A 69,865-nucleotide genomic window follows, 5' to 3' on the forward strand; every position below is an offset into this window, starting at 1 on the left:
ACAGAGCCAGCTCTAGAATGGGGGGGGCTTTCATACTTTACACTTGTCCCCCAAGTTAAGATCTCAAGCTCTGTATTCATTTGTCCATTTGACATCCCAGGTTCTATCTCCACCCAAGCGGGCAAGAAAAGTAGGTGGTGCTGCCTGGGTAGGGATTGTGATGTATTCACTCTGTTTCTACAATTTTTACTTAGGATAAGAGACCTGAGTGAGCATGGAGACTCTCTCTGCCCTCACTAGAGCCAGACAGCCCAGGGTCTCTGGTCCCCGGGAACAAGCTGGCCACACAGCCGCTGTGCCTCAGTCTGACCTTGGGCCTGCCTCACTCAGTCACCTTCTCTTCGGCCTTAGGGATGGGCTCAGTTGTGCTTTTCGGGAAGGATCACCCTCCTGTCTTAAGCATTAACTCCCACAACCCAGAGCCGAAGGCCAGGAGGCCTGTGCACTCCCAGCTGCCTCTTCTTCCCACGGGGAGGACCGGGCTGGCTGCCAGCTCTGAAGAATGGTCAGGAGTACAGGACTGTGCAGTGGCTCCATCCACATTGAGATTCCACTGTTCTCCCTTGACCTTGGGCCACATCCTTGACTTTGCAGCAGACTCTCAGCTGGGCCTCACAGGCCGGCAGCTCTGCATCCTTCAGGAAAATGTTCACAAAGCGGCACCCTCCTTTTCTTATTTCCCTTTCTCCCCCAACCTGGAGCGTAGACATCAGACCAGCTCCAGGCATCTTAAGATGACCCAGCAGACTCTCAACATTTTTTTTCCTCTAAGTACAGGGTTTTAAACAAAGCTTTAGCCTCTTTCCAGCAGCTCAGCCAAAGATATCAGGGAAAATTCACAGAGCAGGTATCAGTCATAACACTTGCTTTATCTCCTTGGTGTCCCCTTTAAAGGCTTGGGCTTCTGAGATTGGAGGAAGAACTGAATCTACTCTAATAAGCCAGAAAGAGCAGTGGCTGTCAAAGCAGGGCTGAGCACAGAAAAGCCTGTCCACGGTTACCGGGGCCCTTGGACCCCAGAATGTGCTAGCACACGGTGTCCAAGTCTACAAGAACAGGGGTGGCTTCTTAGAGAATTTGCGGGACACTCCTGTCTCTTTCTGTCCTTGGTAACAGAGGCCACAGATGCAGATGGTGGCTAAAAATCCACCAGGCCCTGGGCAGGTGCTGCTGACCCCTGGCCCCAGACAACCTGCCTCTGAGCCCGTCTTCAGTTTTAAGGCACATTTCTCTGAATGGCACTGGGTGCTGAGCTAAAGAGGAAGCACAGGTCTCTGTTGAGTTTCTGTGCATTGTAGAGATGCCGATGGCGTCCACCGGTTATCTACAAGCAAGTGGGCCTCATGGAGTTCACAGAAGGTTACCTCTGCCGACTGGTAGCTTAGACGGCCACTCTCCTCAGTTCCCTGTGTAAAAGCCTCGGTAAAGTGTCCCTCTCTGGCTTCCACACTAAGAACCACGTCTGGGGTTCGTACCTGTCTTCCTGGTCGACCTCCTTCCGCTTTCCCACAGTGAGGCTGACTTCCTCGGTTGCATCCGGCCGAAGACCATGGGTCCACACGCGGCTGTGAAGCTCAGTGGCCCCGCCACGTCAACCAAGCCGCCTCTGGTCAGGGAATTTCAGCTCCGAGCATTCTCAGCCAGGGAATTTCAGCTCCGAGCATTCTCAGCTCTGTACCCAGATGGCTCTCCCACACGTACCATTTCCGCAGGACTTCCAGGGCAGCCCACCCCATCTCTCCACCGGGGGCTCGGGGTAGGTCAGGACTGTGGGTGACCACACAGTGCCCCCAGTTGAAAGAAGGAGCATGCTTCTTGGGTGCACTTGGGAGGAAGCAAGACACTGGGGGCCAAAAACTAAAACTGTGAAAGTCGTACTGAACCCCCAGGCTCCTGGGAAAAGCCCTGATGCTAGCACGCCGCCCCTGCTCGGGCTCCGGGCACACCACCGCCATGGCCAACTCTGCCCCTGGCCAGTGAGACTTCTCACAAAACCCACCAGTGATGAAACCCCTAGAGTGTGGGCGAGCGTGGCACAGGAACCCACCAGAAGACCCCTCCCCTCCTACACTCAGGGTGCCCTGGCCAGCCCAAGGGGACATCACCATGTCTTTGCCTCTCTGCCAATTCCTGGCATGGCTGGGAGAAACGACATTTTGGGGGCCTGAGCAGAGGGGAACCACGTGGTGGGAAGCGCCGGGGAAGTTGATTTCGGGGGTGTGGAAGGGACAGGGCTCGGGAGCTCCTGCATACTCAAGGGATGCTCACCTTCTGCTGAGGGGCGCGAGGGTCCCCCAAGAGTTCACAGGCTGGAAACTTAACCCTCTCAGTTCATCTGCTGATGGTATTTGGAGGGGGCCTTTGGGCTGTCCTTGGGGTTAGATAAAGGCATGTGAGTGGGTTCCCCAGGATGGCATTACTGACTTCATAAGAAAAGAGACCTGGCATGCTTGGGGCTCCAGGGCATGCGATGCCCTCTACCACGTTATCAGACAGCAAGAGCACCACAGCCTATGGGAGCGCCATGCCCCTGGACCTCCTGGCCTCCGGAACTGCGATGAATAACCTTTTTATCATCACTTGCCCAATCTCGGGCATTTTGTTATAGTCGTGGAAAACAGACCAGGACATCCTTCAACTCCTTTCAGTCTAGGATGGTCCTCTGAGGTGAACAGGAGGTGCAGCCCCCCCACCCCCATGCACAGATCCCTGATTTTCTCTAATGGCCTCAAACTAATTGCTATACAAGGAAAGGAACCGTCATCAGTTTGGGGGGATCTGACTTACCATCCCATGTCTCGGGAGTCAATTTTTATACAAAAAATATAAAACGTTCCATAGTGCCTTCCCAAGATTCACAGGGTGGCAACAGACCGCTCCTTCATTCTGCCAAGGCGTAACTGAAACAGACTGCTATCTGTGGATCCGGGGACGGTTTTGTGAGACTTGAGGAAACCAGTGCGCAGCACAGACCCACCCGCATGCCCTTTCTTCATCACAGCTGCCGCCACTCTAATCCCGCCCCTGAGAATTCTATTTCAGGTTTTTGTATCTAAGTCTACAGTCTTAGAATTCCTGACACGTTCTCCCCTGCCTTGTCCAATGAGCGTCACTGGGTTGGGATAAAAACGTCTGCGAAAGATTTAAGAAGTTACTGAACTCCTCCTCGCTAAAAATTGGAAAGAGAGCCAGGTGTGGTGGCGCACACTTGTAATCCCAGGACTTGGGAGGCTGAGACAGGAGGACCACAATTTTGAGGCCAGCCTCAGCTACCCGGTGAGGCCCTCTGCAACTTAGTGAAAGCCTGTTTCCAAATAAAGAATAAAAAATTAGAACTAGGGGTATAGTTTGGAGGTAGAATGCCTCTGGCTTCAATCTCCAGTACCAGAAGAAAGAGTGCCAGCTCCTGGCTTAGGTCAGAGATTCCAGTAGCTGGTTTAAAAGGAAGAAGATGGCAGCCTAGGTTTATGGGGGGCTGCCTGGCCCCCTTCAAGGCAGAGGTGCAGGGCTGCTCCAGCGGCTAGAAGCACACCAGCCACTAGCACTCAGCTGAGAGGGCTGTGGGTCCTGTCCCAAGGGGCGCTCCTGGGCAGGGTCACCTTCCCCAGCGGCAAGACACATCCAGCGGCCCCTGTACAGGGGGTGTCGGGCCCAGCCACTTCCCGCGGCCCTGGCGGAGACCTCGTGGTGTCCAAAGGACGGCCCTGCTGCCCCCGAGCGCTTAGAGCCAAGTCCCTGCAACCACCCCTCTCACCTGTGTGGCGGGGGCTCACCTGTGTGCGTGGCTGTCCCAGACACTGCCTTGGTAAGCGATGCTCTACTTCCTCCGGTCTTTGCCATCTTTGCTTTTTCCCCTGGACATGTTCCGGCTCAGGAGAGGGGCTGCCTGTCCCCGTCCCGGTGATCTCCTCCAAGGGCACCTCACACCCAGGCTCCCTCCCCAGGCCCTCCCTGGAGAAGAGATAAGCAAGCTTCACAGTAATCGGCTCCTAAGAACAACAGCCTTTGCCTGATTTATTTCCTGCACCAAAAAAAAAAAAAAAGATCAATGAGAAAATAATTTTTCTCTCAAATCGCGACTTGGAAAGTGGCCTGCTCTTTCTTGAATAAATGAGGTGAGTGTCCTCATCCTTATGTTTCCTTGCGCGGAGCGTGCGGGCCGCCTGGATAACTCTATCTCAGAAAGTTTATTTTCTGCATTAGCTGCACATACGACTTATAAATAGATCACCTGAAAGTCAAGTCGTCCCCTGAAGTTGTAATAAATTAGGTAAAATTCTTGCCAGGAAAAGCTAAGAACCCAACGCTCGAGAAATAAAACTGAATAAAGCCATCCAACGTCATTTCCGAGGTAAAGGGCTTTAACAATGGTTTGGCAGAAACAGAATTTCCAAAGATTAAACCCAGTGGGTGGAAGGGTTCCTTCGACCTGGGTGGAGGGGGCCGACTCTCTTTCTATGCGCTCAGGGAGGCCGGGGCCGCCGACCCCAACTTGGGGCAGGTCTGCTCCCCGAGGAACAAGGGAGCAGGTAGCTGGCTGCATTTGCATGTGTGAATATTCATGAGGTTCCATTAAATATATGAGCTAATGAATGTCTCTGTGAGCGCAATGCACATGATTTTAAAACTGCTATAAAACAGTGCTATGCAAACAAGATAAGCTCGATATCAGAAAGGGTCACATATCAGAAGGGGTCACGCTGCTTACAGCCTGACTCACAACCCGGGAGCAGGTAGAGCTGCCCCTGCCACACAATCTTGCTTTTTTTATTGATTGATTTTTTTGTTGTTGTTTTTACAGTGCTGAGGATTGAACCCAAGGCTATTCCACCCCCAAGCTCCACCCCAGCCCTATTTTTTATTCTTTATTTTGAAACAGGGTCTCACTAAGTTGCAAAGGGCCTCACCAAGTAGCTGAGGCTGTCCGTAAAATTACATCCTGCAGTGTCAGCCTCCCAGATGCTGGGATTACAAACATGTGCCACCACGCCTGGCTCTATGTGTTAGTTCTTTATTTTGAAAAGGGTCTCACTAAGTCTGGAGGGCCTAAGTAGTTGAGGCTGGTCGTGAACCTGCGATCCTCCTGTCTCAGCCTCCCAAAGACGGTACAAGGGTGCACCTCCACGCCCGGCTTCCACCTTGCTCTTTAGATGCACACTTAGATAATGCTCCCCATTCTCTGGGGCAAGCTTTTGATACATTACCATGTTTCTTGGGCCTCCTCTCCCAGAGGGGCACCTGGACCCACCTCCTTTGGAATAGAGGCTCAGCAGTAAAAGATGGCACCCTAATTCTTTCACTTCTCCCCCATCAACAGTCTCTTAAGGTTCTTTGCACATTTGCACCTGGACTCGTGTGTGTGTGTGTGTGTGTGTGTGTGTGTGTGTGTGTTATTGAAGATTGAACCCAGGGGCACATTCTACCTCTGAACTACACCCTCAGCTCTATTTTATTTTTTATTTTGAAACAGAGTTGCACTAAACTAGCACATGCCATCTTGGAACCTGTGATCCTCCCATCTCAGCCTCCCAAATGCTGGGGTTACAGGCTTGTACCACCACACCTAGCCCCAGATTGGCACCTGGAAAAATTACTTAGATGTAACTAGGATGGAGTTCCTGAAAGGAGGCCGCGGCTCAAATGTTAGGTGCATTGGATATTTAACAGACACGGCAAGGTGGTCTCCCAAACGCGATTCCAGTTTGTTCTCCTGCCAAGGGGGCCTGGGGTGCCTGTGTTCAGGACGGTCAGCTTCCTCGGGCGTGGGGGTTCGGTGCCTTCTTTCCCGTGAGTTCCTTAACTAGAAGACTGCTGTTCATGGAGCAAGTAACACTGGACAAGCTGCCCTGGCTTGTCTCACGGGGGCCCAGCCGCCCCTCAGCCATCTGTGCCTGGAGACCGCCTTCTCCGTGTGCAGAGTAACCATGAGAAAGTCGCCCCGGGTTCTCTGCTCCGTCCACAGAGGGCCAGCTCCTAGCAGTTTCCAAAGTAGACGACTCCAAGTTCTGGTTCAAAAGGAAGAAGATGGGAACCTGGAAGGTTCCCGCTGGACACGGGGCAGCTGCCCAGGCCCCCATCGCCACTGCAGGGGCACTGGTCCACACTGGCCCCACATGGGCTGTCCAGACATGATGCTTGCCCATGTGCCCACCCCACCTGCCAGGGAACGGCAGAACTGCCAGGTGTCACCCTGGATGGCCAGCCTGGGCTGAGTGGGGCGATGCTGGGGCCTCCCACTTCCCTAGGGGCAGTTGGGACTGCCAGAACTGTGTGAGGGCGACCTTTGGGCTGGTCTTAGAAGACACAAAATCTGAACATCTAGGAGCCTGAGAAGAGGAAAGATGGGAGCCCTCACCGGGCGTGGTGACGCACACTTGTAATCCCAGTACTTGGGAGGCTGAGATGGGAGGATCACAGGTTCGCGGCCAGCCTCAAATATTTAGTGAGGCCTCCGAAACTTTGTGAGACCCTGTTTTAAAATAAAGGATAAAAAAAGGGCTGGGGGTACAGCTTGGAGGTAAAATGCTCCTGGGTTCCATCCTCAGTACCCCCCGAAATAAATGGGAGCCCTCAATGCCAACGCCAATACCTCTCAGGACAACGTGGATGAAAACAGGCACCTCCTCTGTTCCTCTGATAGAGATTTTGGAGTAGAAAGAAATGAGGCTGGCCAATGGTTAAATAGTTACAACACCGACTGATAAGTCTCGTCCCTCCCCTCCCCCACGTGATCTTGCAGCGGGGACAGGAGGCGAAACCCTGGAGGTGGAACCCTGGAGGCCTGGAGACAACAGATGTTCCCACGCTTGGTCCCACCCCCCAAAATATTGGCCGAAAGGCAGAAGTACTTATGTTCTGGAGGGTGGGTGACTCGGAAGGCCGATTGGGACTGGTCCCTTCCCCCATGACTGGCGGACCCATCCCCAAGGTGGGGGGCGAGCTCCTGGCTGGATTAAAGCAGATTCCATACACTGGCTGTCAGTTTTCCATACACAGCTGTCGGTTTACCTCCTTTTGTAATCCACACGGCCTCTCCAAAAAATCTTTACACCGACCAGTATCTGAAGGTCTGCCGCTTCGAGAGAAGAAAGAGATCTCTCCCAAGAACGGCTTCTCAATGGTACGTGCTAGAGAATAGATCACACCGTGCCCTGATTCAAACTGTTCTCTTAGTGTGAAATTTATCTTTTGAAATCGCAGGGGGTAAAGGCTATCCTAGCCAGAAACCCTCCAAGGGAGCCTGACAGAGGCAGCTACAGAAAAATGGGAAGTCAAAAGAGAAAAGACAACCTGGATTGAACCCAGGACCCGGTACACGCGAGGCACACACTCCACCACTGAGCCACGTACCCAGCCCTTAGAGATGACGACCTGGGACGCAGGTACACGCCACGGATGGGCTGAGAACCAAAAGTCCTCAGACTCAATAAGAAAAAGACAAATGGTGCGATAGGGAAGCCAAAGGACACCAACCGGCAATTTTCCAAATGGCTAATCATAAGATGAAGAAGCGTTCTGCGTCCCCGGAGGTTAAAGGAATCCCAGCAACGAAAGGCCTTGCTTCGCCTAACAGTTTGCCAAAGTTGAAATGAGATGGCTCAGTGCAGGTTGGCGAGGCGGAAGACGGCATGCCCACTCACCAAGGGGGCACGGCAGGTCGGACTGGGGTTTCCAGAGGTCATTTGGCAAAAAGCACCATCTGTCTCGGCCCAGCCGGCTGTGCTCCGGGCATCGGTTCTAGGGAAATGCTCAGAGTCCTTCCAAGGACACACCAAAGCTCTCCTCACAGTGCTGGCTTCAAAACTGCTTAGAAACACGCCAAAATACCGTTCAATATCATTCAGAGTGTGGCCTTACCAACTAGATCATTCGCCCCAGCTTTTAGAAACGGGTATTGCTTTATACTGGTTTCTAAAATAATAACGAGGAAGGGGAAAAAAATTTTTTTAAAGAAATTTCACTGAGACAGTAAAATGTTCTAGTGAGCCGGGCGTGGTGGCGCACACTTGTAATCCCCGAGCTTGGGAGGCTGAGACAGGAGGATCGCACAGGTTCAAAGCCAGCCTCAGCTACTTAGTGAGGCTCTCAGCAACTTAGTGAGACCCTGTTTCCAAATAAAATATAAAAAAGGTCTGGGGGTATAGCCTGGAGATAGAAAGCCTCTGGGTTCCACCCAGTACTACCAAAAAAAAAAAAAAAAGTTCTAGTGGGTTTCTTGGTTCTGAGCTCCCCCAGGATGGTGAGATTAGAGCCCCTTATTCTATGAGGGAAGGTCTCTGGGGTCTTGGTCCTATTAAATCTCCAGCACTTCCTGGTCAGGAAAGGAATTCAGTGGATCCCCCCTTTCCACTAGTCAGCATGGGAAGTCCAGGGCTGGTCTGGCCTGTTCTGTCCACCTCAGCAGGACCTGGATACCTCCAGTCTTGGACAATTATGTGTGGACCCTTAGCGCAGGCTTGCAATCCCAACATTCAGGAGGCTGAGACCGGAGAATTGTGGTTCACAGACAGCCTCAACTACTTAGTGAGGTCCTCTGCAACTTAGTGAGACCCTGTTTCAAAATAAAGAATAAAAAACTAGGGCAGGGGGAGCTGGGCGTGGTGGTGCACACTTTTAATCCCAGCAATTGGGAGGCAGAGACAGGAGGATCACGGTTGACAGCCGGCCTCAGCTACTTAGTGAGGCCCTTTGCAACTCAGTGAGACCCAGTTTCAAAATAAAGAATAGGAAATGGGGCTGGGGGTGTAACTCTGAGGTAGAATGCCCCTGGGTTCCATCCCCAGACCCGCAAAAATAGAAAGAAAGAAAGAAAGAAAGAAAGAAAGAACGAATGAACTTTCAGGTGTGGTGGCACATACACTTGTAATCCCAGTACTTGGGAGGCTGAGACAGGAGGATCATGGGAAGAACACGCAGGTTTGAAGCCATCCCCAGTAACAGAGGGAGGGAGGGAGGGAGGGAGAGAGGGAGAGAGGGAGAGAGAGAAAGAGAGAGAGAGGAGGAGGAGGAGGAGGAGGAGGAGGAGGAGGAGGAGGAGGAGGAAGAGGAGGAGGAGGAGGAGGAGGAGGAAAAAACACCAAAACTAGCAAGCCTCGTGCCCAGGGAACAGCAGACAGGCAGGGCCGCCTTGTCCGCGGCGCCTTCCTAGAAAGCAGAGCCGGATCTGTTCCCTGCGGGGACAGGAGGCCGGGGGAGCCCGCGGAGGACATCTTAAGGCTGCCCGGCCTCCAGGCCTGGGCTCCCCGGCCCAGGACCCCTGCACAGGTCACTTCCTCTCCCGGCCCTCGTTCCTAAGCTCGATGAGGTTACTAAGGGGTGGCGGCAGTGCACGCCCCAGCAGCGGGCAGCCGGGGCCGCGCCGGCCCGAGCTCGGCGGGCGCTCCACGCCTGGGCACGGCGGCACCTCCGCCCGGGGCGGCGAGCGTGCCCGGCCCGGCGGCAGGTGGGCGCGCTCCCGCGGGCGGGGGTCCGGCCGGGCCGCGCGCCGCCCCCGGAACTCGGCCGTGCCATTCCCATGATGCCCAGCCACCGGGCACGGCTTCCGGAGCGCGGCGCCCGGGTAGGTGCGGGAGGGGGGCCGGGGTCGCCGCCGCCGCCGCTCCCCACGCGCCCCTCCCGCGGCCGGGGCGGAGCGCGCCGCCCGCCCCCCCCTCCCGCGGCCGGCCGAGCCCGGGGGACGCGGCGAGGGGAGCGGCCGGCGCCCGGCAGGCCTGGGGGGGGGCGCTCCCCGGCCGCGGCTCGGCCCAGGCTGCCCGGCCCCCGCGGGCCCCGCCCCAGGTGAGGGCGGCGCAGGTGAGAGGAGAGGGCCCCGCCGCCGGCCTGGGGCTGCGAGCCTCCCGGAGGGCGGCCAGCTCCGGCCCCGAGCCCCGGACGCCGCCGCCCCGAGGCCCGACTCTGCTCTCACCTGGCCGAGCACGGGCTGCCGCCCCGGGCGCAGGGGCAGAGCCCCCCGCCCCGCCCCAGGCGGCCAGCCGGCGCCCTCGGGTCCCGGCCTCCAGCTCTGGGCCCCCGGGTGCGCTGCAGTTTTGCAGGGAGCGGGCTGCCTGTTTGCATGTCTCCTTAAATCTCTGCTTCTGGGAGGCTACGGCTAAATTCTAACCCCCGCCCCCTTGCAGGTTGGCAGGAAGGCCTCCTGCTGCCGGCCCCCTTCTGGACCGGGCTCCTCCTCCCTGGCATGCAGACCCAGGCCTCCCCCGCCCCGGGGAAAGCCCCACCTGGGAGGTAAGAACACGAGGGTTTGGGGCGGAGAGCCGGGCTGGGGGGGGTCAGTCTCCTGCCGCGTTAGCTGGCCCCGGCCTAGATGTGGTTGTGTTCTCCCCAGAGCTGGTGTCCGGACAGAGGACGCCGCTTCTGCCCTTCAGCTTTCTGTCTCCAGTTGGCTGGGCCTGCAGGTGCTGGGTGTCCCCACGGGCACCCTCGAGACCTGGTTGGGAGGCCCAGGGAGTATGGCAGCCCTTGGACAGAGTGTCTCTGTGGTTCCAGGGAGTTCTTAAGAGTGACCCCTCTCATCGTGGATTGTTTAAACGCTCTCTGGAGCCCCTCTTGACTGTTTTAACCTCATTCTGGGACTAGGTAGTTGTAAATCCCAGAAAACTAGGTATTAGGCGGCTGGGCTCTGCCGCCCATCACTCACAGCAGGGTGGGTACTCATCTGGCATCCTCAAGGTGCCCGGAGCAACAGCCTGGTCCTCCGCTGGGTAAGCACCAACACCTCCCCAGGGGAACCAGGCATCCATGCAGGCATGGGTCCCGCTGTTGGGTTCTGGAGTCGGAGGGTTCTGGGCTGGTACAGATAAGTGATCTCCCCCAGGAAAGCCCCTCCCCCAGCTGTACACCTGCTGTATGGGTCTGTGCTGTTCACGGTTATTTCTTAAGGTCATATCGATGTTGAAGGAGTTAATGCTTTTGGTTAGACTCTTGAATGTCTTCTCATTATTGGGCCCAGCCCCCCAGCCCCCAGCCAGGGAAAGGGCCGTCCTGCAGCCCTGTCACCTCCTTGGCCTGTGAGAATCGCTCTGGAAGACAGAGTGTGGGGAGGCAGGGCTGTGGTGGGTGTCCGAATTGTGGCACTGCCCGCCCCGTGACCACCACCTGACTGTGAGGCCCAGGAGGGTTGTAGAGTAGCTCTGATCAATGTATTTGGGTGCAAGGTAAGAGCCTCCAAAATTTAATTTGGAGCCCTTAAGGTAATGCTACATCTTTCCAGAAAAATATTTATGAACTATAGCTCCAGTCTCTGAATTAGATGTCTCCAAGTCTCTTTAATTCTGGTAGTCAGAAAATCTATTTAAAAAGCTGGCAAAGGACCCTTCACGGCACAAGTAGAGCAATGTAGACCTCATCTCTGAAACCTTTCGGAACATGAGCCTGGGCTTGAAAAGAATTTCAAGTCATTGCAATACATTCTTATATTTTAGTGTTATTTGGGGAGCACAGATTGGTGATAGCAAGTGGGTTAGGCCTGAATTGGTCCGCTTCTACCCTCCCTGCCCCACCTCATCTGAGAAAGGTAAACACCAGATTGTGTGCTCTCAGGAAGGAAGCTCCTAGGTAAACAGAAAGCCATGGACCAGGTCCCGCCTAGCTGCCAAGTCGGGGTGATGACGCCCTCAGGAACACCTATTCTCGAGGGAGCTCGGCTTGCTGCACCCATGAGCCCTACAGCACTCTCTTGCTTTTGAACGGCACTGCACCCCACTTGGGCAGTGCGGAGAGCAGAGAGAGGATCAGAATTAGTAGCAGCTCTATAACGCAACCAACTATTGACCACTTTCCTGATAGCGCTCTCTGCAGACGCCCGGCCCTTCTTGTTCAGGCCAGCTGTGAGCAGCTCCTCAAAGCAGTCTCAGGACCAGCCCGGCTGAAGGCCTAAGACCAGGGAATAACTGCACAGGGCAAAGAGAGCCCGCAGCTGTGTTTGGGGCAGCTTTTATCCTTATTAGCTAAAAGTAATGACAAGGCCCCATGAGACTGTCTGGCAAATACTTATTTGATGTTTTCTCATACACAGGCCTGGCATAGTGAATCTGGACAATGCTTGGAATCATTCCGAGTTGCTCACCCCGGGCACCTTTTTATTTCAGGAGTGTGTTGATCGTGCTCAGAATGAGCCCGCCCATGGGCCTAAATCTCACACCCTGGATTCAGTAGTAGCCATTCTTTGTGATGGACAGAGACACATTGGCAGACTGTCTCAGCGGCACCTCCTGACAACCTTTTGAGGTAAATAAAGCCTTTCTTCTCCACAGAGAAGACACAAACCCAGTCAGGTTGGGGGGGGGGGGCAGCGGAAGGGACAGGAAGTGGCACTGTGTGTGCTCAGCGTGAGAACAGTGCCCCCGGGGGTTTGCAAGTCTTTTTTTTTTTTAATCTTCACAGCAGCCCTGGCCCACCAGGAGGAGGAGGCACCTCCTTTTACTGCCAAGGAAACTGACCCCCAGGAAGCATGCATAAGCCGCCCAAAGATACCAGCTAGCTGGACGTGGGGCCCTGGCCCCGCTAGGCTGTTCTCCGTGGCCAGGACGTGCTGTGCTCGCTGGTGGAGCTGGTTCCTTCGACGTGCCGCGCCCCTGTGCTTTCTCCTCCCAGCATGTGAAGCCGGCCGGGGACTGCAGCCTTCCTCCCTGCGCACCTGCCTGCCTGTTAGGATGTTTCTCATGAACGCCCCACCAGTGGCTGCTCTCCAGTCCAAATGGGAGGCCTTCAGCCCGCCGGGGAGCTTTAGGTTTCCCGGGGGCTTCTCTGAGTCCAGCAAGGACGTCTCCAGGGCTTCGGTGAGCGCCAGGGTCCAGATGACCATCAGCAGGCTGCAGTGCGACGGGGCTGCCCTGGTCATGAGCGATGAGTGTGGCGCACAGAGAAGCCAGAGGGTGGAGAGGTGCCGCGAGGCCAGGGCGGCCGCCGACCCTGCCCTGCACGCCCAGCAGCTTGCCCCTGCTGCCCGCGGCCTGGCTGCCCATTGCGACCCCCCAGGGGACCAAGAGGCGTCCGACCTGGGCTCCGTGGGGCTGGATTCCGACAGTGATGACTCCGTGGACCGGGACATCGAGGAGGCCATCCAGGAGTACTTGAAGGCCAAGAGTGGCGCCACGCCGCCGGCATCCGGCGGGGCCCAGCCTGGCGCGGGCAGCAGGTGCAAACTCGAGGCTCCCCACAGCAGCACCCCGGCCGTGCTGTGTCCCCCGAAACCCGCCTCTGGTTCAGGTGCTGTCCCTGGCAGCCCGGGGGCGGCTGGCAAGGACCAGGGCGCAGCCTCCCCAGTGAGCGTGAGCAGCGAGGATTCCTTCGAACAGAGCATCCGGGCAGAGATAGAACAGTTTCTGAGCGAGAAGAGACAGCACGAAAACCCGAAATGGGATGGGTCCGTGGATAAAGAAAGCAACCAGAGTGGAAATGCAGCCCGAGCCACACTTACACCCAACAAGGAGCCTCCCGCCAGGGCGGGGCCGCACCACGACCTGCTGGGGGACTGTAAGGAGTTTGTCTTCCGCAAGCCTCCTCGGCTAGCGAAGGGGAGTGCGCAGCCCAGGGGCCTCAGGCCTAAGGCCCCTGCGGAGCCCGAGCCTGCGGGCAGCACGAGGCCCACAGCCCCCAAGCCAGAGCCAGCCCCCACCAAAGCGGGGAAGAACAGCGCCAGGGCCGGAAGGAAGGGCAGGCGTGTCAGGAGCGCGGCGCTGGTGTGCGAGGCCTCGGACTCCAGCAGCGACGACGGCATTGAAGAGGCCATCCAGCTGTACCAGCTGCAGAAAACCAGGAAGGAGGCCGGCAGTGGAGACCCACCACCGAGAACCCAGCTCAGAGAGGACTCGGGGCCTGGCACCCCCGCCTACAGCACAGCCAGCACTGCAAAGAGTGCCTTGCCGGAAGGCCCCCGGAGGACACCGAGCAAGAGGAAACCGGCGGCCCCGAAGGCTGCGGACCCCGTCCCCATGGGCCTTGACCCCAGCCACCTCTCCAAGCTACCAAAGGACACCAGGTCTCCCGCACCACCCAGTAACACAGCTGCCAGGAGTGAAACTGTGGAGCGTGCCTCGTGCCGGGCAGACTCGTCAGCCGAGCTGATGTGTGCCGAAGCGATCCTGGACATTTCCAAGACCATCCTGCCGGCCCCCATGGAGGGCAGCGACAGGCCCCCGTCCACAAGCCCACTCTTCTCCCCAAACGTGCCTTCCCACTCTGACGGGGACAGCAGCTCAGTGGACAGTGATGACAGCATTGAGCAGGAAATCCGGACATTTTTGGCTCTGAAGGCACAGTCTGGAAGTTTGCTGGCCAGAGCCGAAAGCTGCCCGCAGTCTCCACCTGGCCCCGGTGGGCAGACTGGCGTTCCCAAAGCTCCTCTCTCAAAAACACCAGATCTGTCCCCGAGGTGCAAAAGGAAACGGAGAGGTGGTGGTGGGGCAAACGCCACGAGGCTGTCCACACCCAAAAAGATGAGGGAGGCGAGAGAAAGTGTCCAGGATGGTGGCCACAGCCAGGGGAAAGCCCAGCCTGGCCCTGATGGGCAGGACCCACCCCCACCCGCACCCCCACCCGCACCCAGCCAGGGAAAAGCCAGCGAGGCCTCCGGAAGGGAGGGCGAGGCCCGGGGCCAGCCTGTCCCCTCCAAACCCGGCACGCTCGGTGACCCGTGCGGCTCTCAGGGTCCTGGGGGCCACGGGAAGACAGAAGAGGGGAGGGGCTTCGGCGAGATTGAGAGTTCCGAGGACAAGAGCAGCTCGCTGGACAGTGATGAGGACCTGGACACGGCCATCAAGGACTTGCTGAGATCCAAGCGGACACTCCAGAAGCGGGGCAGGGACGGCCGGGCCGCGTGCAGGAAGAAGGTCAGGTTCAGCACCACCGAGACGCGCTTTGTGGACAAGCTGGGCGGCCTCCCCAGGGACTGGAAGGACAGAGGCCCCCCTGTGCTGAGGAGCTGCCTGTCCACGTCCAGACGGGACAGCAGGGCAAGCCCGGGGAGAAGACTGCTGGGAGCCTTCAGCAGCACGGCAGAGAAAACGAAGCCAGACGGCCCCGGTGATGAGGATGTGGCCCCAGCTTCTGGGTCAAAGAGAAGAGCCCCCCTTGAAGGGACTCTCTTCTCCAAGGAAACAGGAGCCTGTGACCACGTGTGCTCGGCCCCCAGCTCCCTGTCCGAGGACAGTTCAGTGGACAGCGACGATAGCATTGAACTGGAGATTAGGAAGTTTTTGGCAGAAAAGGCCAAGGAGTCCGTGAGCGGTTCAGAAATTCAAGGAGGGGGTCACGCTGCTCCTGGGCCCGTGGGCCCAGCCAGGCCAGAGGTACTGTGCAGGAAAGAGCTGGCCCCTGCCCTGCAGCCTGGCGTGTGCACCCGGAGCCAGAGGGCCAGGGTGGCCCCCCAGCTCACCGAAGGACTTAGGGGCACAGAGAGAGCTGGGGCACAGGGTGCCACCAGCCTCTTTGTCCAGGGAGGGAAGGGCACAGCCCGCACGGAGCACACCTCCCGCCTCCCTGCTGCTCTGGGGAGATGTGAGCCAGCGCCGCCCAGGAGCACCAGCGGGAGCACCTCTGCCAAAGCATCTCCAGCCAGCAGGAGAAACGTTTACGCCCACAAAGACCAGAGCCCCCAGGGGGCCGAGCCTGCCGCTGGAGAAAGTGCTTTTGGCCAACTGCCCAGCGGTGCCAAAGTGGGAGCCGAGACCGGCAGCGTCGGGGGGACCTTTCACGCAAGTTATGGGAGCCGGAGCTTGCTGACCCCCAGCCCAGGACCGCAAGCTGACCTTGGCGGCCCCTGGAGCGACCTCACTCAGCAGAGCAGGCTGCCCAGCCCGTGGGCGTTGAACGCAGAAGGCCGGGGTTCAGTGTGGACAGGAGGCCTGGGGGGCGAGAGAGAGAAGGGGTCTGAGGGGCAGGCGCGGGCCTCACAAGGCCTCGCCTTGGACCCCAGGAAGAACCTGCCCTTTGCGGGCTTCGCTCCCCTGCTCTCCACGCGGCTGTTCCACTTTGGAAAGAGCGTCTCCTGGGGAAACAAGCAATCAGGGCTCTTCAGCCCCCAGCTGGGCCTCCCCCTGCAGGGCCCGTCCTTCTCGGCCTTCAGGGAGACCCAGGCCAGTCACGGCCCTGTGTTCGGAAGCCCACACTTGCTCATGAAGAAGGATCCTGGTCACTGGCCCAACAGGAAGGTCCAGGCGGTGCTGGGCCAGCAGGACAGGAGGAGCTCGGGCTCAGAGGAGAGCATCTTAGACCTGAGGTTTGGACACAGGGTCACCAGCAGGGATGAGCAGGACCAGGAGGCTTTGGGCAGCGACGCCAGCGGATTCAGCGACACCTCCGTGGAGGACGGGGGCAGCCCAGTGGGGAAGGGCAGAGTCCTCAAGCTGTGATGTGAGTCCTGTTCTCAGATTTGTGGCAAGCCGCGTGTGGCGCGTGTACTTGTGCGTGTATAGAGAGCGCCAAAACCAGAGTCCCTGATCTCTCGACCTGTATATATGTACACTAACATGAAATGATGTTTTTATTTAACAGATGTGTCCTGGTAAATATGATTTTTGTAGCCTTTTGTAAAGTATTTAAAGTGCTGTAAAAAATATTTTTGGAAAATACTGTCGTTGGGTTTTGTAGGGCGGGCCTAACTGCGGCTCTCTGTGGTCTGCCACTAGCCGTCGATGGCAGACATTTGGTTCTTACGGTCGTGGCCAGGGTCTAAGACTGCCCTGGGCACTGGCCAGTTGCTGGTGCAGGTGTTCGAGTCCAGGAAGCCCTGAAATGCTCCAGGTCAGCAACTCCTGGGACAGTGCTTTCTGTAAAGCACCTCCTGGTCCCTGGTGGCCAGAGCAATTCTTCTGAAAACTGCAGTCACAGCCTCTGATCAGAAAAATCCAGCACAGCACGGGGACCAGCCAGCCCCGATGCCGTGGCCCACCCCGCTACTCAGATTCTTTGGTGTCCAGTCTCCCGCAGCCGTTAGGTGATTCTAGTGTCTAAAGAAACCTGTCTTCGTAGGAGAGCTGCTATTCTTCGCTTTTAATCATGGTTCTAGAAGACAGCGCCGTGTGTGTGTGTTTGACTGTCCTTCTCTTCATCTGTGTGAGTGAGTGAATAAACACAGCTTGGAGGCAGTTTGGTCCCCACACACCTTGGCCACCGAGGACGGCAGAGCCCAGCGTGGGGATGAGCCTTCCCAACACCTGCCCTCCAGGACCTGGAGCCCATGGGGGTCTGACCCACAGCCACGGCTGGGCCCTCTGCAGCCTGCCTCCCCGGGACAGGGCGAGAGGACCTTGCTGGCCCAAGCTGGGCTGTAGGCAGCGGCCTCTGCTCCTCCAGGTTTGGGCTCGGTGCTGGTGCTGCTGCTGCTGCAGTTCTCCTGCCTTTTGTCCCGAGTCACCGAGGTGCCCATGGCCCCTGGGGACAGAGAATTGCTGGGCACTGGCCGTCACGGCGTCTGCATTGTGGTTGTCCCCAAGGGACCCGTGTTCTCCGTTCACCATTCAGCCGCGCGGCGGGTCTGCCTGGCCCATGTCACTTGTCAGCATTCTAACACGGAAGTGAATTTTCTACACCTCACGCACCTTTGGGTCTTAACAGTCACCTGCCTCCGTCCCCGGCGAGAGCCCGCGGGGTCGCAGCTGTGCCGGGCAGGCCTTTGTCGCTCCCTCAGCCATCCCAACATCGTGTGATAGCGTCCTTGTAGCATATCCAGTCGCTCAAGTGTTTCTGGGGAGAAGTTCCATGTAATCCACGCTAACTTTTATTTAATTTTTTAAAGAGTGCTTTCAACTCTTGAAAACAAAAATCAGCTTGTTTTGTATATAAGAATTTTTTTTAAACAAATAAATCAAGCACTACCAACAAATCGACTTGTGTGTTTGTCCTCCGTGGAGTCTGTGTGCAGGGTGCTGGCGTCAGGACCCACAGGGACCCCTTCCCCACGGGAGAGAACCCTCTGTCGCAGCACTGCCTTCAGCACTGAGTGCCTCTGCTCCGCCCCGGCCGCGCCCCGCTGGGGGAGGCTCCCCCAGTCTCTCGGGAGTCCCATAATGCATCCCCAGAATTCCCGTGCCTCATGCAGGCTGTAACCCCTGCCACCCACCCCTGGTAGGGGAGCCCCCAAGGCCGAGGGTGCCGCGTGCACAGAACACGGCCATGGTCAGCCCTAATGAGGCCATTCCACACGCACACACACAGCTCCATGCAGACGCAGCATGCCCTGTCCGCGAACAGGCGAAGTAGTCTTGCTTATTCTTGGTGGTTGACTTTTCACAGACCACGGAGAAGCTCCAGGAGGCTGCCCACCTCCTCCTGGGACATTTTAGTTCCTCTTCAGCCTGCATGGAGCAGGTGCACTGGGTCTCCTGCCTGTGTGCTCGTCGGCTCCCCAGGAAGCCGTCCAGCTCCCCGTCTGCTCCATGAGGCCTGCGGGCTCAGGCTTTGTGGTCACCGGGAGAGAGTGGCCGTAAACTCCTCTGGGTGGGGATTCAGCAGGTGGCCCATGTGGGTTTCCTTTGGGACTCCTTTACCTGGGGCACTGGGCTTTCCTCAGCCTTCGTCCTTGAGGTGGTCAGAGTTGCCCTCAAACTCCCTTTTCTTGCTTTCAGCAGTAACTTGGTACCTTCATGAGTCAGTTGACCCGTCATTCCACCTCCACGTCCACTGTTCTCGCAAGCTGGACATAAACCTCATGGCTCTGACTGTCTGTCTCCAAGTGGCCCACCTGCCACAGGATGACAGCTCTGGCTTCCACACCCCACACCCCGTGCCACGCCAGCCAGAGCCGGGCCTCGGTCTGGTGCTTATTTTAGCCAACAGGCCGAGGTCAGTGGTGTCTGCTTGGGAGGGGGGCTGCAGTGGGAAGCGACGATGCTGAGTGCAGCCTTCCTGGCACCGCACAGATGCGAGGGGAAGGATGCGGCCCCGTCGCAGCTCCTCGGGGCTGCGACATGAGATGTGTCCCCACCCTGCAGGAAGAGTTTCTCTGGTCCCTGTGTTACCAAATCAAGGTGTCTGCAAGAGTTAGTAAGACCTAGACTCCAGGCACAGCCAAAGAGCTTTCTCACCTCCCAGCGTACCAGGGATCCATTTCAGTCCATGCCCAAAGAATGGGGCAGGGGTGCCCAGTCCTTTGGGGTAGGTTGTCCCAGGATGGAGGAGGGTCTTCCCAGAGGGAAGTCTCACCCTTTATCCGTTGCTCAGAATATGAATGATCTGAGAGCAGGTCTCCCAACTTGGGAGATATTTGCATTGGGAAATAAGACTAAATATTAGCCTGTTTAGAAGGGAGGAGGAGAGCATAGCACAAGCCCCACAGCCGGTGTCTGCAAATCACAACCAGGTTTAGACTGAGCCCGGCCCTTGGGGGAGGAAATGCTACATTATTTGCAAAATCTTGAGCCTGCTGGTATTTTTTGCACTGACTATATAGGTTTCCATCTATGCCGGCGTATTTTACTGTGCATTTGAAACCATTTATTCTAATTGACTATAATTAAATTTTTCTGAAGAAGAATATATAGAAATGTAAGTGAAAATGTACATTGACAGTAAGAAGCGACAGGTTTGAAGCCAACACAGCAGCTCAAGAAAGTATCTCCTAAAGTGATAGGAAATTCTTTAATTTTTGATTTCCAAGCGCAATATAAAATAAAAGTCGAATAAAGCAAAGACCTGCTCATGACGCGAGGAGTGAGTTCTAGAAACCACAGCACCGTTTCTCAAATGTTTGTGAAAACCAACTTGTCACCGTCACTGTTTTCATGGCTGGGTTTAAAGAACACAGTTCACAGGTCCAAAAAACAACCCAGAGTCTCTCCCTTTTCATCTTGTTTTAATACTTTTACTGGTGTGCCCCTTTTCATTCCATAACTCTGCTCTGCAAGTTGTCATTCCAAACAGAAAACACGCTCTTTTTACTTAATTAGATTGGTGTATCGAAACTCTGGGATTTTTTTTTTCAGCCCCTAAAAGATTTCACCTTGAAAGTGTGGAGAAGCCGGGCGTGGTGGCGCACGCTTGTCATCCCAGCATTTGGGAGGCTGAGACAGGAGGATCGTGGTTCGCGGACAGCTTCAGCTACTTAGCGAGGCCCTCCACAACTCAGCGAGACCCTGTAAATATGTAGCAACTTGAGGGCTGGTCTGCGGGGTCAGCTGCTGGGCCTCGAGCCCCCCAGGACATCGCCGAGGCCGTGTGACGCCCGGCCTGCCGCAGGGCCCTGACCTTCCCTTCTGAAAGTGGAGGCCCAGTCGTAGCATCTGCCCCAGGTGCTAGCATCAGATGAGGGGATGGGGAACCGCAGAGGGCAGAGACAGGCAGCCGGCAGGTGCCAGGAGAGTGTGGAGGCAAACCAGGGCCTGAGCAGGGTGCACCATTCCTGAGTTTGGGGAAGATGTGCATTGCTATGGTTTGAGGCTCAAGTCCTTGTGCTGGAAACTTAATCCCCCAATTCACAGGTGAGTGGATTCTGGAGGCAGGATCTGGGGAAGCTGATTAAGATTCGATGAGGGTCTCCTGCTGGCATCCTGGATTTCTAGGAAGAGGGAGGCAGACCTGAGCAGGCTCTCTTACATGTGATACCCTCTACCATGCGATGATGCAGAAAAAGCCCTCACCAAATACTGAGCAGGTGCCAGCACCAGGCTCTTGGACTTCCCAGCAGGCTCCAGATCCATGTGTCAAGTAAACCTCCATTCTGTAACTTACACAGCCTTGGACATCTTGTTATAGCAACAGAAAATGGACTGAAAGATGTGTGTTAGATCAGAGGCATTTGGCTTTTCTGCCTTTTCCAGATTATTCAGAATACCGTACAGAGTATAACTTTGCATGTATTCATCAGCAGCTGTTACAGAAATAGCATTTTATTGGGCATGACCAAGCATTCCAGTTGAGGCAGGAGTCAAACACATGAAGCCTGTGGGTGACCTTGGCACCTGTATGGCCGCGTCCTGCTGACCTATCAACACTCTCAGCCCAGGTCCTGATACCACTGCAAGCTGGGAATGGAGATTCTGCCACTTGGTTCCCTCAAATGCGTTCTTTGCAGGGACAGTGCTGTCCTGTTACAGCAGGGCAGATGCTCAGCCATTCTAAGCTGGGTGAAAAACAGTTATTGCCTGGTGGCTGCACCCTAACCCCAGGGCTGTACCCTAACCCCAGGGCTGTACCCTAACCCCGGGTCTGTTCCCTAACCCCGGGGCTATACCCTAACCCCAGGGCTGTACCCTAACCCCAGGGCTGTACCCTAACCCCGGGTCTGTTCCCTAACCCCGGGGCTATACCCTAACCCCAGGGCTGTACCCTAACCCCGGGTCTGTTCCCTAACCCCGGGTCTGTTCCCTAACCCCGGGTCTGTTCCCTAACCCTGGGGCTGTACCCTAACCCCAGGGCTGTACCCTAACCCTGGGTCTGTTCCCTAACCCCGGGGCTATACCCTAACCCCAGGGCTGTACCCTAACCCCGGGTCTGTTCCCTAACCCCGGGTCTGTTCCCTAACCCCGGGTCTGTTCCCTAACCCTGGGGCTGTACCCTAACCCCAGGGCTGTACCCTAACCCTGGGTCTGTTCCCTAACCCCGGGGCTGTACCCTAACCCCAGGGCTGTACCCTAACCCCAGGCTGTTCCCTAACCCCGGGGCTGCCAACCTGCTTCTCAGAATCATTGTTGAAGGACTGAATTCTTTTCAGCATGTTTAGGAATTTGGCTGAGCACAAAAGAGTTATTGACATTTTGATTTTTCCTTTTTTATTTTTTTTAACTGTACTGGGTATCCTTACCTCTAAGCTACACTGCTAACCCTTTTTTATTTTTGAAACAGGGTCTCACTAAGTCGTCCAGACTGGCTTTGAACTTGCAATCCCCCTGCCTTTGCCACCCGAGTAGCTGGGGTTACAGGCATATGTCACCACACCAGGCACATCTTGATATTTTTAAGGACTGGGAAAGCCTCTTTTCAGCTGGCTTTCTGGCCTGCTGGTCTCCATGTCAGGAGAAGGATGTCACACAGCCCTGGCCTCAGGCTCAGTGTTGTGTCTTATTTGTCAGACATATTGATTTTCTCCAGAAACCATTTCCATTCCAAATTGGACACTAAGCATGTTGCCAAATGTTCACTTTCTCGTAGTGATAATAATAAGTCTCTACCGGTGAAATAACCAGATATAGAGCTTAATTTCCTCCCTACATAGGTTTGTGGAATCCCTGCAGACAAAAATTCCTGAAAATGAGATTATTATTGATGGCATATAACAGTTCCTCTGCTCGGCTTCAGCAGTTCTCACTTTTTTGTATAATAAGCACGTCTTGCTCTCATGAAGGAAGCAAAGAAATCTATCATTGAAAGATATATTCTGTTACAGGAAAAAAAATGTCTTCCTTATTGAGCAGCTTGTAGCTCCTAGTAAACACTGACTTGGGACCGCACAGAGGTGAACATCCCACCTCAGGAGAACACTAGTCATTCCCTGCTGCTTTGTTTGAACTTCTCGTTGAAACTTATACACAGAGGAGCCCCGTGTGCACATCATCAACAGTGCCCTAGGACTGCCCACTGGTTCATCTCCGAGGCCCTGTCCACCGCAGGATTTGTGGCTGGGGAATATTCACATGCCACACCTCAGCTGCGCCTCGGATGGAACACAGACAGTGACACCCTCTGCTCTGCTACCGGGGTGGCCGTTCTTCCTGTTGTTTCATCAGAGTCCTTGTCCATACCACCATGCCCTGGCAGGGCTCGTCGCTCCCCAGGAGCCCCACAGCATCTATACAGATTGTCGCTGGGAGCTCTTGGTCATGGGTATTCCAGTGGCTCCTAGATCAAGACACTTGCCAAGACTGGGATCCCAGAATGCCCACCGCCCTGGCTTCTTCGTTAAAAAGTCAGACGAGGTGGAAAGTTGGGTGTGGCAATGTTTTTAATGCAAAGTCAAACCAGTAGCAACTTTTCCGTAAACATTTTAGGTATAAAATAGAAAAAAGAGAACACTGCAGCCCAATTTGCATATTTCTCTAGTCCAGGGAAGGAGAATCTTTTCGGAGAAAGCAGACAATTGAGTGAATTGTAAAGGGCCAAAGTGCTCCGGAGGGCAGCGGCCGCAGTCAGAGGACAGGGAGGGACGTGGAGCCCCTCAGTTGCAGATGGACGGCTTGTTGACGTTGTAACTGGGATGGAAGTTAAGGCGGTCACAGGGGGTGATGTGGTTGTCGGGGCCTGTCACGCGGCTCTTCTCCATGTAGACGTTGAAGGTATTGTCCTGGAACATCCCGCAAGTTGCAAGTTGCCTGGAAAATTTATTCGAGCATGGATAAAATACTTTCTGGAAGAAAGAAAGAAAGAAACACCAGGACTGATGAGGCCTGATACCACTCCTGGGCAAGCAGTCGGGTGTTTCTGAGAGAAGAATCTGTAACAAAATGCCACCTCCATTCCCAGGAAGCAAGGAGGCCAGGGTGGGCAGCCTGGTTTACCCCCACCATCCCAGTCAGGGCCTGGTGTCTGGGAACCATTATTAACAGAGACTTCTTGTACTGCTCCACGGGCAGGAGAAGCCACAGGACCACCTGGTCTGGCCTCTCCACACCTGTGTGTGATCATGAGAATCAGTGGGGGTCAGGCCTGGAGCACCCTGGGGCCTGAGTCCCCAACTGGCTGGCCTTGCCTGGACTACGGTTTTCTCTTCTGTGGAATAAAAATAGCATCTATACCAGTGGGCCTATCGGCCAGCTTTATGCTATTCTAACGAAATACCTGAAATAACCGACTAAAAAAGAGAAAAGGCGTGTTTTGTTTTCCATTTCCAGAACTCCACAATCAGGCAAGCCCATCATGTGGGGCCTCTAGTAGGGTGCCAGATGGCAACTGTGGGGCATGTATGATAGAAAACGGGGTCAGGAAGCAGTGTATGGAGGACCGGCGGGGTCCCATCCCCTTTGAAGGCACACCCCCAAAGACCTAGAGACCTCCCGCTAGGCCCCGCCTCCTGCCAGTTCTGTTTCTGAGATCACGCCCAAGTGATCAAGCCTTTATTATTTTTTGTTTTTTTTATTTTTTGGTGGTACTTGGGGTGGAACCCAGAGGCTTTCTACCTCCGGGCTACACTCCCAGACCTATTTTTTTGTATTTTATTTGGAAGCAGGGTCTCACTAAGTTGCTGAGAGCCTCACTAAGTAGCTGAGGCTGGCTTCGAACCTACGTGATCCTCCTGTCTCAGCCTCCCAAGCGCAGGGATTACAAGTGTGCGCCACCATGCCCGGCTGTGATCAAGCTTTTAAAGCCTGGGCTTTGGAGGACATTCTCACACACTACAGTGGTAGGTTCAGTCTTAACTGCAAAGCTTTAGTAAGGTTCTGATGAGCACACGCCACCAGCCCAGTTGCCTGGGAAGGGCTGTCCTACTGAGGCTGAAGTGCCAAGGAGGAGGAATCATGCCAGCAAGACAACATCATGAAATGACCCCAAGACTCTGTGGGGTGCGTGTCTGTGCATGCGCGTGTATGTGTATGTTACTAGGGATTGAACCCAGATGCATACTACCTCTGAGCTAAATCCCCAGCCCTATTTTATTTTTATTTTGAAACAGGGTCTCGTTAGGTTAATGAGAGTCTCTACACTTGCTGAGGGTGTCCTGGAGCCTTCGATCCTCTGGTCTCAGCCTCCCAAGTACTGGAATTCTAGGCATGCGCCACCATGCCTGGCTAGAGGCTTTGGATATGAGTGGCCTACAGCTCTGCGAGAGGTGACAGGCAGGGTGTCCCTGGACCAGCCTAGTGTCAGAATCATGCCATGTCCTGTGTCCTTAGCAGGATGCAGGTGCAGAGGGAATGGCTTCCATACAGTTTTAAAGACGTCTTAAAAGAGATGCTTTAGATCTACAGAAAAACTGAAAAGAAAGTCTAGAGTTGCCCAAATGACCTCCCGCACACATGCTTTCCCTTACTGTTAGCATCTTAACTTGCTGGTACAACCGAGTTAGTACCGTCTCTCTGTTACGAGCAGAAGTCCGCAGAGGACCCAGGGGTCCCTCTTGGTGCTGCATGTTCTGTGGGTTTTGGCAAACGAATAAATGTCGTATGCCACCGTTACTGTTTCGTAGAGAATCAATCTCCTCCCTGCATTTTTAAAACATGCAGAGCATTTTTATTTCCTGTTCCCACACAGACGGTAAACACCAACAGCTCACTGGGTCCATCCATGCTTGGCCCAGAAGCTGAAAAGCCAGCTCTCGACAGAGCGGGTGGATAAGACTCAGGAAACCCCCTGACGCCTGTCTCTGTCACCCCTCCTGCTTCTGTCCCAGCAAAGAGGGAACGCCCATTCTTCCCAAGAGGAGCCTTGTGTCAGTGGTGGCTTACGAAAGCTGAAACATCTGGACCCACAGAAGTGAGTATGTCTCTTCTTCAAAGAAACACCGGATCCCCAGGAAAAGTCAGAACCCTCGGTTCTGGGAGAGCAACTCCAGAATTTTCCAAAAGCTTTTTCAGGAAATGAAATGATTTTTTTTCCCCCGACACTGGGATGGAACCCAGGAGCATTCTACCCCTGACCTACACTCCAACCCTATTTTTTATTCTCTATCTTGAATCAGGGTCTCACTAAGTTGCAGAAGGCCTCACTAAGTAGCTGAGGCCGTCCGCAAACTGTGATCCTCCTGTACTGGGAGGATCGGCCCCCAAGTACTCCCAGGTACTGGAATTACAAGCATGCACCACCGCACACGGCTACCAGGCCTTTTCAAAAGAGTATTTGGGGAAACCCCTACAACATTCTCACCTTCCCACAGGGGCCCTGCGTACGCTCTGCTGGCCCGCCTGGTGCTTCCTCTGGGTCTGCGGGGGCACGGGGGGGGGGCCTCAGGAGCACCGCCTGGGGTGTGGGAGCAGTCTCCGAGGCAGGATCCCGCACCTGCGAGGTCCCCACCTGCCTGCAACTGCGGCTCTTAGTCACAAATGAGGTTCCAGAAGGAAACCAGTTTATTTATTTGCCTCAGAACTACCTCCAGTGGAAAGAAGGTTGAGCACACATTCGCTGATTAGTGTGAAGGTCACACTCAAGTGTGATGGCCACACATAGATGAAGATTGCAAGCCAAGTGTGATGGTGGTGTGCGTGTGTGAAGGCTGAGCGTGCTCGGGGATAAGGGTGATGTGGAAGCAGTCTACATATACTTTTCTTATTCTTTACAAGTCTTTTCTTGCCGGGTGTGGTGGTGCACACTTGTAATCCCAGGCCTTGGGAGGCTGAGACAGGAGGACCACAGGTTCAAGGACATTTTTTTTTTTTTTTTGCAGTACTGGGGCTTAAACCCAAATGCATTCTACCTCCAAGCTACAACCAATTCTTTATTTGAAACAGGGTCTCACTGAGTTGCAGGAGGCCTAAGCAGCCTTGTAGATGCAGCCCTCTCTCTCCCAGCCGCTCTGCCCCTCCTACCGGCATCTCGTGCACGGTGGGTGCTCGGCTCCCGTAGGTCTGGTTGCTGGTCCTGTACAGCGAGACGGCCTCCTTGGACCTGCAGGGGAAGCACACACCATTTCCTGTGTGTTCATTTTTGGTCACTATTTGGTTGAAGGAGCTTCATTGGACTCACACAGGGCTCAGTCCTGGCAGCCCGGCATCTCTGGCTCCCCCACTGACCACAGCCCCTTTTTTTCTTCAAGGCAGGCCAAAGTCCTAAAGAGCGCCCAGCCAGCAAGGGCAGGTGCTCAGCCACGGGCACACACAATCGTTGCTTGGGTAGGTTAGTGCCTGTGGGGCTTTGGCCTGCCACCCAGGCGGTCCCTCCACTCGGGGTCCCACCCCTGGGAGGCACACTCGGTCTAGGTGCAGGTAAGAAGAAAGCAGTGTGGTTGCAGCAGCAGAGCCTGCTAGTGGGGTGGGTCCCCAGGGCCGGGGTCCCAGCAGCACAACCTGCTAGTGGAGTGGGTCCCCAGGGCCCGGGGTCCCAGCAGCACAACCTGCTAGTGGGGTGGGTCCCCAGGGCCCGGGGTCCCAGCAGCAGAGCCTGCTAGTGGGGTGGGTCCCCAGGGCCCGGGGTCCCAGCAGCAGAGCCTGCTAGTGGGGTGGGTCCCCAGGGCCCGGGGTCCCAGCAGCACAGTCTGCTAGTGGGGTGGGTACCCAGTGGGCCGGGGTCCCATCCACATTACTTCCTCACACAGGCAGCAGCTTCGGCTCAGAACGTGGACGCTGCATTGGTAATGCGGGGCGCTCGCCTCTCCCCCTCCCCCAGCAACTGGGGCTAGCTCTCACTCTGACCACGCATCCAGGACCAGTAGCACTGGGCTTGTTACCTCCACGGGTCTCCCCACTGCAAGGCAACTGACTTGCCCTCTAGAGCGTGAAGCTGGGGGCACTTCTGGAGCTCCTGGGCGGTCTGGCGGCAGGTGCCAAGCTGACCTCTGGCTCCTTTTGACTTCTGCAGCCAGGACTTGGGGAGAGGTCGTCTTGGGAGGGTCTCTCCCACACAGGAATATAAGCCCCAGTGCCAGGCCTGCTGGGCTAGACGTCACCTTCCCGCCAGAGGTGGTCTATTCCCCGCACCCCAACTTCCTCACCTGTAGCCCCGAAACCACCCGGGGTTGTTGAACCTGACTGGCAGGTGTTCACACACGTGGTAGTAGTCGCTGGTCTTCGCTGGCGGGACCTCGGTCTTCGGCTCCGCCTTGCCCTCGGACTCCAGCGCTTCCCCGCACTCCACCGGCCCCACGCACTTCACCGGCTCCACCGGCTCCGCGCACTCCGCAGACATTTGGCCTCTAGAAGGAAAACGGCTCCCAACGGCAGAGCCAAAACGGTGGAAGTCTTGGCGTCCTGTTGCTAGGCGACAAATCACCAACCCCACCCCCACCCCCACCCCCGCCCCCTGCAATCCTGTCCTTAAAGGCGCAGCCTGCCAAAGCCCCAGTGAAGGCAAAATTAGAATCCTCCGGGAAGAATGACCAGGGACCTAGCTTGTCCAGGACCGTGAGGGGGCCCATGCTCAGACTGTCGTGCAGAGAGACCTCAAACTCTACGTGTCTCACTGCGGGGGGGCCCTAGGCTGGCCGTGGGGGTCTTTCTGGGACCAGTATAGTGCTAAAACAGAGCCAGAAGCAGATCTGGATCAAAGGAAACCGCAGACCCTGGGGCTTCAGCAAATGATTTGACCCTTACGTGCATGCCTTGGGCGCTCCTTGACCACGTACCCCCGGACCCCCCACTGCCCCCAGTCTAAAGTCAGACCCGGGAGGTGGTTAAGTTCATGGAATCCTCCTGAGCCTAACATTCAACATTAAACACGACCTTGGAAAGCAAGACGTGGCTGGGGGCTTGGGGCAAAGGTGGAGGGTCCCATCGCCCAGAGGGCCCCACGAGGGGCGTGCACTCCTCGGCCCGCACTTTTCTTTTTCCCTATGGCGGTGCTGGGAGTGTTACCCAGGCTTCCTGCAGGCGCTCTCCCGCGCACCCCATACCCCGCCCCGCACTTTCGCAGAGGGTGAGCCAGAGTCAGGCCGAGGACGTCAGGCCGAGGACGCTGCCCCAGCCTCGCCCATCAGCGGACGCGCGCCCCAGGCGCGGGCCCCGGCACGGTGCGCGCCCCCGCCCGGCCCCGCCCCGCGCGCCCTGGGCCGCGCTGCGGTCCTCCCGCCTGCAGGCGGCGCTGCGGTCCTCCCGCCTGCAGGGGGCGCTGCGGTCCTCCCGCCTGCAGGCGGCGCTGCGGTCCTCCGGCCTGCAGGCGGCGCTGCGGTCCTCCCGCCTGCAGGCGGCGCTGCGGCGGCGCGGGAGGCGCGCACGGCCTGCCGGGAGGAGCCCGCTTCCCGAGCGCCATGGCTGCCGCGCTGCGCGGGCTGCTCCGCGGGGGTGAGCGCCCCGGGCCGGCCGGGCGGGCGGGGTCCGCGGCGGCCGCCTGCTCAGCAGCTCTCTCTCCGCAGGTGCGCGGCCCGGCCTCCTCCCGGCGTTCCCCGGCGCGGCGCGGCCGAGCGGCAGGACACTCGCGGGCGCCCCGGCCCCTGCGCCCAGCGAGCCCGAGGACGGCGGCGGTGACCGCGGGGGCTCGGCCCGGGCGGGGGCGCGGGGAGGGAGCGGGCCCCGGGGTCTGTCCAACCATGAGCTCCTGGTTGGACTCGTAGGGAGTTTCTGGCCGGACACCTGCGCCCATGTGCCAGGCCTGGCACCTGGGAGGGCTGGAGAGACCTAGGGGCCAGCTGGGCTGCTCCCTTTTGCTCCTTTCCCAAGGACACCAAGAGATGGGACTGAGCAGGCATGCCCAAGAGCAGATCTGGCATCAGAACCTAGCCGCAGCCCCGTTTCCCGCCAAGGCCCCTAAGGCTTCCCGAGGTTGCATGGATCTCCGTGCATCTTGGGCTGCTGGGCTCCTCCCCGCCCTGGCCTTGTGGGAGACCAGAGCATCCTCTCCCCTCCTCCCTAGATCTCCACCAGCAGCTTCTGGAGGAGCCCCTCAAGCACTCCGACTTCTTCAACGTCCAGGAGCTGTTTTCTCTGAAAAGCCTCTTCGATGCCCGGGTGCACTTGGGACATAAAGCTGGCTGTCGGCACAGGTAGCTGAGGTCCTTGGCCAGGGTGCTCCAGCAGCAATTCCCGTGAGGGCTTGGGGTCCTCCTGCCTTGGTCTGGGGTCCCAAAGCTTGGGTCCTTCTGTGTATGTGAGCAGGCTCTCCTTGTCCAGATGGGACCACAGGTTCAGAAGTAGGCCAGAGAGGCAGGGGACTGGTGGGTCTGGCCCATGCTGGATTGTGCAGGGCTGTTTGGGCCGTGGGAGGAGGGGTAACTGGCCAGATGTTTTTATGTGGGCACTCCCGACTGGTGCGTGGGGAATGGGTTGGAGGGGCTGGCTGTGGTTCCCTACAGGAGAGGTGATAGGGCTCAGGTGCGGCAGGAGGGCAGAGTCAAGCGATTGGGGCTGTAGGTGGAGGGCAGGGCTGGGTGTCTGCTATGACACAGCACAGTGCAAGCATCAGTGCTACTTCAGAGCTGGGGCGTGTAGAGCTTGGGTCCTGTGAGGTTTGGCCACCCCGGGGCAGAGGTCACACAGGAGAATGATACAAGGGGCTGCTCCGTGAACAAGTGTCGGGAGAATGTCTTGATCAGTTCTGTTCCAATCCCCATGGGGAGAGGCGGGGCGGGTTAAGCCACACACCTGAGGCTCGTGCCTGGCCTCGGCTGCCCACCTCCCCGGTCCTGTGACCCAGGCCGTCGCTCAATGGGCAGGGGCCTCACCGCTGTGTGTCCTCTGGAGGTGAGTGGGTGTAGTCATGCCTCCCAGCTGTCAGTGCCCTCTCTCCCAGGACCCCAGGGCTGCGGTGGGTACCTCTGAGTGAGGATCTGGGGGTGGTGTTGAGCTGTGAGCTGTGATGGGGTCTCCGCAGGTTTATGGAGCCATACATCTTCGGGAGCCGCCTGAACCAGGACATCATCGACCTGGAGCAGACGGTCTCGCACCTCCGGCTGGCCTTGAATTTCACGGCCCATGTGGCCTACCGCAAGGGCATCATCCTGTTCGTGAGCCGCAACCGGCAGTTCACACATCTGATCGAGAACACAGCCCGCGACTGTGGCGAGTATGCTCACACCCGTTACTTCAAGGGCGGCCTGCTGACCAACGCCCCGCTCCTCCTCGGCCACTCTGTCCGCCTGCCAGACCTCATCATCTTCCTGCACACGCTCAACAACGTCTTCGAGCCCCATGTGGCCGTGAGAGACGCTGCCAAGATGAACATCCCCACCGTGGGCATCGTGGACACCAACTGCAACCCCTGCCTCATTACCTACCCCATCCCTGGCAACGACGACTCGCCGCCTGCCGTCCAGCTCTTCTGCAGGCTGTTCCAGACCACCATCAACAGGGCCAAGGAGAAGCGGCGGCAGATGGAGGCCCTGTATCGGCTGCAGGGCCTCAAAGGGGCCGAAGGGCGCCAGGCAGCCAGGCCTCTTTCTGGGGAGGACACGGGCCTTTCCCTTGATAGCCAGGATCCTTGTCCCAGATCACACAGCCAGTCCTGATCCGAGCTGGAAGTCCCTTGGCCAGGCCCAGGCCCTGCTGCCTGCCCTTCTCCATCCTTCTAGGCATTTGGGTCCTTGTTACTATGACGACATGCAGGGCAGACTGCAGAACCCGAATGGCCTGGTTAGGGTGTGCGGCCTGATGCCTCCACTGCTGGAAAACGTGGTTCCTTCTAGTCCCCAAGAAGCCCTCATGGGGCCCCCTTAAGACCGGAAGGTTTGGGTACCAGCTCTTTTTTTCTTTTTTCTTTTTTTCCATCCAAGCAAAATCCATCTACCAGGCTGCTTTTTGGTGGCTTGGTTTCAGGGGCTGTTTGGCCATGTGGTGTGCAGGGGGAGCTCTCTGCTGGGTTGGGACAGGCTGGGTGAAACAAAACAGCCTGCAGAATTCTTGCAAAAATAAAATGTAAACTTGGGCAAAATGTGACCCAGAGATTTCCGTTCGTTGATGGTTCATCACAGGGAGCACACACGTGTCCCTGTCCTTGGGGGCGACTGGACAGGTGGTATGTGAGGTGCTCTGATGGGGTCAGCAGAGGGTCAGCTGCCCCTAGAAGGTGCACATCAGTGTCGGGGCTCACGAGGCGCGCCCCTGGGGGCCCTCAGTCTTCACATGGGCTGCTGTGGGTGCAGAGGGCTGAGGTAAGCCTGTGGGGTATGCTCTGTTACTGCCCTTGTGAGGACGCAGGTGTCCTCAAGGGTTCTCAGCATGTCTGTCCCCTTGCACCTGGAGAGAGGAGGGTCTGGTGGGGTCTTCAGACAAGTGTCTGGAGGCCTGAGCACCAGCACTAGCCTGGCACACAGGAGCCACAGGCAGTGTGAGGCTGCTGCTGACTGCCGGGCCTCTCCAGGGAGCTGGGTGGGGCAGTGTGGCCCGGGTGGTCTTTGGGTGCTGCCGGCTCCTGGTTTGGAAGCGGAGCTCAGTGACCGGCACAGCTTTCACTCAACCTGAAATCAATGTGCAAGCATACCAGCAGTCAGGGAGGGCTTGCAGAGCTCCCCTTGAGTATGCAGGGGAGCGTCCTGGAGGCTGGCTGAGGGGAGACCCCCCCTCCCCCCAGTGCCTAAAGCTAGTTTAGGTGCCACACTGGGAGCTGGGGAGTGAGTGGGCAAGGTGCTTCATGGAGGGTCTCACAGGCAGCCCCAGTTAGGCCTGGGCAGGACTTCCGGTGACATGCACTCTGTGGGTGCTTAAACCCGTGAAGATTTTCCTTTTTTTTTTTTTTTTTTTTTTTTGCAGGTCTGGGGGTGGAACACAGGGGTATTCAACCTCCGACCTGTCCTATTTTTTATTTTGAAACACTGTCTCACTAAGTTGCAAAGGGCCTCACTAAGTAGCTGAGGCTGGCCGCCAACTGCAATCCTCCGGTCTCAGCCTCCCGAATGCTGGGATTACAAGCGTGCCACGGATGATTTTCTTAAGGGATTGCTAAACTTTGCCACCGGGTCGGGGTGGACCAGGAATGATGAAGCTGAGATGGTGGGAGGTTTGCATGCGTGTGTGTTTGTAGGAGGTGCCCACTGAAGTCACTGCACACAAGACCCTGCTCAGGACAATACCATTGATGGCCTCTGCCTCTGCCATGGGGCCCTGGCACCAGTTAGCCTGTGAGCCTGGTGCTATCTGCCTGGTGGGGGGGGGTGGCAGAGCCCTCTCAGGATGCAGGGCAGCCCCATTTGTCCACTGGGGGAGGGAGGGAGGATCCTCGCCACTGGTCGCCCTGGTATTGGGCCTGGGACAAGAAGACATGTCGGCACGCTAGAGGCAATGTCAGCACTCAGGACAGCTGGCCTCACAGGTGAGAGGGGAGCCGCAGATCCAACCCAGTCCCTGAAGTAGGGGCTCTGGGCAGAAGCCCTGGTGCTGCAGGGTCCCAGCCAAGGGATGCTAAACTTGACGGGTTGGAGATGCGTCCCAAAGGGTCATGGGTCGCAGCAAGCCAGGCCTGCCCAGCACAGGAACAGAGACAGGCTGGAGCCGCGAGCAGCAGTGGGCTGCAGTGGGGTGACGTCAGCGGGACCAGCACAGGACCACTGTTCCCCTGCAGAGGCCTGTCCCCTATGTGGGCTATCACCGAGTTCTCTGGCAAACATGAGGGAGATGGCGTGAGCATCCCCAATGTACCAGTGGAGAAACGGGCTTTGAGAAGGGGCCCCTCTGCCCATTTCAGAGGGGCCAGAGCCAGGATTTGAACCCAGAGCCTGTGAGACCCTGAGGAGCCCGCCTGGCATGAGGCGGCACCCAGATGCCAAGGAGGGCTCTGTGCCTGGGGCCCAGAGAGAAGGCCCATCCTGCCTCCAGACAGGCCGCCGCTCTCTCCCCACACCAGACCCACCAGAGGGCTGGCTCTGCCCCCCGAGTTCAGGCCCTGGGAATTCAGTCCCCACAGGCAGCCAGCACCCCTGGCCCCAGGGAGGCCTCAGTGGTGATGAAGATTAGCACGGTGCTCAGAGAACAGAGTCAGAGGGACACGGGTCTTTCCTGCTTAGCCTCTTTGCAACTGGTGACCCAGATCCAGCTCTGAGCCTGTGTCCTCATCTGTTGGTGAGGAATGCCTGGACCATCCAGATGGGCTGTTGCATGAAGTGCCTAAGAAGCTGAGGCCCCTGCCCTGAGCCAGGGCCACGTGGTGGTCAGTCTTGGGTCGTCCAGGCCCAGGGCTTCAGAGCCCCTCCTGAGGTGGGCCCTCCTGTGGCTGCTGGGCCAGCATGTTCAGCGCAGTTTGAGGTGGAGGAAGAAAGATTCAGGGTAATGACATGTCTGCTGAAGGTGCTCGGAGCAGGAAGCACAGGGGCATACACTCGAGCCCAGCGGGGCTGGTGCTACGACATGCTGTGACCCCACCCGAGGAGGGCTCGGCTCCTGTGGGCCCTGCACCTGGGTTGCGTTCATTCCTGTCTCTTCAGTCACCCACTCATCCATCCATCCATCCATCCAGTCCAGACTCATTCATTCATTCACCCACTCATTCATCATCCATCAGCCACAGACTCATTCATTCATTTACCCACTCATGCACTAACCCAAGAGCCACAGAATCATTCATTCATTCATTCACTCATTCATCATCCATCAGCCACAGACTCATTACGTATCCACTTACTCAGCAACTCTTCTCCGGCCCTGTCCTGTGGCCTCCTCGGTCATCTGACCCACCATGAGCGGGCCACATGGAGCTTAGGGCCACTGTGTAACACGGGACAATGTGGCCCTGAGGTTAGCAAGACTTGTGAGCATCAGGAATCACTCACTTTATTAACAGAGAGGTTCAAACTTCAAAGAAATAACGTCAAGGATTGATCAAACCCATGTATAGATTCAATCATTATGAATGGGTTTTTTTTTATTTTTCTTCTTTTCAGGCTATTTCAAGTTGATCTGAAATTCATACTAAAACAGTGGACAGTACAAGCGTTGTCCAGGACGTGGAGAAACTGAGGCCCTGACGCTTTCCGTGGGACTGTGAAGTGGTGCAGCCACTGTGCACACCTCCGCCAGTTCCCCGAGCGGTTCAGCGCAGTTCCCAAACGGCCCAGCAATGGCACTCCTCGGTGTGTGCCCACCATGGCTGAAAATGTGTGTCCAGAGGAACACGGGGAATTGAGCGCTCACAGCCACATCATTCCTAACAGCCCAGCGTGGAAATAACCCAGATGCCGTCCACTGGGGATAGGTTAAACAGTTACCCATAGACAGAGCATTTTGAGCACAAATGGACCACTGGCATGCCACGGGCCACACCTCGGCTGAGCCTGGAACACTAATGGGAGGGGAGACACTTACAAAAGCCATGGCCTTGAGCACACACACGTGAGGACGTGTGGGCACAGGAAGAGGACTCGCGGCCCAGCTGGCGTGGGCCTGGGCATCGGGCGCTGGCAGACGTGGCCCTGCTGGGTTCTGGGAATGCCGTAAGTCTGTGGGTGGTGGCACAGCCAGAGAGGAGACGGGCAAGCACAGCGTAGAGCACCAAGCGCAGGGCGCTATGGATGTGACCAGACGTGAAGCAGTGCTGAGAGCGGCCAGAGGCCACCCAGAGCCTTCCTGCCCCTAGGAGCAAAGGAGGAGAGAGGACTTAGAAACGTCCAGGGCGGAGCAGGGTGGCAGTTGCCTGAGGCAGGCCGCGCCCAGGGCTGCAGCTGAGCTCTGGTTAAAGTGCTGCCCCGAGGAGGAGCCGAGCCGCAGCTCAGCTAAGCCCCCAGGTGGGTCAGCAGTCTAACATCCCTGCTTCCCACAAGAAAACAGAGAGAGGGCGAGAGGGGAGAGGGGAAGAGAGGGGAGAGAGACAGAGAGAGAGGAGAGAGAGAGAAAAGGGAATGAAAATACAAGGTGGAGGAAGCTCTGCCTGCCCTGGCACAGCAGGGTCCTTGTAAGTTCCTGGTCTGGTCCATCCGTTCCTCCCGCAGCCAGCACAGGGGCTTAGAGCCAACTCCCGGCTCACCTGCTCACAAGGGCCAGGCCAGCAAAGCCAGGTGAGCAGGCATGGCTGTGGCTGGCATGGGACGGAGCTGGGAATGGTTGGGAGCCCACTTCCCTGTGGAGGGGCCAAGCCAGCGAAGCCGGCGTGACGCAGGATCGGGCTGGCTTTCACGGGTCCAGGGCGCTGCACAGTCGTGAGGGGCAAGTACTTGGCCACTGGGAGATAAGCGTGCTTTGTCTCTGATGTGTAAGGGTCAGGTGCTAAGTCTTCAGGACACATCCTGGTGGCAGTCAGGTCCCTCACCCCGTGGCTGGCACCCAGAGTGGTGCTGCCTCTGATGACAGCGTGGGCAGCTCTGAGCCCCACGTGGGCCCTGTCTTCTCACTGCCCTCGCCTCTCTCTCCAGACACCAGGCCGCTGTCCCAGGCCCACAGTGCCGCCCCTATACCCTAGTAACTGTGTGCCTCACAGCTGGGCCGCCTGGCCACATGTGGGCTCCGGGGCCAGAATCCAGTGATGAGCAGGTTTCCGTGTGTCATGCGGGGCCCGGAGCTTCCTGCCTCTACCAGAGGGTCCACAGGTGGGCGCTTCCCACGGGGCTGCTGCTGGGCCTCAGACGCCCTGCAGGTCATTCTCCTGGTCTATCTTTTCACCTTTGAAATTATAAAATCTTTTAAGCCTACAGAGTTCAGCTATTCTTTTCTATGTTTTCTGCACATAGCTCAGAATAAGAACCCACGGTAACATCTCTCACTGGGACAGTTTCAGGAGCCCGACAGGGTCCCGGAACACTTTCAGCACCGAAACACTTCAAACAGTTGAGAAAACAATTTTATTGTACCAGGATAGTTCTATTACACAAAACTGTCTGCAACTTAATATGCTTTGGTTAGACACAGGGTCTTGGCAAGTTGCTGAGGCTAGCTTCAACTTGCAATCCTCCTGCCTCAGTTTCCCAGTAGCTGGGATTACAGATGTGCCCCAGTTCACCAGGCACTTGATTATACACCGTGAGAATATGATGTAATGTATTTCTCAGGGTGCTGCTGGCTGCAGTGAGGAGCAGGGCCCAGAACCCTCCCTTCAGTCCTCCTCCCCCTCCCCCTCCTCCCTCCCCTTCACCACCTTCTCCCCTTCTCCTCCCCAACATGCCCTCCCCTCCTCCTCCTCTTCCTTCTCCCCATCCCCCTCCTCCTCCCTGCCCTCCTCCCCCTCCTCTTTCTACCCCTCAGCACCTTCCCCCTCCTCCTTCTCATCCCCCTCCTCCTCCCTGTCCTCCTCCCCCTCCTCCTTCTACCCCTCAGCACCCTCCCCCTCCTCCTCTCCTTCCTCCTCCCCTCCTTTCCCTCCTCCTGTTCCTCCTCCCACACCTTGTCCCCCACCTCCTATTCCCTGTTCTCAACCCCGCCCCCTCCTGCCCCTCCTTCTCCCCTCCCAGTTCTCCCCCTCTTCCTCCTTCTCCTCCCTATCCTGTCCTCTCCCCCCCCCCCATCAAGCCCTCTGTGTACATGACCTGGCGCCCACATTCATGTGACGAGGACGTGGCCATGAACACCCCTGCTCAGTGCCACGCGGTGGTTTTTCCACCTCCACCAGGGCCCAGTGTCAGCGCACAGCTCCCCCACCCAGGCCCGGCCAGGCCCCCGGCAGCTCACCTGCAGTTGCTCCCCACCCTCCCCACCCAGCGCCCCTCTGTTTGTCTCTTTCCTGCCATGGACTCCAGTCTCGTCTCCACTCTATTGGCCAGCGCCCACCCTGCCCCGTCCTGCAAGGCCTGCACAAGGCCAGAACCCATGGACACCACCCCCAGTCCATGGTGGTCACTCTCTAGTCCCCAGGTGTGGGCAGTGACAAGCAGAGCTCACACAGCAGCGACATGTGAAAGCACCAGCGGGTCGCAGCCACATCTCGGCCCACGCCACCCGGGCCATCAAGGCCCCGGTGTCCAGACCCCACCCTCCAGGGGCACAGAGCACAAACGGAGGGGCTGGGCAGTGCAGCTCCCTGTTATAGCTGGTTAGGGTGACTTTGACCAGGAGTCATGTTAGGGGACAGGTTAGAGGGTTAGAAGGTGGGTGGGGTCCACGGGTCCCTTCCAGCCGAGCACATGAGACCCCAGGTGTGGATGTCTGCCTTTACCACCCATTAAGGAGGTTCAGAGGCAGAGACTGGTCCAGTGAGCCCAGCCTGCCCCACGGCCCTCTTGATGCTCTTTCCCACCAAAAACTCCAGTCTTTCTCCACTCTATAAGGCCCCGGCGTCCAGACCTGCACACTCCAGGGCCACCAGAGCATAAAAAGAGGGGCTTTGGGAGGCTCCTGGTTACAGTCCTTTATAGGTGACTGTGAACCAGGAAACATGTTGGGGGACAGGGGAAGGACTAGAGGCGGGGTGGGGTGGGGTGGGGTGGGGTGGGGAACAGCAAGCTGCTGGCCAGGCAGGCGCTGGCTGGGTTGGGGAGCTGTGCGCTGACACTGGGCCCCGGTGAAGGTGGAAAAACCACCGCGTGACACTGAGGGGTGGTGTCCATGGCCACGTCCCCATCACGTGAATGTGGGCACCAGGTTATGTACACAACAGGGATGATGATGGGAAGAGGGGAGGAGGAGGAGGAAGGGAAGAAGGGAGAGAGGGAAGAAGAGGAGGAGAGGGGAGATGGGGTAGAGAAGGGGGAAGGGGAGAGGGGGAGGCGGTGGGGGAGGAGGAAGGGGACAAGGAGGGAGTCAAGGGGAGGAGGAGGGGGAGTCTGAGGGGCAGAGAAGGGGAGGAGGGGGATGACAAGGAGGGGCAGAGGGGAGGAGCAAGAAGAGTGGGATAAGAGGGGTGGGATGTGGAGAAGGAGGGATGGGTGGAGGGGTCAGGGGAGGCTTTGAACATTAGGAACTCCCTTTGGGGAAGGTTGGCCTTGCAGGGGTAGAGCCATCCCATTCTGCAGCCTCTAAGTCAGAACCCCTGCATCCTCTTGACCCTGCGCGCTCAGCCCAGGTGTGGATGCCTGCCTCTCCACTGAAGGCAGCTTCAGAGGCAGGGACGGGTCCCCTCGGCCCCACAGCACTGGAGCACGGGGCTCGCCACAGGCATGGGCTGTCTTCACTTGCAGGCCCTGCGTCTGGGGCTGTCCATGGAGGACAGCTTCCTGCAGGACGAGGTGAGGCGGCTCTCCCTGCATCTTCTTCCCTGAGCCCGGGAACCTGGAGAGCTGGACGGGTGGTCTTCCTTCAGCCCTTCCTGATGCTCCTGTTCTCCCTCAGGCCGTCGCAGCTTCAGGTCACCTCCAGCAGGGCTATGGGAGCTGAGACTGCACAGTCCTGTGAGGAGAAATTGATGGGTGACACCTGGCCCATCTCCCTTGGGAGGATTGCTGGGCTCTCGGGACACTGACTGCCCTTTGGAGGCCCAGCATCCTCAGGATGGAGAGAATCCCGGTCAACTTTGGGCCGCTGAGGCCTAGATGCTGTTCTGGCCCCATTGCAAGGGGTCCCCTTGGCCCATGGTCCAGACTGCCTGCCCCTTGGCGACTCTACTCCCTGTCCTTCCCCCCATCTTGAGCCTTACCTTCTGTGTCTTTGGGGCAAGGATGAGGGAGGTGACCAGATGGCACAGGGTGCAGAGCTGGGTCCTCCTGTGTTGATGACCAGTGCTGTAAAAAAAAGGTTAAACCTCAAAATGGTAGGAATTAAAAAACATCTCACAGTAATCACATTGAACATAAATGGCCTCAATTCCCCAATAAAAAGACATAAGTTGGCAAAATGGATTAAAAACCAGAGTCTGTCTATCTGCTGCCTGCAAGAAACACACCTTAAGAGTCAGATAGTAACAAACTGAAGGTGAAGGGCTGAAGCAAGGTGATCCATGCCAAGGGAACTCGAAGACAAGTAGGAGTAGCAGCTATGACATCAGACAAGTTAGACTTCAAGCCCAAGCTTATTAGAAAAGACAAAGAAGATCATTTTTTACTGGCAAAAGGATCAATCCAGCAAGAGGAAATAACAATAGTCATTTTTTGTGCCCCAAACACAGGTCCAGCTACTTTCATAAAACAAACTCTTTGTGACATTAAGTCACACATAAGTCCCGATATAATAATACTGGGGACCTCAACACCCCTCTCACACCATTAGACTGACCATCTAGACAAAAGGTCAGTAAAGATGCCTCAGACCTAAAGAAAACCATCGAGCAAATGGACCTCTTAGACACATACAGAATATTCCACCCAACAACTGCAGTTCACATTTTTCTCAGTTGCTCATGGAAACTTCTCCAAAATCACATCCTAGGCCACAAAGCCAGCACTAGCAAATTCAAAGAATGTGACAGTCTTTTCTGTATCTTTTCAGACCATAATGGAATGAAACCAGAAACCAACTATGAGAAGACCCAGAGAAATCATATAAACATGTGGAGACTGCTGAATGAAGATTGGGTCATAGAAGAAGTAAAATGTGAAATCAAGAAATTTATAGAAACAAAAATAGAGATATAACATATCAAAACTTCTGGAATACTTTGAAGGCAGTATAAAGAGGAAAATTGATAGCACTGAGTGCTTACATAAGAACAGAAAATCACTAAATAAATAATCTAATGACACCCCTCAAAACCCTTGAAAAACAGGAACAGTCTAACCCCAAAGCCAGTAGAGACAGGTAGTTATTAAAATCAGAGTAGAAATCAATGAAGTAGAGAATAAAAAACAATACAGAAACCAAATCATAAGCTGGTTTCTCAAAAAAAAAATTAACAAGATAGATGAACCACTAGCCAACTTAACCAAAAAGAGACAGAATCAATCCAAATTACAAAGATAAGAGATGAAAAAGGAGATATTACCACCAAGAGTATAGCAATCCAGAGGATTATCAGAAACTATTTTGAAAAATTATATTAAAACAAAATGGAAAATCTGGAAGAAATTGACAACTTTCTAGACAAATAAAACTTCCCTAAACTGAGTTTAGAAGATATCAAAAACTTAAACAACCAACAGCAATCAAAGAGATTTAAGCTGCAATAAAGAACCTACCATCAAAGAAAAGCCCAGGGCCAGGTGGTTTCCACGTGAATTGATAAAACCTTTATAGAAGAGCTAATCCTGAAACTCCTCAATCTCATGAAATAGAAAGAAATGGGACTCTCCCAAATATATCCCATGAAGCCAACTTTACATTAATACCAAAACCAAATAAGGACAGCTCAAGAAAGGAAAACTACAGGCCTATATCATCAATGAAACTGGATGCAAAACCGCTGGACAAAATACTAGCAACACGCATTCAAAACCACATCCAGCCCAGCATTTGGGAGGCTGAGACAGGAGGATAGCAGTTCACGGTCAGCCTCAGTTACTTAGTGAGGCCCTTTGCAAATTACTAAGACCTTATTTCAAAACAAAGAACAAAATAGGGCTGGGAATGTAGCTTGGAGGTAGAATGCCCCTGGGTTCAATCCTCAGGACTGGGAAAAAAAAAAAAAAAACCTCCAATCAACATCCACTACAAATCAGGCATGGTGGCGCACACTTGTAATCCCAGCGCTAGGGAGGCTGAGACCGGCGGATCGTGGTTTGCGGACAGCCTCAGCTACTTAGTGAGGCCCTCTGCAACTCAGTGAGACCCGGTTTCAAAATAAAGAATAAAAATTAGGGCAGGAGGTGTAGCTCAGAGGTTGAATGCCCCTGGTTTCCACCCCCAGACCTGCCAAAACAAAACAAAACAAAAAAATCCACTACAGCCATACTCCGACCTGCCCACTTCCAAATGACCCGACCTCTCCTGGCCAAGGGGCTCCCATGACACCCCACGACAGCAGGAAGTAGTTATTGACTCAGTTTTTACCCAATATCACCAAAAGGCTGGGATGATAGGTCAGTTCCCTCCAGTCCCCCACGGGACCCACACGAGGTGGAAATCTGAAAGCCAGAAGTGGAGACATCACAAGATTCCAGATGTTGCGAGACTCCGGACACAGAGATTCTGGACATTGTGAGACTCTGGACATCTCATGGCAGACTCCAGATGCCGCGAGACTCCAGATGTCGCGAGAAGACTGGCCGCTAGCCCCACCCCAAGACCTGACTACAGAAATACCCTCACTTCCTCTCTGTGTCATGACTCTGCTGACCTTGTGACTGCTGACCTCCTGATTCTGCTGTTTGGTCACTGGTCTCTTCCCTACATGCTCGTCCGACTTCACCCAAAGGTGCCAGGCAGATTAAAGAGGCCTTTAATACCCCAGCCATCACAGAAGAGCAGGGTGGGTCTCTGTGCAGTGGTCAGCCCAGGTGTGGAGTTGGAGGGTGGTCACCTGCTGTGAGAACCCAGGTCTAAGCTGGAGGACAGAGGGAGGGAGGGGCTGTGCAGTCAACAGCACCACAGCCTTGATGGCCCTGCCTTCCTGCACTGGCATTATCCACCTGGCACGGCTTCCCAGAGCTGTTGTGTGGCAGCCTGGCTCCCAAACCCATAAGATGCCCAGGAGACCCCAGGGAACGAGGGGCGCATGGAGGTCCAGTCCACCTGACGGGGCGGCTGCGGGGCCACTGAAAATGGAATGGGAAGCACAGGGGTTTGAGACTATAGATATTTTTTATGCTTTATTAAAAATGTGAGATTATCTATGATGGAATTATTATGTTCTACATAGTGCAAATAGCCTTTTCCGACTTTGATTGTACAAATAATTGGAAAATACTGGAAGACCCGCAGCAGGGATTCTAAGTCTCCCCCCACCCACCCAAGTCGAGGGCGGCCTCTCCATTCCCACATGGTAGGTCACGTGATGGACAATCTGAACCCAGGAAACAGCAGAGAAGCAGGAGAGCAGAGGGGCCATTTTAAAGGGCAGCATGGGGACCGCCCAGCCCCAGGCACTGGAGGGTGAGCCGGAGAGGGGTGAGGGCCCCGCCATCCTCAGGTCCTGGATGCCGGGTAAAGGTCTGCACTGCCCCGCAGTGGGAGCCCCAGGTCCTGGGGAGACAGGGGCAAGTCTGAGTCCAAGCGGTCTCTGAGGCCAGCCCCTCATTCACCTGTCCTGCTTCACCTGGCCTTCTGTTCTGGGAGGGAGCAGGCGCTGCCCTATCGAGGATGAGGCTGGCAGAGCAGCTATGCTCAGAGGCCTCGTGGGCGACTCTGGCTTCAGCCACAGGGCCGTCCAGGTGGACAGCTGCACAGAGCCTGGCGCGACCTGCCCCGAGAGGCCCGGGCACTCACCTGGGCAGGAGGCTCCCTCACGGGGTCCCGGCCCTCTCCAGCCCCAGGGAGCAGGGTGGCTGGCAGCCAGGAGCCAGTTCTGGCCCCTCTCCTTGGCACTGCATCGGTCTCCCTTTCCATTGGTCCTCCCTCCCCACTCCTCCTCTCTCACTGGGTCTTGCAGGACAGGGTCTCCCTGGTAGCAGTGTTTGGGGTAAATACTGGGCTGCTGCTCCACCCACCCATCCCCAACTGCAGGAGGGTGTGTGGCCCCCAGGAAGGAGTGCTGGGCCCCAGCTGAGTGTGCTCCCCACTGTGAGGTCCCTTCTCCGCTGGCTCATGGGGACCACGCTGGCCACGCGGTTCTGCCAGGGCCCCTGCTGACCACACAGGGAGGCCCACTGTGACCTCTGGAGCCCACGGCCCCTTCCTGTGAGCAGCCTCTGGACAGCACGGAGGAGCCTGGGCGCAGCTCCCAGCACAGGCCCGGGGTGGCTGGCCACACTTCTCCGGAGGAGGGAGGCCACATCCACCTGTCCACCTTGGGGGCCAGGTCCTCAGGGCGGACACAGGTCCAGGTGGCCCCAGGCAAGTTCCTGTTGGGGTGACATTCACACAAGCCAGCAGGGGACAAAGTGTCCAGTGTTGAGATAAGCTGGGCCTTGGAGGAAATGGGGAAGAAAGAGCTGGAACCAGCACAATCATGGGCCACTGCCCCAGACACGGCCCCCTCTGCAAACAAGTGACGCCCGGCTGGCGGGCCAGTGCGGATCCACCCCACTGCCCGCCACTCCCTCGGCACGTCGGCAAGGCTCCATGGAGCCCAGGCTGGCAGGACCAGCAGCCTGGGAGTGGGGAGATGCCAGCCCCAAGCTGTCCACGTGCATCACTCCTGGGTCAGTCACCTGACCTGTAACGAAATGTGCGGGGACAGCTGAGATGACCTGGCCCCAGAGGCCCCTGTGTGTCTGGGATTGGGGGGCAGCTGTGACTGCCCTGGCCCCAGAGGCCCCTGGGTGCCCGGCAGTCAGGGCCCTTCCCACCCCAGGAAAGCCCGCTTCTGCTGGGCTCCAGAGGATGTCGGGGGCAGAAGGGCGTAATGGGGAGTCGAGCAGGGCCGGGCAGGCCTGAGAGCCAGTGGGAACCGCGGGGTCAGCTCCTGTCCCTCTGGGGCGGTCAGGAAACAGGACACTCAGCGGGGACGGGCAGACTGGGTGGAGCTGAGAACCGAGGGGCCTTGTCACAGGAGCCGCAGGGAGCGAGGGCCGGCCACTCGCCCAGCTCAGCTCCAGTCCTCGCTTGGCTCAGTGTCAACCCAGAGGGGACAGGATGCACCTGGGCATGGTTCCTGATGCCCATCCCGAGGCCGTCCTTGGTCAAACGTGGAGACGATGTGTCTGCGGCCGCGGCATCCCACAAGGCTCTGGTGGACTGGACAGGAGGCTGTCCAGCCCGGGATGACTCCCTGGGGTGGCGGGGGCTCGACGTCTCTCCTCCAGCTGCGCAAGGTTTTCTAATCTGTGTGCGCTGGTTCAATGTGATGTTAAGAAGCCACGTGACCAGGGCTCTGTTCCACCTGGGGGAAGGGGAGGTCTCACACCTGTGACTCGTCCTCAGCAAGGTCGGTTCTCATTCAAACCCGCTCTCTTGGAGACAGGAGGGTGGCTCATCCTCCATGACCCAGACAGACATCTGCCTTCCTCTCAGGTCACGCAGCGACAGGAAGGCTGTGCTCCTTCAGCTCTGCCCGGTCTGGGCAGGGGTCGGCTGCCCTGGCGGCCCTGGCTTTCCTAGCGGCACTAGGAGGCATCCTGCAGGTGCCCGAGGAGGGGTCTCACCTTCACTGGACAGAGGAGGAGCTGCTGAGCGGTGGGGCAGCTCTGTCTACACCCCACCTGAGGGGGCCCTTGGTCCCCATCCCCCTCTGCTGATTGGCGGCATCTACTTTTCAAATACCTTTAAAAGTATGAAAGTCACATAAGGGATGGTGGGCTCCATGCACAGGGGCGCACACTGCCGTGGCCTGCCGGCCCATTGCCCCAGCTGCCCCCGTGGGTGAGGACTCAGGGGACGCGGGTCAATATTCTGGGAGGAGGGTGAGGACTCTGGTTCTATGGATAAGGACTCCTGGGACATAGATGAGGACTCTAGGGATATCGGGAGGAATCCGGGATGTGGGTGAGCACTCCTGGACTTGGTGAGGACTCGGGACGTGGATGTGGCTGGCTTTGAACCTGCGATCTCCTGACTCCACATCTCATGTCCCTGGGATTAAAGGCATGTGTCACTGTGCCAGGCTGGGCTTCCTCTTCTTGCAGGATGGATCTGAGGTTAGTGAGCTGCCCAGGGACACAGGAAGGTCATCACTGCTGGAGCCCAGGGCTGTCTGCAACCCCCATGGCAGGGAACACATCCGCCTGCAGAGGGCCCCCGGGGTGGTCCAGAGGGCCTGCTGTCCCAAAGCACCCTCGAGTGCTGCACCCTTCACTAGGACCTGCCTCCTGCAGGAAGATCCACAGCTTGCTCGCTCCTCTGGACAGCGGCCCTGTCCTGATGCCCCTCTGGGGACAGGACACGCTAGTATTCAGCAACTTACAACAATACTGACATTTATCCACTCCACCGCAGAACCGGCCACGGTTATGCCCAGGAAGCAACGGTCAGCCTCCCTGCCAAGTTCCCGGGAGCCCTGTGCTGAGCCATATAAAGGGCAGTGAAGTGGAGGCCGGCACAGCCTCCCCCAGCTCGCGAGTGACCAGCGCAGCGACCGTGCTCAGAGCCCAGCGATGAAGGCCCTGCTGCTGACCTGGGGCCTCAGCCTCTTGGCCGCCCTGCAGGCCCAGGCCCTGCCAACCCCAGACAGAGGAGAGCAGGAAGTGAGGCTCTGAAGGGCAGGGGTGCTGTGGGGAGGGAGGCTGAAAGTGCTGGTGCAGCCTTGTCCCTCCCCACTCAGGGACCCCCATTTTAGGGTCAGGCTTTAAACCTAAGGGAACATGGGACAGAGCAGAAGGCCCCTGGGTCAGAAGGGTGCAGGGTGCAGAGGCTCCAGTGCAGAGGGCGGGGTGCAGAGGGCTGGGGTGCAAGGGTGGTATGTAGAGGAATGGCGTGCAGAGGCTGGGTGTAGAGGGCTGGGGTGCAGAGGTGGGGTGTAGAGGGCTCAGTGGGAGGTGGGGTGCAGAGGCTGGGGTACATAGGGCTAGGGTACAGAGGGCTGGGGTGCAGAGGCTGGGGTGCAGAGGGCTGGGGTACAGAGGGCTAGGGTACAGAACCTGGGGTGCAGAAACTGGGGTGCAGAGGGCTGGGGTGCAGGACCTGGGCTGCAGAACCTGGGGTGCAGAAGCCTGGAGTGCAGAGGTTGGGTGGGAGGTGGGGTTCAAGGCTGGGTGGGAGGTGGGGTGCAGAGGCTGGGGTGCAGCACACTTTCCTTCTCCCTAGAATAAGGGTCCTGTGGTCCTGGCTGAGTGCAGAGTTGGAGCAGCACCTGGTGTGCCTGGTGGAGTGCGGGGTGTGTGGGGGCAGGTGGGGGATGGGAAAAGCCCCCCTGCATCCTTCATCCCTGGGCACCAGAGCCCGGGCTGCAGAAGAGGGGAGGGAGGCCCTGAAGGGGGCCTGAGCCCTGATGGACAGGGGGCTTCTGCAGGTGTCAGGCACGTGGTACCTCAAGGCCATGGTAGGAGACAAGCAGGTTTTCCAGAAGCTGGCGTCTGTGCCTGTGACCCCCATGACCATCAAGACCCTGGAGGACGGCAGCCTGCAAGTCGACTTCACTGTCCCGTGAGTGTCACCAGCCACCCAGGGGCCTCCTCGGCCTCCCTCCCACACAGGAGGGCCGGGCTGAGGGTGAGACCTCTGGCTGCCCTTGACACCTGTGGAGTCAGTGCCTAAGCTCCGGCACCCATGGGGGCTGCTCGGCTGGGCAGGGTTTGGGGACAGGGACCCTGGCCAGAGCGCCTGGTGTGAGGGTGATGGGGGAGCTCTGTGTGCCGGGCAGCCCTGCGGGGACAGGAGCTTCAGCCTAGACCAGAGCCAGAGGCGCAGGCCTGGCCTGGGGACTCTGTGCTTGGTGCCCTCCTAGTGACCTGGAGACCTGCAGGGACGGGGTTTGCAGAGTGACCAAGGGGTGTGAAGACACCAGGAGAGGGCTGGCAGGCGGAGCACTGGCACCTTGAAATCCAGTGTCTCCCACCTGTGCAGGCGGCTCCCATGAAGCTCACACCTGTGCAGCCCACACCAGTGTGAATGTCATCTAAGCGGCTGCCCCATGTGGGGTCACACTGCGGGCTCTCCTGTGCGGCCTGCTCCTGTGCAGCTCACACCTGTGTGAAGCCCACTTAAGCAGTTGCCACCTGTGCGGCTCCACCTGGCTCCCACCAAATGCCTGGCCAAGTCTGTGCTCTCGTCCTGGAGCTGACCCTCACTCAGCTGCCGTCCCTGCCGATGGCCCGTTGGCTGCTTTATGGTTTTTTTCTTGACCAAAGCCCCTAACTGGTGCTTTCTGGCTCAGGAGACAGTGAACGTGGGTGGTATTCGAGTGTCTCCAAGGCAGAGGCCCCTGCAGGGAGGAGCGGGGCACAGGTCACACAGGTGCAGGCTGCAGACCAGGCTGCAGGGTCCCTCTGGCAGCCAGCGAGGGTGGTGGGGGCATCCAGTAGGGCTGGGCACAGAGCTCTGGCCCTGCGAGGCCCAGGGGATGCCACATGTCACACTGGGGCCAGCTGGGGCCTGGACTTGAGATGCGAGAGACCTGCCGTTCCTTGGTCTGTCTCTGACCCGCCTTCAAGGGCCGGTGCTGCGGCAGCTCCGAGCAGGCTGGTTTACAGCAGGGCGCGTGGCACACAGCACTTGTTTTCTAGGTTTGGAACTCAGTGTCGGGAGATCAGCACTGTCCTGGAGAAAACAGAGGAACCAGGAAAATACACAGCCTGTGAGTCCTGAGCTGTACCAGGTCACCCGTGGGACTGGGGGGCAGCAGGGCTGTCGGGGGCCTTGGGCCTGAGGACCTTTCTTCTCTTATATAACCCCATGGTCAATTTGCCTGAAGAATCTGAACACCTGACGCCCAGTACTGGGCAGGTGTAGAGGACCAGCCCAGGAGGACTGGGCTGTCCCAGCCTCTCCCTTGGCTCTGGCCGTGCCTGGCAGGGTCAGGGCGGGGCTGTATGGCCTGGTGGGGACTGAGCTGCCCTGGCTCCAGCCACTGCCATGGTCCAAGATCTCATGTCCCAAGCCTCCTGAGACTCACGGGTTTGGGGTGACCATCTCTCCTATGTGTTGGGGCCCTGGGAATTGGGGACCCAAGACCTGGGGCTCGGGGCTGGGGGGAGCCTGGTACAACTGGGAGGGCGAGAAGGTCGAGGGGTCTGCCGGGCGGGGTGCCAGGCCCCTGGGATCCTTGCTGAAGGGTCAGGAGGCTTGTTCAGGACTGGTGCCGCCATTCTCTGCAGACTGGGGTAACTACGTGGTGCACATCGTGGAGTCGCAGGTGCAGGACCACTACATCCTCTACAGCGAGGGCAAGGTCCATGGGCACATGGTGCAGATGGCCAAGCTCCTGGGTGAGTCAGGTCACTGGGGGCTTCATCCCTCATCCCTCCCCATTGCCTCCTGCCCCCGCCTCCCGTAAAGCCCTGGATGCTGTGGTGCTCCAAGCTCCAGAAGATGTGCTCCTCCAGGGCTCTATGGTCCTGGGCGCCTGCTCCTGCCTGAGAGAGCACTGTGGGCACCTGTAGGGATGCCCATAGCCTGGTTCTCCCCTCCTAGCCAGGACCTCTGCCCAACCCCAGGCCCTGGGTCAAGCCCCCACATAGGTGAGAGCAGGGTCCCACTCCCCAGCCCAGTGCCCAGTCCCTCGTCCAGGCTGGGGTGGAGATGCCAGCAGCTCCAGCTCTGTCGCTCATGCTCCTGTCTCCTCGGCCATCTACAGGCAGAGACCCCGAAGTCAACCAGGAAGCCCTGGAGGATTTTGAAACTGCCTCAGTGGCCAGAGGCTTCGACTCCAAGAACATCTTCATCCCCAGGCAAAGGGGTAGGGAGGGTGCACCTGCCGAGCTGCCCCGCCTACTGGGAGCCCCAGCGGGGACTATGTATGGGACACCTGCCTCACTGTGGCTTTGGTCTTTCTGGGTGGTTGGAAATATCGGTAGGTGGCCAGGTCCTGGGCTCGAGGGAATCCCCAGGGGCTTCTGAACTGTGTTTTTCTTTCTTGGCAGAATCCTGCTCCCCAGGAAGCAATTAGCTTGGTAAGAGACTTGTTTTGGGGGCCCCTTGAGCACATCCCAGGCCGGGGTTGATGGGATTCCAGAGGCCCGTGGTCTGAGCACCCCTTCATATTGGCTAGGGTGCTTGCTGGGAGGTGGGAACTCCCCAGCCCCTCCCTGGCTGCCCCTCAGTGCTGGCGGGGACTCTGTTGGCCCCGTGAGCTGCTTTAGAGAAATGTGGGCACCGCCGTGTCTACAGACTCGGGTACCGGGTCTTTCTCTGCTGTGTGATGGAGGGGAACTGGAGGCTCAGAGCCCTGTCCAGGGACGCTGCCCCTGTGGGCTGAGCCAGGCTCCACACAGCCTCCCTATCTTCCCTTGCTGTCATTTTGGCCTGAAGCCCCCTGTCCCTTCTTCCCACACGGCGTGGACCCTCATTGGCGATCTGGGGGAAGGAGCCTCCTCCCTCTCCTCTGGTCCGGTGCTCGGAGCCCTGAGAACTGAGCTTCTCCATTGCAGCCCCCTCTTGTCTCCCCCACCTCACCGGCCCTCTCTCCACTCCATGGCCAGGGACACCGAGGGCCGCAGCAGCCCAGGCAGCAACCAGAATCCCGTCCTGCAGGACACGGAGGAGGCCCCGCCTGGGCCCGCCAGCACCCCGCTGCCCTCTCCCCCCAGGCTTCCCTGTTCTCCATAAAGAGCTTCAGCAGTGCCCGTGCCTCTGCCTGTCTGTGGGTCCCTCGGTGGGCTGCCCTGGGCTCCCCTGGGGATCTTCTGGGAGTCGGGGGGCAGGAGGGGAGAATGGGGGCTCCCGCTTATCTAGGTTCTGTGTGGGAGATCAAGCTAAAGGCACAGGCTGTGGACTCCCAGTGGATGCTGCGCAGGGTGCTTTTGCAGGTGTGCAGCCCACCAAGCCTGGGTTCGGGGGTGGCGTGTGGGGTGGGGTTTGGATCTGGGCCATACGTTCTCACAGCTCAGACCTGTCAGTCCTGGCACAGAGTTGGTCCTTTTGTCCCTGGCAGAACTGGGCAGGTCTCTTGGACCACTAGCACTGGTTCTGTGCGAGCAGGCTGCACACGGCCGTGGGTTGGGGACAGCTCAGGGCAGATGTGGCTGGGGCTCCAGCTTGTCAGGGAGGCAAACCCCATCTTTAGCTCCCTCTCCAGGCCCTGGCGTGAAGCATCCTGTCTGTGCATGGCGTGTTTGGGAAACTGCATCCCAGTGAGGATGAACCACTCCTAGGCATTCAACCTTCCTGGGTCCTAGGGTCTCCTAAGGGCAAAGTCACATGCAGCTCCAAGGCCGAGCTGGCTGTGCATGGCCACAGGGGGGCTGGTGGTGCATGGCCACAGGGGGGCTGGCTGTGCATGGCCACAGGGGGGCTGGCTATCCATGGCCACAGGGGGAGCTGGCTGTGCATGGCCACAGGGGGGCTGGTGGTGCATGGCCACAGGGGAGCTGGCTGTGCATTGCCACAGGAGGAGCTGGTTGTGCATGGCCACAGGGGGGAGCTGGCTGTGCATGGCCACAGGGTGAGCTGGCTGTGCTTGCCATTTAAAAAAAGAATTATATAGATTTTCACAACATTTTAGACTAAAGTTAAAAGATGAAAAAGGACACTATATTAGACCAATATTAATTATTAATACTACACAATAGTAATAGCTCTCAAACCTCAATACTTAAAAAAACTATATTTCTGTGTCATTCTTTTTTTATTATAAAGCAAGTTTTCAATATAATAAGTAACTTCTAGCAGATAGAGATAAGGAAAACCTGAGAACTCATCAAGGACAATACATGTTTTAAACTTTAAGAATAAATATAAGCCGGGCATGTTGGTGCACGCTTGTAATACCTGCATTTGGGAGGCAGAGACAGGAGGATCGTGCAGGTTCCAAGCCAGCCTTGCTGGCTTAAGAGACACTGTTTCCAAATAAAAATATATAATAGGTCTGGGAGTGTACTTGGAGGTAGAAGGGTTCCATCCCCAGTACCATCAAAAAAGGAAAAAAGAATAAAAATAAAACCCAAACAAGCCAGGCTTGGTGGCACACACTTGTAATCTAAGCATTTGGGAGGCTGAGACAGGAGGATCACAGTTCAAGGACAGCCTCAGCTACTACTTAGTGAAGTCCTTTTCAACTCAGTGAGACCCTGTTTCAAAATAAAAAGAAAATATAGGGCTGGAGGTATAAATCAGAGAGGTAAATGCTCCTGGGTTCCATCCCCACTACTGCAAAAAAACAAAAAACAAAACAAAGTGGGCTTCTACCATGCAGCCCCCTGACCTTGCTAACCAAGTAAGGCACTTTGATCAGCAATTTTAGTCCTTTTGGTCCCTGTGAGAATAAACAAAGAAGGCTAACAGAAAAGGATTCCACAACAGAGATAAATGGCAGGCTTGCATCTGCTTTGGTAGGAAAAGAAGACAATTGGCTAAACAATATGGGAAAAAGGAGAAAATACATTCTTATAAAAATTCTTACATGCTCAAAGACATCAGTGTCTTACTCTCACGGCACTCCACGGTGTCACTTCTGACGTAGTGCTTTGATTATTCTGCCCTCCTTTCTACCTGTAATAATAATAATAATAATAATAATAAACCCTTGGCACAAGCTTGCAGCAGTCCAATTCTGGCTGATTTCCCCCCTAAACTAGCTAAGAACGAGAACCCATAGTGACTTCCCAAAATGTAACACTAATTATACCACCTCTGAACATTAAGACATGAAATCTTCAAGGGACCATCTGTAATTATAACACCCTACTATGCATTAGTTGAAACCAAACCAGTGGTAAAACACTGAGGCATCTACATCAACGCCTTTGTAATTTTACTATCCAAATCTCATCTTCGAAAAACTATGTTAATGTAGGTGTTTCCCAACATGTTGCCTTCACTGGATAAGGTTTTCACAGACTTCTACAGCTGCAGCAACCTATCCTACCATGGCCACCTCTTAATTTTGTAGCAGCAAACCCCAAACACTCCTCTCACTCTCCCAGGACAGCCCTGTGAGGCCCCTTTTCTAGCTGGCCATTAGCAGGTTCCTTCCCATGGCTATTCAGACCGAAGATTTGGGGTTGAAAAAAGACCCCACAGCAGAGGCCTCTCAAACTACCCTACAGGCCTCTTGTCAGCCATTACTGGGGCAACCCTCAGCGGGCCCTTCTCTGCCTGAGAAAATGTACAGAAGTGTCTCAAATATTTTTTCTCTATAGACACCACATTTTGCCTACATCATCAAGGAATTTTCTTTCTCTGTGGGACTAACACCTCTCTGCCTTTATACCAAATGGAAAAGAGCCTGCACCCTAGTTTATACTGACCAGAGATCGAAGTTGCTGCCCATAATCAACCATAATCAATCCTTTAATATTCCCCTTTCGGGCCATACCAGATCGAGGCAAGGCCTAGTCCTGGTTCCCTTTTTGCTTAGCCTAGGGGTGGCCACGGGATTGGTACTGGAATAGGGAGACTAGTAACTTCTCCCACATATTACCAGAGCTTATCTAAAGACATGGTGAGTAGCCTAAAGCAAACTTAGTGGCAGTCTAGGACCAAATGTTCTTTTAGCCATACTGGGGATTGGAACCCAAGGGCCTTCTACCTCCAGGCTATATTCCCAGGCCTATTTTATATTTTTATTTTGAAAGAGGGTCTCACTAAGGTGCCGAGAGCCTCACTAAGTAGTTGAGGCTGGCTTTGAACCCACGCAATCCTCCTGTCTCAGCCTCCCAAGTACTGGAATTACAAGTGTGGGCCGCCAAGCCGGCTCCCAAATATTTATTAGCAGCAGTTGCAATTCAGAATTGCAACAAGGTCTAGAGCTCCTTGTCCTTATTTTTGGAGAAAGAATACTGCTTCTATGCCACCCAGTCTGGAGTTTTCCAGGATGCAGAAAAAAAATGCTTGCTGACGGAGCATCGAGGACCCAACCAGAGCTCTCAAAATTCTGGAGCTTTTGGCAAAAATAAATAAATAAATAAATAAAAAATTGTACTTCCGAGCTTCTTCCATTAGCTGGTTCCCTATTAGTTTTTTGCAGCTCTCATTTTTGGCCCTTACGTACTGTGAGTTTTTCATCTTTTCTACAAAATCTCTTTCAAGAAATTACAAAAAGGTTGGCAGGTGAAATATTGCTTCTCTTTCCTACCACCAGATACCAGACTCTCCTACATATTCCGCCTGTGTAGGGTAGAGCACTGCAGCCCTGACCTGCAGGAAGTAGTTTCAGAAGATAGAGAGTTAGCACCCCTCCACGATGAGAAGAAAAACAAAATAAAATAGGCCGAAATGTAAGGACATCACCCTATGTCAATAACTTCCCACAAAATCCTGATTACTGTAGCCGTATGATGAGTCTTAAAATTGGGTAGCCAGATCCATCCACTTCATTTGATCTAACACATTTTTAAAATTTTGTTTTAGATATATATATATATATATTTTTTTTTTTTTTACTTTCTTTGCCTTCCTAGAATTTTGGTGGGATTGTGTTGTCTTTTATCATGTTGAGTTTTCTAATCCATAAATATGGCTTTTCTATTTATTTAGATCATTATTGTGTGATTTTCAGCATATAGATCTTGTATATCATTGGTTGGACTTATAAATAGGTGCTTAATTTCTTAGTAATTATAAATGGTATTAATTTAATTTAATTTATTTTTTTGAGTATATGGAGATGGAATGCAGAGGCATTCGACCTATGAGCTACATCCTTGCCCTATTTTTTTTACTCTTTACTTTGGAACAGGGTCTTACTAAGTTGCAGAGGGCTTCACTAAATATCTGAGGCTATCCGGGAACCTCGATCCTCCAGTCTCAGCCTCCTAAATGCTGGAATTACAAGCGAGCGCCACCACACCCGGCTATAAATGGTATTAATTAGTGTCCATTACTTCTATGTCCATGAACCTGAGTTTTGCTTATTTATCTTGTATCCTACAACTTTGCTGAACCCAGTTATTAGTTCTAGAAGGATTTTTTCTTTGAATTTTTTTTTTTGTTTCAATTCCTTGGGATTTTCTATATAGATACATTATATTCAAATATTCTTATTTTTCTTTCCTAAGCCCTATGTTTCTATGTTTGTTTCTTTCTCTCTCTCTTTCATCCTTTCTTTTTTCTACCTTTATTGCACTGCTAAAGCTCCCTGTGCTCTGTTAACTACAGAGGTAGAGTGAGTGCTCCTTCCTCATCCCCATGCTCTGTTAACTGCAGAGGTAGAGTGAGTGCTCCTTCCTCATCCCCGTGCTCTGTTACTGCAGAGGTAGAGTGAGTGCTCCTTCCTCATCCCCGTGCTCTGTTACTGCAGAGGTAGAGTGAGTGCTCCTTCCTCATCCCCGTGCTCTGTTAACTACAGAGGTAGAGTGAGTGCTCTTTCCTCATCCCCGTGCTCTCTTAACTGCAGAGGTAGAGTGAGTGCTCCTTCCTCATCCCTGTGCTCTGTTAACTACAGAGGTAGAGTGAGTGCTGGTTTTGAAGACATAAATTCCTTCAGTTTCTGTTTGTCATGGAAGCTTCTTATTTCTCCATCTAATTTGATAGAAAGTTTTGCTGGGTAGGAAATTTTTGGCTGGAAGTTGTTTTCTTTCAGAGTTTGGAATATGTTACTCCAAGCCCTTCTGGCTCTCATGACTTGGTTTGGGAAGTCTGGGGTGATTCTAAGTGGTTTGCCTCTGAATGTCACTTGGCCCTTTGTTTTTGTTGCCTTTAAGATTCTCTGCTTGGCTTCCACATTGGTCATTTTGACAATTATGTGGCGTGGGGATCCTCTTCTCTGATCCTGTCTAAAGGGAGTTCTATAAGTTTCCTGGACCTGTGTATCAACCTCTTGCTCTATGTTTGGAAAATTTTCTGCTATTATTTCCTTGAAGAGATTGTTGATCCCTTTGGTTTCACCTTCTTTTCCCTCCTCTATTCCAATTATTTTAAGGTTAGCTCTCTTAAAATGGGCCCATATTTCTTCAATATCAGATTCCTACTGTCGGATATTTTTTCCTAGATTAGAAACTATGCGTTCATTTTTGGAATGATCATCTTCTAAGAGCGAGATTCTGTTCTCCATGTGGTCTAATCGGTTGTTTGTGCTTTGAATTGAGGCCTTTACTTCATTAATTGCATCCTTTATCTCTTTTTGGCTCTCTCTGAGTTCTTTTCGAAACACCTCTATTATTTCTACAGTTATTTTCCTGATTTGATCTTCTAGAAATCTCTGATTTTCTGTTTTATCGGGTTCTGAAGTTGTGGGGTTGTGGGCATTCATTGCTCCAGTATTATTCCTCTTTCCCATGATTTTGGAAGTTTGTGCCTTCTCTGGGTTCTTCCCTTGGGTCACTATGACTTCACTTAAGGTGTTCTGGATCTCGAGTCAGTAGTATCTCAGACCCCACTACTCCTTTACTGGGTTTTATCACAGAGTCTCCGACCCAGAGAGTCGATAGAGGCTGCTTTAAACTATGGGGGGTGCCAGGTTGCACGTTCTCCTATGGTGTGATATCTCTGCCACCACCCCTCCCCCACTGGGTCAAGTCCCGGGGAGTACAGTACTGGGATTTCTCCTCTGTGGCCCGCAATTTGACTCACTGTTCTTGAGTACGCAGATGTAGCTGTACTGGATTCAGTGAATTCGCTGCTGCTGCCGCCGGTGGCAATATGGTGCCGCTGTTACGCCCTCGGCCGTGAGGCTGGCATATTTCTTCTTGGTTTTGATTTCCACTCTGAATCCCTGTAGCGTGTGCTGAGCTTAGCCACTGGGAGCTTTAGATTTTACCTGCGGCGAGAAATCCCGCCTGGCTGTTCCGCAGCGGCTCACCTCAGCTTGCTGTAGCCGTCCGGTGAAGTCGCCGCTGCCGCCGGCAGTATGGCGCTGCTGCCACGGCCTCGGGCGTGAGGCCGGTGTATCTCCTCTGTGGCTCTGAGCTCTGTTCTCAGACCGCTTTCTCTCTGGAGCCTGGTGGGTTTTTTTGTTTCTCTGGTGATGGTGTTTTCTGGCTATGAAAGGCGCTGATTTTGTGGTAAAGGAGATTAGTTGTTAGCAGGGCTCTTAAGCCCCACTTTTCTCGGTCGCCATCTTCCCGGAAACCCCGTGCTTTTTCTTTATTGATTGATATGGTCATGGTATTTTTCTTCTTGTTCTTATGTTTTTCTGAAGTTGGATCAGTTTCCTATTCCAGGAATAAACTACTTTTGGTCACAGTCTATACATAGGTAGGTAGAGAGGTAGACAGACAGAGAGACAGACAGACAGACAGACAGACACACACACACACACACACACAATTTGATATTTCATTAAGAATTTTGTGTTGAGCGTGGTGGGAATCTCTTATAATTCCAGTATTTGGGAGGCTGAGACAGGAGGATCATAGATTCAAAGCCAGCCTCAGCAATTTAGATAAATAAAAAAGGGCTGGGGTTGTAGCTCAAAGGTAGAATACCTTAGGTTTAATCCCCAGAGCAAATAACAAAACTGGCATATACATTCACGAAGAGTATTGTTCTACAGATTTCTACATTTGTATTATTTGTATGATTTGGGTTGGGAAATATTTTCTCCCCTCTGACTTCTGGAAGAAATTATGGAGAGTTGCTATTTTTTCTTTAAATATTTCTAGAGTTGTTGAATGAAACCATGTAGACAAAGAGAACTCTTTTTAAAAGCTTTTTAATTTAACATTTTTACTTCCTTAATATTTATAGGGCTGTTAGAGTTACCTATTTTATATTAGGCTAGTTTTTTCTCTCTGATGATGTCATATTGGTGCGTGTAGGTCTGCTTGTATTATCCCCTTATCATTCTGTGGTGTCTGTAGGCTCTTTAGGGATGCCCCATTTTATTCCAGGCCCTGGTAACATGTGTCTTTTTTTTTCATTTTCTTTTTTAAGTCAGCTTTTCTAAAATGTCTTAATTTTATTGGCCTTTCAAAAGCATCAGTCCTGTGTTCCATTGTTTTTCTCTATTGATTTTCCATTTACAGTTAATTGATTTCTTCTTTTTATTATTTTGTCTTTGACTTGCTTTGGGTTTATTTGCTCTTTTTCTTGGTAGGAGCTGAAATATTGCATTTTATACTCTCTGTTCTAACTTTGTGCTACGAATTTCCCAATAAGTATTGATTTAGCTGTGTTTCACAAATTATTTTCTTTTGAATGAAGTCTAATATATTTTTTATTTAACTGGAGACTTCTTCATTGACCCATGATTACTTAGAATTGTGTTTTCTATTGTGTTTCTGGTGTTGATTTCTAGTGATCAGAAAATACTTTCTACATGATTTCAGTCCCTTTAAATGTACTAAGTTCATTTTTATGATCCAGCACTTGTCCATCTTAGTGTATGTCCCCTGGGTGTTTAATATATTTCTGCTGTCATATGAAATGCCATTTACATTTAATATAATTATTAATATCTTAGTGCTTACATCATTTTTTCAGGTCTGATATAACAAAGTACCATTACTGCTTGGCTTAAAACACAGGAACTTATTCTCTCACAGATCTAGAATCCAGAATTCTGAGCTCAAGTGAAATATGGCAGGTAGAAAATGCAACTCCAAGTGTGTTCTTGGGAGACTTCCCACCCTGGGAAACTGACCGTGCTCTTGAGGGCCCTCTGAGTTAAAGAGTGGAACAATATCACCCTGTCCCACTGGGAAAGGAGACCACACACCATTTGTCCTGTTAGCAACACTCCCACCATGGTAACTGCCCTGCACGTCTGGGTTTTGTCAGGGTGTCGGGGAAACACAAAAAGGAGACGATGCAGGTGCTTGAGGTGGGCAGCCATGAGTCTGTCAGTGCTCCAGACCTGTCCACGCAGCTGCAGGTGGGCTGAGAGGGTCAGGCACCACACGTTCCGCCACAGTCCACCCCTTGCACTGCCCTGACCAGCTCATGCTCTAACTCAGGTCCTTTCTGTAACTGAGGCTTCAGCGTGGCAGTGGCCACAGGCTCTAAAATAATTCACATAGTCTCACTGTCTGTTGGTCTTGCCGGCTTCCTGAGATCCATCAGCCTCCTCCCGTGCCCGCTAGCTAGCATCCCCTCTGTCTGGTACCATCGATGGCACCACCTCAGTTTCTTGTTCCAAATGCTGGGTAAATCCCGACACTGTTCACTCCAGTGAAGCATCCAGAAGTTAGCAGCACTGAGAGGCCGTGGCCACGCCGAAGTCCAAGGCAAGGGGAGTGAAGGACGCCGCCAGAAGTGCTAGAGCCAGGGCTGGGGAGCGGGATTGGGGGGCATGAGGAGCTGCCACCAGCAGGGAGTGTGGAGAAAGGCCCACGGCCATGGCTGTTGGAGAGAGGCTCTCCCCTCCTGCCCACCTCCTTCTCATGGTGTCCTCCATGGGTTGACTCAGTCTCCTAGTCTGCTGTTTTCTGAAACCAAACTCCTGCCATACCATCTTGTAACAGCCTCTACCAACTGTAGATGGTGTAGCGGACCCCAACTTCCTGCCTTGCCTTCTGCCACCATGGGTTGATCCCAATCTCTGACCCTACCTTTTGCCTATCATTTCTTGACCCCAACCACCTTCCATCTTCTGACAGCAGCTACCATCTGTTGACCACAACCTCCAGCTCTATTTCTCATGTAGAAATAAACAGGTTGACACCAACCCCCTATCCATCATAGGCTGACCTCTAGCTTCCTTCCCTACCACCTCCTGATGGTTTCCACCTCCAGTGGAACTTGACCAGCATCCCGGAAGAACACAGGTGGAGAACTACATAGAGTCCAGCATGCTGGGGCCCGGGGCCAGGTGGGCGCTGCTGGGAGGACCTGGACAGCACCAAAGGCCCCAAGCCCAGGATTCCTGGTGGAGGTCCTGTTCTGCCAGTCATCTGGGCATGGTCTTTGGCATCTCTTTCGAGGATGGAATTACATGTGGCAATACCACAAAGGGCACCGGCCAACCCACATGACAAGTGAACGCACACTGCCAGGGAGAGAGTCAACAGCCACAGGGGACAGACGTCTCCTGTGTGGAGACTCCAGCCTGTTCCCTGCTCTCTGCTTCTGCTAAAGACCAGGGGCCCTGCCCTCCATGCCCCATAGGCCAAGCTCCTGCTTAGGGCTCACGCCAACACCCTCAGGACAACCCCTGCAGTGACTAGAGGGTACCGTCCAGCAGTCTTAGCCCCGAAAGGCATAAAGAGGCCATTGTGGGACCAGCACCTCCGTCAGAGCCTGGGTCGGCTGGGTCCCAGGGCAGGTGACTCAGGCCCAGGAACTACAGGCTCTGAAGGGGAAGTCCTTGCTCTGGACGGGTTGAGTGAGCAGGTGGGTGCCTAGGGCAGCTCAGTTGTGAACTCTGGGTGCAGGCGGGCATGTAGCCTCCTGATGCCCATTTGTCCCCAGGGAATGGAATTCAAGCCTGTCATGGGCACCCTGGACGTTCAGAGCTGACGAGGGAGAGGAGAGCCTTGGGAAGTCAGAATGCACAGGAGTGAAGAGGAGGGAGTTGTGTGATGTGCGGTCACAGCAGGTGGTGACTGGTCCCACTCTGGGCCGGAGGGGAGGAAGGCACCGAGGTCCATAAGCCCCCTTCGTGCCAGGAGATCCCAGGCTCCATGTGTCCCCTTGGGAAGTCCTCAGGTGCCCAGAGCAACAGCGGTTGTCAGTCCCCTGGTTGGAGCTGAATCCCTGAGGTCCACAGAGGTCAAAGAACTTGGTTTGGTGGAAATGGACTCATGACCCCCTAACATGTGGCCGGAGCTTGTCCTACAGCCCTGATAAAACTGTGAGCCATTGGGTCAAACTGTCATGTTGGGGATGTGAACTGTGACAGAGGAGAGAGGAGATGGACAGAGACAGGGCAGAATGGACGACAGCCAGGGTAAGAGGTGCTGTAACGAGAGCTCAGCTGTCCTGGGCACAGATGGAGTAGGTCAGATTTAATGTCCTCCCTCATGTGACCTGGGGGCAGCTCTGACCCTGAGCTGTAATGTGGTGCCCCCACCCAAGGGAGCTCTGGGAACATGCTGGGCAGGGACATGCAGAAAGGGGCCCCAGGCTGAGGGCTTGGGCTCTGGCACCTGTGCCAGCCGAGGCCCTGGAGCTTAGTTCTTCTCAGCACTGGGAGGTGAGAGGCCAGATCCCCAGAGAACCTGCCCAGGCCAGCATGGCTGCTGGGAGGTGGACATGGCCTCTAGCCCTGCTCACTGAGCCCACAGGGGCTCCCTCCCACCCCCACTGACATGTCCCCTCCAGGAGGGCTGGTCTAAAAGAAGCTCCCTTGGGTGGCCCAAAACTTGGATGGCTTGTGTGTCTTTATCTCTATGTGGCACTAAGTTCTTGTTCATCAGATCCCAACAATAACAAAGTTCAACCTTCATGTAGGGCGAGGACTTGGCCACAGAAGATGGGCAGGCATCTTTCGTGCCCAGTGTGCATAAGCCACTGGCCGGGGGGGACTTAAAGAGTGACCTGTGAGGAACCGCACAGTCTCATCCAGACGCCCAGGGACCTTCCTCTGCCGTGAGCCTGGAGATGAAGGCGCTGCTCCTGCCCGTCCTGCTGCTCGGCCTGGTGGCCACCCTGCAGGCCCAGGACGACCCCCTGTCCCTCCTCTTGCAGGAGAAGAATGTGAGTGGGTGGGGCGGTGGCCAGGAAGAGACACACCAGGACAGCTCTCGGGGGCAGTGGGTGGGAGGTGCCATGTAAGGCGCCATTTAATGGTTCCAGGAGGTGACATTTAAAGTGACCCTGCACTTGGGCCTCCAGTGTCAGATGGGGGTACTTGTCCTGCAGCAGGCAGCCCTCTCCTGGGCACAGGGATGGACCAGGGAGCAGGTTTAGGTCGTAGTCCTGATGAAGTGATTCTGGAACCTGGACTCTTCTAAGGGCCTGGCACTCAGGAAGGACGACCCGTCCATGGCTGGGTCCCAGCTCCCAAAGGAACAGATCCTCAGTGGCAGACCCCCGCTGCCTCACTGGGGGCCCGGGATACATGTGCCTGTCGCGTGCTCCACTGAGCACAGGGGTGCGGACCTGCAGGGACCCAGCCCTGCCATGGGGCTCTGGAGTGTCTGCTCAGGGGGCACGATCTGGCTGGTGGGGGAATCTGGGCTAGACAGAGGTGTGCTCACAGCCCCACCTGCTCCAGATCACAGGGATTTGGTACACAAAGGCCGAAGTGATGAACTGGAATATCCTAGACTGGAAAAAGATCCTGAAGGCGTTCCCCACGACCATAAGAGCCATGGAGGATGGGAACCTGGAGGCCACAGTTACGCTCATGTGAGTATTGCCCACCTCGGTCTCCTTTCTCCTCTCCTCCCCATCCATGTTTTGGGTGTGAGTACCAATAACATCCTGACGGTGAGGGACAAGGTCCCAGGCAGCATTCTAAAGCTCAGGAGGGATGGGTGGGGCTCTCAGGGTCCCCTGGCCAGGACCAAGGTGCTCGGTAAGCTGAGCGCGGTGCAGGTGTGTGTCCCAGGATCAGCTTCCCATGTGCCTCCTGTTTGCCAGGCTTGGTGGTCATTGCAAACAGACGAAGCTTCTGATGAAGAAAACCAAAGACCTTGGCAAATACAGCACAAGTGAGTCCTGGCCCAGACAGGCCCAGACCCCACCTGGCGGAGAAGATCCAGGGTGCCGGAGGCCCCCACCCTGGCTCCCCCAGGAGCAGCTGTCCTCTCCCTTCTCAGAGACCTGTGTCCCTGATACCAGGTCTCGGGCTTGTCCACGGCAGAGACTGACCGGGCCTTGACTTCCTGCTGGGTGATTCTAGCTCTTGGCCAATTGGGGAAACTGAGGTCTGAGGATCAGGGAAGCAGGGCAGGATTGCTGCTTCAGGCCACGACCAGTGCGGGCCTTCATGTTCTCTGGCCCTCATAGTCTGGACTCCCCACCTGGGGTTGGCACCTTACCAACAGGGTTCCAGTCTAGTGACAGTGGCTACCGCATAGCCTGGCTCCGGCTGCACGGGTCCCCTGGGTAACTTCTGGAAGCTTCTAGACTGTTCTTTAATATGGCTTCAAGAGTTTTCCCTGGCAATGAAGCCACCAAGAGCTGTTTTCTCTGTACATCTCCAGTTAAGGACACGAGGATCACATCCATCATAGCGATCCCCGTGAAGGACCACTTCATCATGTACTGTGTGGACCATGCCAAAATCACCCGCGTTGCAAGGCTCATGGGTGAGGCCTGGGCCCGTCTCCTGCCCGCTTTGCCTCCCCTTCCGGGGAACGACAGTGCCTGTCCCTGGTCCTGGCCCTGGCCATGGGGGATAAGAAGCCCTGGGCGGGCGCAGACACTGTGTGCTGTCCAGGCAGAGGCTGAGCCCTGCAGTGGGAGGATGTTGGCTCAGTGGGGACCGGCAGGGACAGGGCAGATGTGCCCTCAGAATTCTGACCATGCGGGAGCGGCCGGCCACCGAGGCCACCACAGGCCACCTGCTATGATCTCAGGCCCCAGGACAAGGTGCATGGAGGGTGCGTCCTGACAGAGACCTCCATGGGCAGGGACTCTCCAGGGCAGGGCGGGGGCCTGGGGGTCTTCCCAGGTCACCCGGTGGCTGAGGCTGTCCCCACCCGAGGCCCTCGTCCATGCTCAGGACTTTCAAGGGCAAAGTCCAGGCCTCTGGGGGCTGTGTCCTCACGCCATGGGCTCACTCAGGCTGTGCGACCATCCCACACCCCTTGGCTCACCTGGACCCTCCTCACACAGGGAGGACACCTGAGCAAAACCCAGAGGCCCTGGAAGAATTTAGGAAATTTGCAAGGAACACAGGATTCAAGGAGAAGAAAATTTACCTGCCCCAGCAGATGGGTAAGCCGAAACTCTGTCTAAGTCCTCTCCAAGGTTTCCTCCGTGACCCCAGGGACCCCTGACGTGCCCAATGCCCCCTCTGCATCCCCAGTGCTCCTTCCCTGGCCCCACGTCTCCCCGTGTCCCCTGTGTGTTTCTGCCCTCATGTGTCCCCCCTGCCCCTCTGTGTTCCCAGAGTCTCCTCTGTGTCCTCCCGCATCCCCCGTGTCCCTCTCTGTCCCGTGTCTTTCTGTGGCTCTCATGTCTCTGTGTCCTTCCTGTCTCCTCTCTTCATGTCCATGTCACCTCTGCCCCCCCCACACACACAAGGACACCAGAGTCCTGATTAGAGGGTCTGAGGCTGGGGGTGAGATGGGGTCTGGGTCCTTGTCCAGGGCACTTTCTTACTCTGGGGTTTCTCTGTTTCTACAGACAGCTGTGTTTCCAAGCGTGGCTAGGGTAAGTGACTCCCTGAGAGAGTGTTGGAAGCCCAGAATCCTGGGTGCTAGAGTTGGAGGGTCCATCTGCTCCAAGCCCCTCCTACTACCTGTGCCAGGGACCCCACCCAGGCCAGACAGGAACCGGCCTGGGTGTAGACCAAGACACGGGGGAAGTCCTCTCCCTCCCTGTGCCAGGCAGCACCTTGTCCTTCTGGGTCCAGCCCCCACCCCACCCCCAAGGAGGCCCAGAGCCCTGGCTGGCCACAGTGGGGGCACAAGGCAGCCTGGAAAGGAAGAGGAAGAGGAAGAGGCCTGGCCTGAAATCCATTCCACCCAACGCACTCCTGTCCCGGTCCTCCCCTTACAGGAGCCACCTGGGTCTGCCCCTCCAGAGCCCGCCCTGCCAGCAGTGCAGAGCCTGAGCCCCCAGCCTCCCTTTTCCCTGGACCCCTCCTGCCCTGACCTCCGCCCGCACCCACCTGCCTGACTCCAAATAAACAGCTCAGCAGCCGCTCTGGTCTGGCCTGTCCATCAGGGGCTGGTGTTGGCCCTGAGAACTGCACTGGCGGGGTGCTGGAGTTGGTGCATGGGAAGACATGAGGTCCTGCAGGGGCCGGACCCCTAGACCCAGCTGATGGCCTGAAGGCCTCCTGGTGTCCACTGCCCAGAGTGCTTGGGAGAAACGCCAGAGGTGTTGCCCCCTGAGGACACCTGTCCCTCCTATGGCAGCTGCCTGCTGCCCACACCTGAGCCGCCACAGCACGCCCGGCTCTCGCCGCTCACTGAGCACCAGCCTCGGGTCCCCTGGGCTCCGGTCGGTGAGGATCAGACTTCAGAACCGCGGAGGCAGGTCCTCGTCCTTTGGGCCACCTTGGTGCCCACCGTCTCGGGGTGGGCTGTCTTAGCAGGACAGCCTCACTGGAGACCTATACAGACGTGATTTGTCTAGGAGATGATCCCAGCTCGCAGAGAAGGGAGGGGACTCAGCGAGGCACAGTGTGATCGCGGAAGTCACGCTGCGGGAACTGGAACTTCACCCTGACAACCAGAACCTGCTGTGGACCAGCGTTCCCACCCCTGCCGCTGCAGGGAGCCGCTGCGCCCCACACCCCTTCCTGTGCTCACATTGAGGACCACGTGGGCTGAGGAATACGGGGACGGGGAGCAGGGCCAGCGTGTGGGAGCCCCTCACTCCTGCTCCTGGGGCTTCAGTCACAGCAAAAGCCAGGTGTGTGACGTTGTATTCATCAGCATTTTCACAGCTAAAACCTAAAAGACTCGACCACGTAACACAGAGTAAGAAAGACCTGTTTGCTCACGGTCTTGGGGTTCAGACCATGTGGCATGGCGGTAGCGGGGAGGGAAGGGGGGAAATGCGGAGCTGCTCTCTTCACATCATGGAGGCTGGAAGCAAGAGAGAGAGTGTGAGGGAGGAGGATCCTACATCATCCCAAGGCTGCAGCCTCAGGGAGGGACCCAGCGTTAGCCACACCCTACCAGCCTGGGCATCACCCAGATGAATCCACACAATGAACTTGTCCACTGGTGGGATCGCAACCCTCAGGACTCAATCACATCAACCCTAAGCACCAACTTATGAGTTCAAGGGGCCATTCTATGTCTGACTATAATAGACACCACATATAATAGACGCACAGAGGCCAGAGGAGAAAACAGAGTTTTACTATGGTAGGTTTTTATTCTACATCAAATAGTACAATATTGCTTAAGGATGGATTATTTTTTTTAATTTTTTTCTTTAGGGCTAGAGATTGAACCTGTGGCCTCCAAGCTATACCCTCAATCCTATTTTATTTATTTTTTTTATTGTGAAACAAGGTCTCACTAAGTTTCAGAGAGCCTCACTAAATAACTGAGGCTGGCATGAACCTATGATCCTCCTATCTCAGCCTCCTAAGTATTGGACTTAGAAGCATGTGCTACCATGCCCAGCAAGCATAGACTACTGAAAGTTAAAGATGTAAGCTGTGATTCATAAATGAGCCGGTATAATAGTCAAATAAGGAAGTATAGCTAATAAACCAAAAAGAGAGAAAAAATGAAATAGTTCCCCAAATACACAACCTAAAATTAATCAGAGCAAAAGGTAAAAATGAAAATAGATGGGACAGCCGGGTGTGGTGGGCACACTTGTAATCCTAGCACTTGGGAGGCTGAGACCGGCGGATCGTGGTTCAAGGACAGCCTCAGTTACTTAGTGAGGTCCTTTGCAACTCAGTGAGACCCAGTTTCAAAATAAAGACTAAAAAATAGGGCTGGGGGTGTAGCTCGGAGGTAGAATGTCCCTGGGGTTCACCCCCAGTATTACAAAAAAAAAAAAAAAAGATGGGACAGATATCAAGGCAACATATTTAAACATAATCTTATCAATATATACATTAAATATAAATGTGTATAAATTCTAATTTAAAGGTAGAGGTTGACAGGTTTGATATTGATATAAAAGCTTCATAAACCATATGCTGCCCATAAGAAACACACTATAAATAAAGACATGACTTGCTGGGCATGGTGGTGCATGCCTGTAGATCCCAGTATTTGAGCAGCTGAGACCTGAGGATCACAGGGTTGAGGCCAGCCTTAGAAACTTAGTAAGACCTTCAGCAACTTAGTGAGACCCAATATCTAAATAAAAAAATAAAACAGAGCTGGGAATGTAGCTCAGAGTAGACTGTTCCAGGGATCAGTCCCTAGTACCACAGGCACACACACACACACACACACACACACACACACACACACACACACACCACAACTAAGTAAAAAGTAAAGGATGGAAAAAAGTTGTACCCTGCTAACACTGATGAAAGCTACTGTGGCTTAAAATGATCAGAACAAGTTGATTCCAGAGCAGAGGATATCACCAGGTAGAAAGAAGGTCATTTTATCATGCGAAAGGGATCAATTTATCAGTAAGACCTAATATTAACCAGATATACAATCAATAAAAATATTCAAAGTATATGAAAAAAAACCTGGTAAAACTGGAAGAAGGTAACTCCACCATTGTAATTGGACATTTTAATGCCCAGCTGATAGGGCAAATAAACATAAAGTCCGTAGGAAATTTGATAGCACTTCAAGGAAAGTGATGCTGTTAGCATAACGACCACTCACAGTAATAGGAGAATACACTTCAAGGTACAGCAAGCATCATCAAGAGAAAAGACAGCCGGGCGCAGTGGGCACACTTGTAATCCCAGCATTCGGGAGGCTGAGATAGGAGGATCGCGGTTCAAGGACAGCCTCAGCTACTTAGTGAGGCCCTCCGCAACTCAGTGAGACCGTTTCAAAATAAAGAATGAAAAATAGGAGTAGGGGTGTAGCTCGGAGGTTTAATGCCCCTGGGTTCCATCCCCAGTACCACGCACACACAAAAAAAAAAAAAAAGAGAGAGAGAAAAGATTCTCCACCATAAAACAAGTCTCAACCAATCTCAAAAGATTCAAGTCAGACATTTTCTGACAACAGTTTAATTAAATTAGAAATCATTAACAGAAATATTCCTGGAAAAGCCATCATATTTAGAAAGTAAATAATGTACTTCTAACTAATCCATGAAACAAAAGAAAATTTTAAAAAGAGATTGGAAAGATTTTTTTAAATATTTTTTTTAGATTTTTTTATTGGTGCATTGTGATCATACATCACATTGGAATACAAGACTTGAGAGGATATACAAGCACACATCATCCAATTAGCCCTCATCCAATCCCCATGCCATTCCCTCCCCCCCCTCAATCTGATGCTTGATTGGTGATTATTTGATACATTTGTTTACATACATCATGAGTTTTAAAGAGGTTCCATCCTCCCCCATCCCATCCCCTCTGATTGGTCACCTTAATTGCTTCACTACAGGACCCTTTCTATAACTCAACCTCCTCCTGTTACCCCTTTCCTCCTAGTTCTTGCTAATTAGGGGAAGCATCTGGATTTTATTTTCTGTGATATTTCTCTGTGCATGCCGCATTGCAAGTTCTGATCCCACTCTTGACGGCCCCAGTAGTGGCCTGGCCACCCGCAGGACTCTGACCCTGACCTTGCTGGCTCCAACACTGGCCTTGCTTCATGGGAGGCCCCGATTCTGGCCTTGCTGGACCTGCACAAGCCTAACCCCTCAGCTGGCTCCGATCCCAGCCTCAGAGGCCCCAGCACCAGCCTTGCCTCAAGGCAGCTTCCGATCCCAACCTTGCTGACCCTGGCATGGCCTAACCCCTCAGCAGGCTCCTATCCTGGCCTCAGAGGCCCCAGCACCTGCCTTGCCTCATGGCAGACTCCGATGATGGCCTTGCTGGCCCCAGCACCAGCCTAACCCCTCAGCAGGCTCTGATCCCGGTCTCAGAGGCCTCAGTAGCGGCTTTGCCTCACGGCAGGCTCCAATCCCGGCCTCAGAGGCCCCAGCACCAGCCTTGCCTCATAGCAGGCTCCAATCCCAGCCTCGCTGGCCTCGGCACCAGCCTAAATCCTCAGCAGGCTCCAATCCCAGCCTTGGAGGCCTCAGCAGTGGCCTTGCCTCATGGCAGGCTCCGATCTCGGCCTCAGAGGCCCCAGCACTGGCCTTGCCTAACGGCAAGCTCCGATCCCGGCCTTGCTGACCACAGCACTGGCCTAACCCCTCGGCAGGCTCCAATCCCGGCCTCGGAGGCCCCAGCACTGGCCTTGCCTCACGGCAGGCTCCGATCCCAGCCTTGCTGGCCCCGGCACTGGCCTAAACTCTTGGTAGGCTCCTATCCTGGCCTTGGAGGCCCCAGAACCAGCCCTGTCTCATGGCAGGCTCCAATCCGGCTTTGCTGTCCCTGTTACCAGCCTCACTCCTCGACAGGCTCCAATCCGAGCACCCTCTTCCCCCAGCAGATTGTCCTATGTTCCCGAGAGTGCGTGGTGGTAGCATTATGCCACTGGGGTTATTTCTTTAAAAGTTCCAGGTGTAATGAATCAGTTCTCTGCCTCCCCTGAGTACTGGCCTCTGCCACTGCCACTGCCTCCACCATTTCAAATCTTTCCCAAGCTCTTTTTCCACTCTGCATGTTGTCCAGTGTTCCTAAACATACGCGACAGTAGCATTCGACGTTTGGGGTAATTTCTCCAGAAGATAAGGTTGGTAGGATCAGATTTCTGCCTCTCCCGAATACAAGTGTCCACCGCCATCACGGCGACTGCTTCCAACACCGCCTTCCTCCTAGGTCTCCGCTAAACTCTCTCCTTACAGGTGATGTCAGGATTCTTAAGTATGTAGAAAAGAAGCAGTCCTCCTTCATGGGGAATTTTTCCAAAAGTTCCAGTTCAGTTGGATAAGTTTTGTCTGCATCTCAAGTATCCTGGCAGCTGCCGCAGCCATTTTGACCCATCTCCGATATTTTTCCTTTCTTTTTTTCTTTTTCTTTTCCTTTTTTTTTTTTAATAAGAGAAGACAGTATGTGTGGTTTGAGGAGTTTGTGGGATCAGGCACTTGGTAGCACTGCGGCCCAGGCCCCGGTTCTTCCGGGGTTCCAGCATGCCCCGTGCGACCCCCGCCAGGGGCCCAGGGCCTTGTGACCTGGGCCCCGGTTTTTCAGGGGTTCCGGCGTGCCCCGCACGACCCCCGCCCGGGTGGAAAGATTTTTTAACAACCTGTGAAATGTCTCTGCAGTAGCACTAGGGATTTATAGCATCACACATCTGCATTAGGAGATAGAAAGTTCTGGAGACAAGGAGCTCAGCTTAAGGAACTAGAAAATAACAGGAAAGTTAAACCCAAAGTAAGTAGAAGAAAAATAAATGACAGTCATAGTAAAAAATACACCATGGAAAGAAATCAATGAGATCAGTAAAGTTGGACTGGTGAGGGGGAGAGAGAGAGAGAGAGAGAACGAATTACCGATATCATGAAAGAGAAGTGAGCTGAAGTCACCACAGATTCTAACTAAAAGCATCGAGGGCCATGTCACCAGCGACCTGCACCATAGCATCTGCCCCCTAGGACCAGGTGAGCAGAGGACTCGGCCACGCAGCTCACTGGAGGAACGAGGGTCCCAGGCGGTCACCTGTGAGGCCCGAGGGCAGTTCAGGTAGTGCGGGCCCTTCTCCTTGAACATAGGACCCCTCGGGAGCACAGCCCCACACACCACACCTGACTCGCGGTGCGGCGTGGACAGCACTGGACCCCAGGGCAGCTCGGACACAGGCGTGTGGAAGTGGCCTCACTCGAGCTGTGGATGACTGCATATAGGGAACGGCCTCAATGCTTTAAGAGGAGCTGGGTCAGCTTAGAAAAAGAAGAGACCAGTGCCTGTCTATGAAAAAGAGATTCCCAGAAAAAGGGGCCCAGAGCTGCAGTGTGAGGGCATAAGGCCAGGAGGTCATGGACACAGAGGCCCCCAGGGAGCAGGTGGAGCCCTGGTCAGGACTGTTACCGCCAGGGGCTGCTGAATGCTCGCTTGTGCAGGAAGTGTCCGTTGAGTTTCCGCCATCTCCCCATGCATGCCGGGCTTCCGTGGGGTCGAGCTCAGCTGGTGGTGAGCGTTGTGTCTTGAGGCGCGTTGGGGGCTGCGCATCGACTGTTGCTCTTGTCCTTGGACTAGGGTCTCCATGAAGGAAGCAGTTGTCCCTGATATCCTGGCGCTCCTCCCAGACACTGGGCTGCGGAGTCCCATTGAGAGGGGGCGGTGGTCCCAGAGGCCCCGGCCCCACCAGCTGAACATCAGACATGGGAAGAATTCTGGGTTCTCTGCTGAAGGCGATCTCCTTGGGTGTGTGGTCCTCATCCTGAGCCCTGCCCACGCGGCAGAAGCTCCTGAAAACCTGAGCTCTTGTTCAAATCCTTGACCTTTCCAGGGGCGTTTACTCAGCAATACACATGGACTGCTGTTCCTTGCCAACCTTGGAGTCATT

At 55.1% G+C, this 69,865-nt stretch overlaps 4 protein-coding genes across 4 annotated transcripts; 3 read left to right on the forward strand and 1 right to left on the reverse strand.

Annotated features, from left to right (window-relative positions):
• Window positions 1–12,647: 12,647 nt before the first annotated feature.
• On the forward strand, window positions 12,648–16,346 carry PPP1R26 (protein phosphatase 1 regulatory subunit 26; the record flags this gene model as incomplete). Its single annotated transcript, XM_080709143.1, has 1 exon — window positions 12,648–16,346. One exon carries the CDS (start codon window positions 12,648–12,650, stop codon window positions 16,344–16,346), a length of 3,699 nt encoding a protein of 1,232 aa, XP_080565269.1.
• Window positions 16,347–23,083: 6,737 nt separating this feature from the next.
• Window positions 23,084–27,699, reverse strand: PIERCE1 (piercer of microtubule wall 1; the record flags this gene model as incomplete). The annotated part of the gene is made up of 3 exons (XM_080708853.1): window positions 23,084–23,272; window positions 26,385–26,463; window positions 27,506–27,699. 3 exons carry the CDS (start codon window positions 27,697–27,699, stop codon window positions 23,084–23,086), a joined length of 462 nt encoding a protein of 153 aa, XP_080564979.1.
• Window positions 27,700–28,756: 1,057 nt separating this feature from the next.
• On the forward strand, window positions 28,757–30,949 carry MRPS2 (mitochondrial ribosomal protein S2; the record flags this gene model as incomplete). The annotated part of the gene is made up of 4 exons (XM_080708854.1): window positions 28,757–28,790; window positions 28,862–28,969; window positions 29,359–29,488; window positions 30,316–30,949. 4 exons carry the CDS (start codon window positions 28,757–28,759, stop codon window positions 30,947–30,949), a joined length of 906 nt encoding a protein of 301 aa, XP_080564980.1.
• Window positions 30,950–45,349: 14,400 nt separating this feature from the next.
• LOC308272066 (von Ebner gland protein 1-like) lies at window positions 45,350–48,292 on the forward strand (the record flags this gene model as incomplete). The annotated part of the gene is made up of 5 exons (XM_080708856.1): window positions 45,350–45,439; window positions 46,204–46,337; window positions 47,417–47,487; window positions 48,008–48,118; window positions 48,189–48,292. 5 exons carry the CDS (start codon window positions 45,350–45,352, stop codon window positions 48,290–48,292), a joined length of 510 nt encoding a protein of 169 aa, XP_080564982.1.
• Window positions 48,293–69,865: the final 21,573 nt, after the last annotated feature.

Source organism: Muscardinus avellanarius (assembly GCF_963383645.1).
Source record: "Muscardinus avellanarius genome assembly, chromosome: 13".
NCBI classification, from domain to species: domain Eukaryota; kingdom Metazoa; phylum Chordata; class Mammalia; order Rodentia; family Gliridae; genus Muscardinus; species Muscardinus avellanarius.